Source organism: Vigna angularis, chromosome 1 (genome assembly GCF_016808095.1).
Source record: "Vigna angularis cultivar LongXiaoDou No.4 chromosome 1, ASM1680809v1, whole genome shotgun sequence".
In the NCBI taxonomy this organism is placed as follows: domain Eukaryota; kingdom Viridiplantae; phylum Streptophyta; class Magnoliopsida; order Fabales; family Fabaceae; genus Vigna; species Vigna angularis.
Genome location: NC_068970.1, coordinates 15733002 through 15805090, shown reverse-complemented (window position 1 = coordinate 15805090; position 72089 = coordinate 15733002). Strand labels below are relative to the sequence as shown.

At 32.1% G+C, this 72089-nt stretch overlaps 4 protein-coding genes across 5 annotated transcripts; all 4 read left to right on the top strand.

Moving 5' to 3' along the window:
* Positions 1–14977: 14977 nt before the first annotated feature.
* Positions 14978–26887, top strand: LOC108319223 (2-oxoglutarate-Fe(II) type oxidoreductase hxnY). Of its 2 annotated transcripts, none has more exons than XM_017550278.2 (12): positions 14978–15109; positions 15206–15371; positions 15454–15646; positions 15789–15866; positions 15983–16034; positions 16393–16514; positions 16949–17046; positions 24611–24669; positions 24815–24871; positions 25017–25062; positions 25921–26000; positions 26615–26887. In XM_017550278.2, the coding sequence occupies exons 2-12, from the start codon at positions 15300–15302 to the stop codon at positions 26706–26708; spliced, it is 951 nt and encodes a 316-aa protein (XP_017405767.1). In that variant the 5' UTR covers positions 14978–15109; positions 15206–15299; the 3' UTR covers positions 26709–26887. The 2 variants fall into 2 exon arrangements, with proteins under 2 accessions (XP_017405767.1, XP_017405762.1); XM_017550273.2 differs by having other exon boundaries at positions 15031–15119.
* Positions 26888–45555: 18668 nt separating this feature from the next.
* Positions 45556–51428, top strand: LOC108347123 (transcription factor KUA1). The gene is made up of 3 exons (XM_017586266.2): positions 45556–46071; positions 49952–50160; positions 50600–51428. The coding sequence occupies exons 1-3, from the start codon at positions 45783–45785 to the stop codon at positions 51101–51103; spliced, it is 1002 nt and encodes a 333-aa protein (XP_017441755.1). The 5' UTR covers positions 45556–45782; the 3' UTR covers positions 51104–51428.
* A 2927-nt stretch (positions 51429–54355) lies between these two features.
* LOC128194977 (uncharacterized) lies at positions 54356–54884 on the top strand. Its single transcript, XM_052871644.1, has 2 exons — positions 54356–54670; positions 54770–54884. The coding sequence occupies exons 1-2, from the start codon at positions 54386–54388 to the stop codon at positions 54854–54856; spliced, it is 372 nt and encodes a 123-aa protein (XP_052727604.1). The 5' UTR covers positions 54356–54385; the 3' UTR covers positions 54857–54884.
* Positions 54885–55693: 809 nt separating this feature from the next.
* On the top strand, positions 55694–69029 carry LOC108344951 (peroxisomal acyl-coenzyme A oxidase 1). The gene is made up of 14 exons (XM_017583494.2): positions 55694–56051; positions 56621–56729; positions 56815–56876; positions 56986–57195; positions 57444–57531; positions 57609–57771; positions 63004–63202; positions 63974–64171; positions 64853–64984; positions 65466–65586; positions 67912–68022; positions 68220–68289; positions 68472–68655; positions 68729–69029. Exons 1-14 carry the CDS (start codon positions 55911–55913, stop codon positions 68936–68938), a joined length of 1998 nt encoding a protein of 665 aa, XP_017438983.1. The 5' UTR covers positions 55694–55910; the 3' UTR covers positions 68939–69029.
* Positions 69030–72089: the final 3060 nt, after the last annotated feature.

Sequence of the window (72089 nt, the reverse complement as noted above, 5' to 3'; positions counted from 1 at the left end):
AGAGAAGAAGAGTGAAAAAAGCGAGGGAAAACGAAAAACAAAGGTGGAACGACAAAGGTTTGTGTTTTCTAATATGTTTGAGGGAGGGATTTTAAATGGCGGATTGGGTTTCGATGTCTGCATTGCTGTCCTTTGTTGCCTCCACTCTTCCCACAACTCCGACAAAGACGACAATTGCATGCTCTCTGTCAACGTCAACTTCAATTAAAACCTAAATCCCCAAATTCATACCCAAATTTGTGAAATTGATTGAACCTTGCACGAACCCTACAAGAACCCCACAATGTCAAGACAAACTTCTCCCAATCACAATCCCTAATTAACATGTTGAACGGATCTCTCGGATGCCCTTAAAGCTGCCATGGAAAAAGGTAAGAGCTTTGCCTCCACTAGACTTCGTCGACGACCACCGCCGGGGTCAGTGGGTTTCTCCCCAACCGCCACCTCCGCGGCTACCATTCCCGTCTTTAGCACCATCATCAAAAACACCAAAACCCTACTTTCCATTTGTTTGTTTTTAAAAAAATATAAATATACACGTCAGACAGAGTAGCCCCTACACGTCAATTAAAAACTCATTCCAGCATGTCACGTCAACAAGACATTGACGTCCTTGGGTTCAATTTAACAGCAAGGACCGAATTGTTGCAATTTTTGTAAAAATAAGACCCAATTGAGACGTCGAGAAAGAAAAGGACCAAATTAAAATTCTATCCAAAAATAAAAACTTCCGGAATGATTAAACCAATATTAAACTATAAGATTTTGTGTTAAAAGGATATGATAATCTCTTAGATTTATTTTCACTTACTAATCATGAATATTTATAATATTCTTTTAAAAAATAATATCCCAACAACAAATCTAGACCATTTTGATAAAATATTCAAAATCCATAAAACTATCATACTTTTCCTAGATTAAAAATATAAATATGCGTATCATTAAAACACTTTTTAGATTAATCAGGGCTTTGCTTTTATTCTTTTTAAGCCATTATACTTCTCTTGAACACATACAAGAGAAGTTGTCTTTTTATCACACTTGATCATAATGTTCTCCCGTGAAAAATACATGTTATTAGTAAAAAAAATTGGTTTATATTTTAAATTCAATTTACACCTTTTAAGGAATTTTATAAATATGCAACCAAAAATAATAAAATAAACTAGTACAATTATTTATATACTAGGGAACATAGAGATGCTTTATATCTGTGTTTATTTATATATAAAAATATAATTTAATGTATATAAATAATTTTATAAAAATAACGATAAACTATATTATTATTTTTAGTTAGGATTAATACCGTTACTTTTAATCTAAGAATGTTATCGTTATGTATTTTATTTTATCAAATAATAAAGCTGTTTTAATTTAATAAAGTAAAATTGTTTGGTTAAAACTAATTATTTTAAAATTTTCAAATTACATGATAAAAATATTTTTTTTATAACTTACGTATTTTGTTGTGTATTATTTTAAAAACTTGTAAATTTTGATTTTAAAAATTAATAACATTAAGTAAAAACATACTAGCATTGAGAAAACAATTAAAATTACAAAGAAAACTGTTAAAGGCATAGAAAATAATGAAGATCCTTCAGCTTGAGGCTTCGAAACCTATGTAAAAAAATGCATGAAATGTAATGCAAAACTATCATATAAAATTTACAAATATATCTACAGCTTTAGAAATAGTTTTAGTTTGACGGCAAATACGAAAAAAAAAAAACTTAATAAATGGACCAGGCAAAAGATTGTAAGATAAATTGAAGATTTATTTTTGTCCTATCAATTAATTTCATTTATTACCTAAAGGGGTTTAGATTCTATACATCAGTTGGTGTGTTTTATAAAATAATATATTTTTCAAAATAAAAGTAATTTCTTATATTAAAATTATTTTTATTAATATAACTTAAATTTAAAAACATTATTTAGTTTTTATTTTTTAAACAGGCTAAAATGGTTAATTGATCTAAGACCAGATTTCTTTAAAAAATTAACTAGACCAATCTCATACAATAGTTTTAAGTGCTATGTTAAGCTGTAACAAGTCAACTTATTGAACAATTCTAAATAGGTTTTAATTGCCTGCACTCCTATGATTTCTTTTTGTACCATCGTGGAGTGTGTTAAAAATCCAAAATGTAAGAAAATAAAATAAAAAATTATATATATATATATATATATATATATATATATATATATATATATATATATATTACAAGAGTGATATTTTTTAATGTAATAAGTGTAAAAAATTTATAACTTTCATTTGTAAAAAAAAATGGTTGATCGTGTAGATGAAAATGTACATGTAGAAGATGCACATAAGAGTGATGAATGAGAAAGGATTTCTTAGGAGACAATAGGTACATCATTTTTTGTTAATATTGTTAATAAATTATGCTAATGACAATGTTAAGACTTTGTGAGGATCATGGGGTAAGAAATAAAACTTATTTAATTATCATACATATTATGTGTTGAGAAGGGAGTTTCTTTGTGTTAAGATTTGAATGTTGATTTTGTAGAATTCTAGGATATTAAAAGTTGGTTTCTCATGGACAAAGGTAAAATAAATTTGGGGTCAACATAAGCTAATTGAGGCTTTGACGCATAATCATAGTTTGTTTCTCTTTTATAATGTTATTTTTTATCATTACTATTAATTATTTTATGTTAACAAAATTAACTTTTCTTTATTTTTCAACTTGTTTAATCCTTTGTTTAATCCTTTGTTATAACTTTTGTAAGTAATAGAATATTTGTTACTCTTATATAAGTATAATATCTATAATTTTTTTTGTCAATTATTTAAACACAAAACATTTTGGTTAAGTCAAGTAGGAAGGAAGTTCATATGAATGTTGAATATGAAATTTCTAAAAGATAACTTGTGTTGGGAACCATTAGGTTCATGTACAACATCATGAAGTATAAGAAGATTTTTTTGTTAGAGTTAGGCACCACTTGCTAGTCATGCTCACTATCGGACATAAATTCACTAAGGCCTGATGCCATTTGGACAAAGGCATACATTTCATGCCTTTGCATGCAGATGCCTAACTTATAATAGCTTGCATTGGGTGTCACTTTTGTTGTTTGCTGACAAAAAAAGAAGATGAACATCTTGTTTCAATAAAGAGTTTTGATGATGATGACTCATGGAGAAATACTAAAACTTAAAAAATGCTTAGATACAAGACATACATTCAAGACCTAAGAATTTAATTGTTGACGTCTTGTAACGTGTGTATATTATTTAAGTTAGTTCAATAGTCAATAGGCAAAACCCAGGTAGCATAACACTCAGAAAAAGTTTTATTTTTCATAAAAACCTTTGTAATAATCTATCCAATTAAAATCAAGTTTTTTCATAAGAATCTCTCTAATAATTGATTATCATTGTTGGTAATCAATTGTCATAGCGAGGAATATTTTTTTAGAAAGGTTTATGTGATAATTGATTATCACTTGAGATAATCGATTGTCAGCGACAATTGTGACCAAACTCTTCAGTTTCTTAATCTAATTTTCAAAAGAGAAACTTTGTATATTTTAGCTAAACCTAGTTTCCAAAATAACTTTTCTTTTCAGAAGTTTATGTTGTGCTGCCAAAAGAAACTCACTGTATTTTGAAAAGGGGTTTTGTAAAACCTAATGTGAGTAGAGTGAAAACTTTCACTAAGTATGTCTTAAGTGATTGAGTGCTTTTGTTGTGGCTAGAAAAAATTGTTCATGCTTTGTGTGTTCAAATGAGGTGTTGTTCATCTTTCATGTCTTAAAGAGAGGTGCTTTCTAACACAAACTTTATTCTCAGTGATTGTAAGTTATGGTTGTTTGTTAGTGATTGGTTAATCCCTCTTTAGAGAGATTAACAACTAGACATAGGTTCTTTTGATCCAAACCAGTATAAAACTATTTGTGTATTTCTCTTTTTCCTTATACTTTTTATTTTTGTCTAAAGGAATCAAATTTATTTGAAAAGTCAGTTTTAAAAGGGGGACATTTTTAAAAGACACAATTTTATTAAGTAAACTAATTCACCTCTCCTTTGGACTCAATTTTTCTTCTCTCCCAAAAAGATTGGGGATTCTTTATCTAGCTCGAGTTAGGGACGTGTGTTTTTAGATTTTTGGGTTGTTAGGAATTTCTTGAAGATGTTCATTTTGTTCCTTGATTATCCACCTTCCTTCATACTTCATATTTTCCTTTTGTGCTACAATGAAAGGTTATACCCATTTTGTTGAGGTTAGATGCAAGTGACTGGATTCTCATATGATTTCTATTGTTTATATATGTGTGTCTTTTCATTCAATGTTAGTATGTTACTTCTATCATAAATGGTTGATTTGGATTGGTCAATCATAGCTTGTCAACAAGGAAGAGTGATGGTTGTATAAAGTGAAATTAAATATAAAGAGTGATGTAGTCGAATACAAGGTTAAACTTGTTGCAAAAGTTTTTTTTTTCATAAATAACAAGGCTTGGACTAGTTACAATATTAGAAACCATAAGACTAATGGTTCTTGTGACAAATTATCATTGTTGACCAATACATGAAATGGATGTCAAATATGCTTTCTTAAATCCATAACTAGGGGAGAAAGTAGTTGTATCACAACCACCTATGTTTAAAATTAAAGACAAGAAAGAAAGAGCAATTGTATGTATTGCATAAGACTTCATATGATTTAAAGCAAGTTCAAAGAACCTAAAACAAAAGAATTGACGACTTCTTCATGTAGTTTGAGAATTTTGAAGTGCACCATTAAGTATGGTATGTACATAAATAGATTGAATATGACTAGCTTGTTAATACCATGTCTATATATCGATGATATAGTATTAACAAAAAGAAAAGTTCAAGAAATCGATACATTCAAGTAGGATATTAAGGTTGAATTTGAAATAACTAATTTTCTTTTGACAGAGTTCAAGTGAATAAAAGGTGAAATTTTCATGCATGAAAGCAAATATATAATTGATGTGTTGGAAAGGTTTTAGATATTGAATTTCAATCTAGTTTCAACAATTGATGTTGATAAGATGCTTGACAAGTATTAAAGAGATCAAACGGTAAACAAGGCTTTATATAGGTAGATAGTAAGATCTCTAAGATATATGATAACTTTTATAGCAAGAAAACTCATACACTTTTATTAATCAAGTGACCAATATAAATACATATTACAAGACATTGTTATACAAATTAAGATAAAATAACAATCACTAAAAAGGTTCATAATTAAGCTAAGAATATATCTCCTAATTATAATGACTAATGAAATAAAATAAATTATCGTAATAATCGTAATATCTCAATAATATGAAGGCAGTAAAACAATCTCTCATTTGTTCACTGGTAAGGAAAAAATAGACTGTGGATTGATGATTCTTAATCAATTTAACAACTTAAATCATAATATGATTAAATATCGTTATATTAACTTGTGTAGAGATAAAGTTAACATGAAAAACACCACATGCTATACATTATGCTTGTGAAATAATGTTCTAATTTTTTAGTGCTAAAAATATAATTTGTTGTGACTTTATCTTTGTGTGAAATTTAATATATAGCTAATAATATGGGTGCTTGCCAAATATTGAATAATCACTTAAAGAATATAAGATAAGAATTAAGAAAAACATTAATAATGGATAACAAGTCAACAAAAATTATACATGCTAGAAATAAAAATGTTGAGCTACAAACCAAATTCGTAAAAGAAATTTGAGACTAAAACTTTGCAAATCAAACTTAAGAATCAAATTATAGACATTTTGATAAAGTATTTAAAGAAAGAAAAGTTCAAAAAGTTTAAAGTTAAACTTGGATTTATATACTTAGAGAAGATTAATTAAAAAAATATTTAAATAATAATTCATATTAATGAGTATGATCACATATCAACAATTTATTAATTAAAAATTCTTTCTTAATATAATGTTGTGTTTGTTATTTTCAATAAGATGAATAAAGTAGTGCAATTGTTGAATTTTGAATATTATTTGACCATTCTTAAATATGATTTGAAGTATGCAGCACAACACATTTAAACTTCATGTTTCATTCACCAAATATGATTTAAGTTTAAATAAAGTAAAGATTAAATTTACAAATTTATGCTTGTGCTCTTCCTATAAAATAAATTATAAAAAAAATTAATTTAGCGTTTTGTGTTAATGTTTTCTTCTATTACTGTTTTATAATTTTTTTATTATGTGAAATTTGTTTGGACATCAATTTAAATGTTTACAAATTAATATTTTATATCAAGTTATTTTAGAAAACTATTGAATTATAGTAAAATAACTCAATGCAAATTTTAATATTTAATTATATCTTACTTTTAACATAATATTTTAAATATCAATTTCCACTCATTTACTCTTAACTTAAACATTCTTAACTCTATTTTGCTTTTTACTAATTTTTTGTCATTCTTCTTTCTAATTTTCTATCTATGCAATAAAAAAAAAAAATAATGAAAGTGTCTGAGCGGTGGAAAACAATCTATTTCTCTTCAAATCACACACCTTTCAATGTAAATTCCGACATCAAATTAATATGATTGGCACTTCTCTCAATTACATTCACTTGGAATTAATTTTATGAAATTCAATTCTACCTAACTTCAGACCGATCAATTCCTTTTATCTATGCAACTCTCAATAAGTCTCTCTTTATACCAAATACGCATTTATATTTAATTTATCATTCCAATATGATATTTTATATTATGTTTTTAAATATTCTTTTTAAAACAGAAAAGACTCAATTTCATATATTGGTGTACCTTAGTTTCCTCTCAATTCTGGTTCTATGAAGATTTGAACAGTTTTATATTAATCCAATAAGTTGAAAATTAATAATAATTTTCCAATTAAAATTAAATAAAACATAAGAATGTGTTGCAGTGTAAACTACTTTGTATCACTATTTCAGTATCATGTACTGTGAACTAAACCAAATAAATGATAGTATGAAGGTTCTCTAAAAAGGATCTTTTCAACTTTGTGACCTGAAAGTCATTGTTTTCTTTGGGCTTCTTCTCCTTGAGTCCTATATCCTAGGAAGGCAATGACATCATTTTTTTGAAATATAATGACGTTACTTTTGTTCTTTTCACATTCAAAAGTCAACTATTTCTTTTAAATTATCCTAATTTGTTAACATACTTATAAGGAAAACTGTGAAATTCCCTAAAAAAATATCACTTTACCTTATGGTGTACATATTTTCAGGAGGATTTGGTCTCTTCTTACAATAAAATAAATATTTAAAATAATAATAAATATGCATTAGAAAAATATAATATGACACTTTTCAAAATAATATAACTATTTTACAATTTATTTTAGTAATGTAGTAATATACATTAGCATTTCAAATAAAAAAATAAAAATATAATTAAAGTATTAGTATATTAATTATTAAGTGACTTTTTTTTTATTGGAGAAATTTTTAAGTATGACTACTCCAAATGAGCGTGTGTCCTAAGAGTTTCTTTTAATTAGGAGATAAAATAAAAATGAAGTTTGACATCATTATTATAAGTTAAACGTAAAAAATAGAAATATTGTATTAAAAAATCTGAAAAATAATTTATACATAAACTAATTTTAACTGGGAGAGAACTGAATAAGTAAAATAACAATAAACTTTTTTTATTTATGTTTTTTTATTTCAATTATGATTTGTGTTATATAAAGTCTCACAAATTATACTGTTCAAAAATGTGCATTATTATCTAAATATTTGTTTCCTTTGTCATCACTCCAACAATGGTTCATGGGTACGTGCTGAAGACCAACTGATTTCTATGCCTTCTAAAATTCATATAACCAAGTCTACATACAAGTACACGAATAGTAAAGTATGATCACACTTTTTACAATTGGAATATCTTACCATTTACTTTGACTTTCAAACTTCTAAAAAGGTCACACAACTCAAGGCAAAACTTAAAAGTGAAAAAAAAAACATGTTTTTGACTTATTATTTCTTATTTATAAAAGTGCAAATATTGCATTCCCTTTTATTGATGCATATTTCAGATATACTTACATATTAATGGTGGTAAAAGTTTTACCATCCTTTATAGCTTTTTTCAAAATTTTGGGATCTTAACTGTTACATCTACTTGTACAAAAATGTCACTAACACAAAATTAATTTTTAACGTATTTTATTTTAAATTTTTAACATCTATTAAATATCGTATGTCATAGTGAAATATTTGTTGTCTTTGCTCAAACATTAATTAACATTTGTTATATTTATAGTGAAAATTAAACGTTAGATATGTCCATTTGACTGTGTTAAGTAAGAAAAAACATATGCTTTTCAGTGACGTAGAAACTTTTAATGGATAATGCTTATATGCATCTCAATTTGGGAACAAGTTATTTATTCTATTGTTTATATCATAAACTAACTTCTTATACAAATTTTATAAATTTTATCTTTCATTTAAATTTAATTTTTACAAACACTTTGGTTATTCTCTCTTAGAAACATTTAAATGTACTTTTTATCCTAATAAACCTGATAACAAAAATAAATTTCAATTCAGGTCCAGGAGATATTACATAATTTCTAAAACCATTATATATAATCATTTGTATGTTATGTTGTCTAAGTCGTACCAATTATATATAAAAATAAATAAATAAATACATTTAACATAATGTATGTAAAATTCATATTGTAACTATAAGATGTAATATATCATTTTAATAGTATTTAATTATGATAGAAATTCATCACACATTCAATAAAGAAATAATTTACTCAAAAATATACAATATGTTATTACAGTTATCCTCTTACTGTAGCACCAAAAATAAATAAATAAATAAATATATATATATATATATATATAATTTTTAATACTAAGAGTTATTACAATGAAATCAAAGGTATAACAGGGTTTTATAAAAAAACTCTACCATATACATAAAACTGCTCATACTATTCTATGTGTATGCACCTTTGTCATCCAATGCCTAGAAACATTTTCATGATTATTGCAAAAAAGACAACATTAATACAAACAGACAAAGCAAAAGGGTTAGCTAATTTACTAAAAAGAGTGATCATACAACAAAAACAAAGATATTGTACATATACAATTTATATCTAAGTTATATAATCTTTCACCCTAAACTCGACCATCTAGATACATGTATTAATGTCAAACTCTAGGAGTTTTGCACTTGTATGTAGGGGAATAATTTGCCTACTCAAGCTACCACACCTAAGGTTAGTCTGTCAAACATTTATGACCAAAGAAAAACCCATAGACTAAGATCTTTTCCTACTCTTCACACCCCACCCTTCTTTACTTGAGATTTAATGGTTATTAGAATGCTAGAATAACCTTCAGTACAGAATCCCTACATCAATCAATATACTAAATATAACAATTGCAATAACTTCTTAAAATTCTTCTTACATCACATATCATACATATTCATGGTCATGTTATAATCCATGAAGAATCTACAATTCCAAATAAGCATACATTGCATTCATATAAACCAATTTAGTATATGAAGAATCCACAATTTCAAATAAGCATGCTTCATATAGTCTTAACATAAATGCTTCACGTATTTCTTGTATAGCTCCAATTTGGTATGAAATGTCACACATAATGTATTTGGACACCTTTAACTCCTGCTTTTCTACTTTTGCATTTTTCCATTACTCTTTGTGCTAAAACTACATTAGAATCAACATAGAAAAAGAAATGTGAGCTAATAATAACTTTGAACAATCTATAATACTTATACTCTTACATCAATACAAAAACTACTAACATTTTCATTAATCAAGCATTCATAACAACATAATTTATATTATAAAGGAATTCACAAATATATTAATTCTAGACTCAAATTTGGATTTATGCATTGATTCAGACACTAGAAGTCATGCACTTGTCGTGTGATCATTAAAGAAATGTCATGATAGACCCTACTAATCTTCACGGTCCCAATCCCATCATGTTAGGGTAAGTCTTACCTATAGTCTTGCCAAAAAAAGGTCAATTACCTCAATTCTCACTATAAAAACATTTAATTTTCACCACCTAGACTCGATCCTCTGCATGATTCAATGAATCTAGTAGAGTTATGATGACTTCACAAGAATATGTATCCCTAATCAATGTATAATACTAAATTAACCAACATTGTACTTTTCCTTATACACACCAATTTCATACAACACATATAATTTGATAGACCAATCATTTCATCCCATTCATCCATTTTAATTCTTCCAAAACCATCACAAGTCCATGGAATCATACTTGCACAACAAATTCTCCACAGTTTGAACCATTTTATAACATTCATACCCTTCATCATTTCCTCCTCTCCATATAACATATCCACATTTATATAACTCACAAGTTAACCATACTTTATACTAATAATTTAAAGCTAAAATAGGAAATCATCATCATCAACACTAGGAACTCATTCTTCCATTTTCATTTATATAATTCACATAATAACGTCAATGAATCATATTTCTCAAATGAATTTTTGGCATACAACCTAGAATTTATTTGATAGAGAACTATTTCCTAAAACATATATGAGAAGAACTTGAAAAAAAACATTTGCATTTCAAAGGATATATGACAAGGTCAAAGATCAAAACACGTCTCCTTGAATCTTATAATGTTCCATGTAGAAAGAATTTAAAGAACATAAAGATCATAAGTACAATTGAAGAATAATTTAGGAAATTAAATAAATTGTAATTTTATTTTAATTGCAAATAATTTGTTTTTGTTTTTAATTTTTCAAGTTATTTTTGGACTCAATGTCTTTGGGCTTTCTTTTAGGGTTTCTTAGGTGCTTTAAACATTTGTACCTATATATAAGGATACCAAAAATATATGTAGACACTTTTGAGTCTTAGTATATGCATTTGCATTTTTTTAGAGAGGATTCTCTTGGTTCTTGGATTAGAACTCTTATTCTTATCAAATATTAATATCTTTGTGATGAATCTTCGCTTGACTTATCAATCTGCTAGATTGTGGTGTCTTCATCTTTTTCTTATTCCGCATTCTTCTCTAATTTGTTTTTGTTGTGCCCCTTGAATATTCAAATTTAGAAAAGATCATACTCTCTTGGACATGATTGTATCACTATTCAAGTTAGCATAAACCATCACCATGCCACTCTCATATCATCCATTATCATTCAAACAAGTTAACTTGCATATCATACTTCTAACTTGCAAACCCCTTTTTTATACATAGAAAAATAAAATTCTCAAAATAGTAAGGGTGACGAAACGAGTCAACCCAACTTGTTTTGGTTCAACCCATTTTTGGTTCATTGAAAACAGGTCTGATTGGACCAACCCGTTAAGACAACATGGGTAAGACAAGCTAACGAGTCAGCGTGCCTTTTTTTTCTTTTAAGAAAAATTGTGACTTATGTTGGAATAGGGGGCTCTCACATGAAATTCTAAGATGGGTACTCATCAATGCGTGAACCACCACTTTCTCTTTTTGCATCTTCACTTCAATTTCAGTTTCCTTGTTTCATTTTCATCAAACATTTGTATTTGTTTTCACTCTCACAACCATAATTACAGTGTCTTTTTTAACTACTCTTATTATATAGCATTCATCATTATTGTTTCACCAAGTTAAACTTTCTACATTGTAAAAAATTGAGTCAAACTTTATAAACCTGAATTTACAATTTGATAAAAATACAAGTCATATCACATCACGATAAATGGTCTTCATCTTTTGATTTTACTCATTTTCTCTATCTTTGTAAAAAAATAACAATTAAATAATAGATAATTGCAGAAACCCAGTTGACATGTAGTGGCCTAAGTGATGGTGGCCACTTTTCTTCTTAATTCTTTCCATCAACATCTCCTTCTTCATCGGGACCTGTCATCACGGTTGATATGAGCCACATAGGCCACCCTAGATGTTCAACTTCACTTTCGGTAAAATGTGCTACGGGCCATGGCCAACCCATTATGCAACTCAACATCCTGAACCTCTAGAGCTCTCTAACTTGCGTTTTTGGGATAGTGCCCGATAGTCCTGTGGTATCGCATAATGTTGTATCAGCGAACAACCCCAATTCAATTGTGTTAGGTCACTCAATCTTTCACTCTAGGTCATTTTAGCTTCTCTTTATTGGAAATTTCATTATTTAGTTCACCTTAGAGAAGGTATATCGGATGATTCAAACACAATCAAATCAGTCCCACAAGCAAAAACCCCAATCAAACATATCACTCCATTCAGACCAAAATCAAGCAGTTCAACAATTTAAAGACCACACCACAGTTCTAATTCATCTATTCGGACAATAACAATCAAACATGCAAAGATTATGATAATTAACTCCCCTTACCTTGGTTAAACTATCATTTTTACTTATTTACTCCTTAGAACTCTATTTCTCACAAGATGTCCTAACTAAACAAAAAAAAAAACTCGATTAGAAATTTAAATATATAATCATGATCACAGAGGAACAAGGATTCTCTTTGAGCACATTTATGTCACATGAATTGTCTTATAATGCACATACGAACTTAAAGAGCCAAAATCACCTAAGAAAGAGTGAACTTACTTTGTTGTTTAATATAACCGAGTGGATGTTTAAAGCTCTTTACTATGAGCAATGACATGGTCCTTGATCTTCATAATAATGAAGATTAAGGTTATAAATCTAAAAAAAAAAGTAGAAGAGAAGTTTAGAAAAAAAAATCTAAAAAAATTATGATTTTTATAAAATAAATTTTACTTTATAAAAATTTTATTTATAATTTCAACCTTTTATTATTAAAATACTCTTAAATTATCTTTTAAAAACCACCCCCATTTTTTCTAGATTATCATAATAATTACAATCATTAAGTAAATTTTTTCTCTTTCAAAATTTGTTAACATTACCTTTTTGCTCAAATTTAATCGTTTGTATTTCAATCCTTAAAAAATTTGATTCAACATGTCTTTTATTCAATTTTCACTTTGAAATTGGCTTAAGTAAAAAATAGCTCAAAGTACTTCAAACTTCATTTTAAAAAAATCATATTAAATTCTTTCAAGTATAAACTTAATTAATTTTTTAGATTGAAATTCGACTCTGAAAAGTTATTAATTCAAATTCAATCTATAAAATAATTGGACCAAGTTTTTATCTACTTAGATTTATAAATATGTTGAAATTCGATCTTTAATTTCAATCTACTTATCTCAAACTTATATTGTAAAATAGTTAGGCTAAGTTTATGTTAGATTGATGTCTATAATTAGATTTAAAATTAGCCTTTAATTTGATCTCAATGTATAAAGCTCAGAGTCAAGTTATTATTGGAATTTTTTTACGTAAATAGGCAGATTGTGGTTTGTGCATATTAGCATATACTATTAACCCAATCTATTGATCCACTGTACAGTCTTAACAACATTTACAAGACATACGAAATACAATTTCACCCCATTCGAAATGAAGATTATTGGTCTGCGTATACCAGTCCAAACTTCATACCAGATCCTCAAATGCGACGCAAGGCATCCGAAAGGCCAACTACCAATAGAATCTGTAACGAGATGGATCAATCCACCTCCTATCAACCAAAAAAATGTTCTTACTAGGCAACGAAGGTCATCATAGAGGAACATGTCCATATCGTCAATAACTTTTTGTTCAATATTACCTTTTTGTAATCCTTCATCAACTAATAAAATAATATCAATATTGTTTATAAAATTTCTTTTAAGGCTTTAATTTGTTTTTACACTAAATTAATGATCATTTAAATTTGTTTTCTCTCTAAAACAAGTATGAGTAATTAGAATTGTCAAACATACGCTTAAAAAAGTATGTCACTGTAAAAAAAAATCTGTTTTTACACAAAAATGTAATCGATTACCAAAGAGTTTTTGTCCATTTACACTCTTGGTAATCAATTACAGCGATTATAAGTGTCTCATGTACGATTTCAACATGCTATAATCGATTACAAGGCAAGATAATCGATTACCAGACCCTAAAATCGTGTTTGGGGTGCACGACTTCACCTCTGACCACTGTGTCAAGGTGAAGTTGTGTAAGAGGACACAACTTCTTCATTTGAAGTCGTCTGGACCTCCTACGACTTGTCGAAAACCGTAAATTTAAATTTTTTTTGCCTAGATGCGTAAAATCCTATTACAATCTGCCTATTTACATTAAAAATAATCCTATTTTTGGACTAAGTTATTCTCAACCTAAATTTATAAATATTTAAAAGTTAATTTTTAATTTTATTTTCGACCCATTTAACTCATATTACTCAACTTATAAAATACTTCCACTAAATCATTCTCAAGCTAAATTATAAATAAGTTCAAGTTTTATATTTTGAAGAATCTTATCGAACTCAAACTACATCATCAACGAAATATTTTAAGCGAGTCGGATTTTACTTAGATTTAAACATACAATTAGGCTTCATAAATTAATTTTAAATATAAGTATAGGCTAAAAATTTACTTAATAATTTTTATTTAATTTGGTAATTGTACAGTAGGACTGTGAAGATGGCTTCAACACAGTTGTAAGACCATCCAACTTAGGCGATACTATATCAGCTTAGTTGATGAACATCCTGTAAGCACTTTTGGAGTAGTATGAGTTTTTATATTAAATCACTAAACAAACACGTTTTCATTAAGGATATTTTTATCATTTTGGTTTGTCTCAAATGATTTTTTAATTTTGTTTAATTATTTTTTACATGTTGAAATTAGTTTAATTTTTCTTCAATTAATGGTGACAAATTACATACTTCTCATCATTTAAAAATTAAAATCGATTTTCTTATAAATGAAAACAAGTGACATCCTATCACCCAAAATTAATGTACTGACAAAAACGAAAACGAACATGTAAGTTCTCAATGAACAGCTTCGTGTTAGCATCAATTTGATATAAGATATTAACTATTTATTTTAGAAAATAGATTAAATTGAAAAACCCACCCAAAGAAAAATGTAGAGAAAGTAGAAAGAATAGACGATGACGCAGAGAGGTAGTTGTAGTAGGTGGGTGCAGGTGAATGACAATAACATGCGACCATATCATGGTTTTTGTTGTATTTTAAAATAGCGAATAATGAAAATAATATTTTGATGATGTAGACATGAAAGAAAAGAAAAAGATTTGGATTGGTTGATGTTGACATGATTCAATGGTGCAACATAAGACAGAGGATTGATTGAGTTAGAAGCGGAAATGGCTGCGAGTCTTCCGATCATAGACCTCTCTTCGCCCCACCGTCTTTCGGCGGCGGATTCCGTCCGTCAGGTTTTCAACTCGTACCCTTCCCTTCTCTTTTATCTGTTTTTGTTTCTCACAGATACCGTATTGTTATGCGACGAACGAATAGGCATGTGTGGAGTATGGTTTCTTTTACCTTGTGAACCACGGGGTGGACACCCAGTGTTTGAGGAAAGTCTTCAACCAAAGTGCTCACTTTTTCTCACTTCCGCTCCAACAAAAGATGGACTTGGCGCGCAAGGAATATAGAGGCTACACTCCTCTATATTCCGAGACTCTTCATGTTACTTCACTATCAAAAGGTATTCTTCCTTTCTTTCTTTCTTTATTTTTTTTGAAAAGTATCTAAAATTAATCTCGACTTCAATTAATTTCTCATTACTTCAAAATCAATTTTAAGCAGAATTAATTTTGAAAGAAAACTGTGTATGTCCTTGGTAACAGGTGACCCAAAAGAGAGCTACTACATTGGTCCTGTAGAAGATCCCTCTATTGCTCATCTGAATCAATGGCCTTCTGAAGGTATGGCGTTCCTTTGCATCCAATTCATTTGGAATGGATACTGTACTATAGTTTGTGCACACGGTTTGTTTTAACGCAAGCTTAATTTGAGATTTTTTCTGGCAAGGGCACTCCAGAATTGCTGCCAAACTGGAAACCTTCAATGGAATCTTTATATTGGAAATTACTGTGAGTTTAATTAGCTCCTCAAAAGAATTTCTGATATCAAACATGTACTGTAAGTCGTTATTTGTAGGCAAATATACATGTCCAACATTTGTTGCTTTTAGGTTTTGTTCCAAACAGTGCCAATAGCATGTTGATTTCTTCGTAAATTTAACAAATATGTAGGCACGAGGGGTTTCGGGCCGTTGTATTTATTTAGAGCTTTATTCGTGCATCTTTTCATTGTGAGTTAATGTGCTTGTGTGCTATATGTGGCTATATACTGAAGGAAAGGATGGTTCGCCTGTGCCAGGCAATCACATGCTCGTTGTCTTTTGTTTTGTTTAATTTAGAATTTACATATTCTTCTTATCTACCCCAGGGCTGCTGGAAAAAACCTGTTGTCTCTGATTGCCATGTCCTTGAATCTGGACGAAGATTACTTTGAGAAGATAGGCGCCTTAAACAAACCAGCAGCTTTTCTCCGCCTACTGCATTATCCAGGTTTAGCATTTATCTTGCTCTTCTGGATATTAAAGATCCGCAAAGCACCTTTCCCACAAATCCATTCATGTATTCGTTAGCACACTTCAAATTTTATCTTTCATGTTGACTTCATCTTTATTTTATTTACTGCAATTTCCTCTTAATCAGAATGTTGAAAAAGGGAACATTTTCAAGTATTTTTAGGCCTGAACTATGATGTACATCAATGTAGCAGCATTCCATATGCGATTTTGAAATACATAATGTAATACTTTTAATGAAATGTATGGTATATTTATAATGTGCTTGTTTATTTTGGAAATACTTGAAGTTTATGTTTTATAATATATTCTGAAGTTCTTTATGCCGTTATATTAGTAGGAACCAGGTTTTCAAACCAACTATCCTGTGTAACCTTTTACTTTTGGTGATATGCCTTGCAATTTCATTAGGTGAATTGGTCTCTGGTGAACAGATATGTGGTGCCTCTCCTCATTCAGATTATGGCATGGTCACTCTCCTAATGACTGATGGCGTTCCTGGACTGCAGGTTCTCTTCTTACCTATAGTATGCTTTCTGTTTTATTATTGTGCTATGTCCCTGGTAATTAGGGAGAGGAAGTGGAGGTGAACTCCTTACTGGCTGGGGATCCTATCTCCGTGTGTCAAGAGATTCTGATTAGATCAGAATTTGATAGGAAGTGGATAGTTTATGAAAGAAAGAGAAAAAGAAATAAAGCTAATCGAGGAGGCCATGGTAGTCAAAGTGGGTATGTGCAATGCTCATACGAATCAAGAATCTCAAATGAAGAGTATCAAGAATTTTTGAGATACAAGTCTGACAAATCCACTGGCCTTTGTCAGTTTCCTTCAGTGCCAAGTGTGTCAACTGCATGTATCTCACAATCTGTGGAATGTCAAGGTTCATGGATTCTTGATTCAGGTGCCTCAAACCATTTGTCTGGTAACACTCGTTTATTTTCCTCCATTACCTCTCAAAAAGTTCCTCAGTTAGTTACTGTTGCCAATGGATCCAAATTGACATCTCAAAGAATTGGCAAAGTGTCCTTATCTCCTTCACTAAACTTAAATTCTGTTTTGTATATTCCTCATTGTCCTTATAATTTAATCTCCTTGAGTCAATTGACACATTCATTAAATTCTTCTATAACCTTTACTGCTACTTCCTTTGTCATACAGGAACATGGTATGGTCGTCGAATTGGAGAAGGATATGAGTCAGGAGGACTGTATTTCCTAAAACCTACCTCTTTTGTTTCTTGCATTTCAACTTCATCTCCTAAAATTTTACATGATCGTTTGGGTCACCCAAATTTGTCTAAGCTGAAGTTGATGGTTCCAAGTCTTAAACACATTCCTGTCTTAGATTGTGAGTCTTGTCAGTTAGGAAAACATGTTAGATCTTTTTATCCAAAGAAATCTGAGACACGATGTAAGTCTATTTTTTCTACCATTCACTCTGATATTTGGGGACCGAGTCGAGTTACTTCCTTTGGTTTTAACTATTTTGTAACCTTCATTGATGAATTTTCTCGGTGTACGTGGGTTTATCTTATGAAAGAGAGATCTGAACTTTTAGTCATTTTTATGTCCTTTGTTAATGAAATTAAGAATCAATTTGGAAAGACAATTAAAATTCTCAGAAGTGATAATGCTAAGGAATATTTTTCTGCTGCATTTTCTTCATTTTTATCTTCCAAAGGAATTTTACATCAGTCAACATGTCCTCACACTCCTCAACAAAATGGCATAGCTGAGAGAAATAATAGACATCTCATTGAAACAGCACGTTCCCTGATGTTAAATACTAATGTTCCTGTTCATCATTGGGGGATGCAATCCTCACTTCTTGTTTTTTGATCAATAGGATGCCTTCTTCATCTCTTGACAATAAAGTTCCTCACTCCGTAATTTTTCCAAATGATCCTCTTTACCATGTCTCTCCACGTGTTTTTGGGAACACTTGTTTTGTTCATAATGTCTCCCCAGGTCTTGATAAACTTTCTCCTAAGTCTATTAAATGTGTCTTTTTGGGATATTCTCGCATTAAAAAAGGATATAGATGTTATTCTTCCTCCACAAGAAGGTATTATATGTCTTCTGATGTCACCTTTTTTGAGGATACACCCTTCTTCTTGTCTTCCAAGGAGGATCGTTCATCTGTTGGAGAGATGCTTCCTATACCATCATGTGATCCCTTGGTCATTCCCGCTTCTCCATCTTCAGCTCAAACTCAGAATGCACAAGATATTGTTCAACCACCTTCCTCCTTGCCTGAAGATCCTCTAGACTCAGCTCCTTCTCCATCAGATTCCCAGACCATGGATCCTTCATCCTCCTCGTCCTCTCTTCACTCAAATCAGGCTTGGCCTATTGCTCTTCGGAAAGGTATTCGATCTACTCGTAATCCTTATCCTGTTTATAATTTTTTAAGTTACCATCGTCTGTCTCCTACATATTTCTCCTTTGTTTCCTCCCTTTCTAACATCAAAGTTCCTAATAATGTTTGTGAGGCACTTGATCACCCTGGATGGCGACAAGCCATGATTGATGAAATGCAGGCACTTGACAATAGTGACACTTGGGAACTTGTACCTCTTCCTCCTGATAAGAAACCCTTGCTATTAAAGTTGGTCCTACTGGTGCCATTGATCGTCTTAAAGCTCGTCTAGTCGCAAAGGGATATACTCAGGTTTATGGTCTCGACTATTGTGATACTTTTTCTCCTGTGGCCAAAATCAGTAGTGTTCGTCTATTTCTTGCCATGGCTGCCATTAGACAGTGGCCACTTCACCAATTGGACATTAAAAATGCCTTTCTTCATGGTGATCTGGAAGAGGAGATATACATGGAGCAACCTCCTGGATTTAGTCGTGTTGCTCAGGGGGAGTCTAAGTTAGTTTGTAAATTACGTCGTTCACTCTACGGCTTGAAACAATTACCTCGAGCTTGGTTTGGTAAATTTAGCCATGTTGTGCAACAATTTGGATTAAAACGATGTGAAGCAAATCATTCAGTGTTTTATGGGCATTCTACTCCTGATAAATGTGTTTATCTTATGGTTTATGTTGATGATATTGTGATTACAGGAAATGATGTTGCGAGAATTGCTCAATTAAAGGATCATTTGTTCAACCACTTACAAACCAAAGACTTAGGTCGTTTGAAATACTTCCTTGGTATTGAAGTGGCACAATCAAAAGAAGGAGTCATCATTTCACAAAGAAAATATGCCCTTGATATTTTGGAGGAAACAGGTCTGACAGATTGCAAGCCCATTGATAGTCCTATGGACTCAAATAAAAAATTAATGAGAGACCATGGTGAACCTTTCTCAGATCCAGAAAGATACAGAAGGTTGGTTGGAAAACTAATCTATCTCACCATAACAAGACCTGATCTTTCTTATCCAGTGGGAGTTGTGAGCCAATTTATGCAAAATCCTCATATTGATCATTGGAATGCCGTGGTACGCATCCTTAGATATGTAAAAGGGAATCCAGGTCATGGACTGTTGTATGAGAACAAGGGAAGTACTGAGTTAGAAGGATATTGTGATGCAGATTGGGCTGGTTGTCCGGATAATCGAAGATCTACCACAGGATATTGTGTACTCCTTGGAGGGAACCTTGTATCATGGAAAAGCAAGAAACAAAGTGTTGTTGCTCGATCTAGTGCAGAAGTTGAATACCGATCTATGGCCATAGCTACATGTGAACTTATATGGATCAAACAACTCCTTCAAGAATTAAAATTCTGTGAAAATAAGCCTATGAAGTTGTATTGTGATAACCAACAGCTCTTCACATTGCCTCCAATCCAGTGTTCCATGAGAGAACAAAACATATAGAAATTGATTATCATTTCATCAGAGAGAAGTTGTTGTCCAAGGATCTCATTACATAATTTGTCAATTCTAATGAACAATTTGCAGATATTTTGACTAAGTCTTTAAGAGGACCTAGGATTCAGTTTATATGTTCCAAGCTTGGTGCATATGATTAATATGCTCCAACATGAGGGGGAGTGTTGAAATGTATTAAGTTTATGTTGTTTTGTGAGTGTGTACCCAACTTAAGAGGTGGGTTGTATTCTGTCATGGTATTCCATATATATAGAATACCATAACCTTGTTAGGAATATATGAATGAATAAAATGTCTCAGTTAGTTCTCTAACTCTACCAAACTCACATTCTTCTCGTTTGAATCTTTTTTATTTTCATTTTCTTTTTCAGCATCCAACTTTTTCTTAAGGATTATTTGATCCTCTCGCACTTGAGAAGGTGTAAGAGGACTTAGAATAATCTTTTTGCCTTTATGTTGGATGGTTATCTTATTAGTGACCCCATCATGCAAAGCTTGTTTGTCAAATTTCCAGGGACGTCCAAGTAAGATGTGACCAGCTTCCATTGGAACAATATCGCAAATGATTTGATCTTCATATTTGCCAATGGATATAGGTACACTTACTTGTTCCTTTACTACTATCCCTTCATCCTCTTTGATCCATTGAAGTTTGTAAGGGTTTGGATGAGGAATAGTAGTTAAGCCTAGCTTTTCAACCATTCTAGAGCTACAACAGTTGCAACAAGAACCACTATCCACAATCATAGAACAAGTTTTGTTCAAAACCTTACAACGTGTGTGGAATAGGTTTTCTCGTTGAGTCTGTTCTAGCTCAACATGCTTTGTTTCAAGAAGTCGTCTGACCATAAGTAAATCTCCATCACATGGTGGAGTCTCATGTTCCTCGTCAGGCGTAGAGATCTCAGACTCACTTGAGGAAGACTCCTCAGTATCACTACCATGCTCAAGCATGTAGGTTGATCTCTTGATATGACACTCAGTAGAATAATGTCCCCGTTCCCCACACTTAAAACACCGGGTCTCCCTACCCTTAGATTCACGTGTGGACTCTTTGTGATTCTTATTTCTCTCTTTTCCCTTCTCTCTTTCCTTCTCTTTTGTCAACTCTCTTTCTTTTCCCTTGACCCGTTCTTTTTCTCTCTCTCGGGTTTCCTCATACCTTGAAGAACTACCCTCCCTCTTAGGATCTTTCCTATATGTAGAGGCAGTAGGGTAGGTCCTCTTGGTGGAAGCCTTTCGTCTATTCTGCTCTTCCACCCTCACGCATAACTGTACGAAATCATTGAGATCTAAATAAGGTAAAAGTTCTACCTTATCACGGATCTCGTAGTTAAGGCCGCTTTGGAACCTTGCTATGATGAATCTTTCTTCTTCTTTGATGCCAGCTCTTAACATGAGTAGTTCCATTTTTTTGTCTATATTCATCGATACTCATGTTTCTCTGTTGGAGTCGATGGAGCTTGTCCATGATCTCCCTTGCATAGTATGCTGGGACATGTCTTCGATGCAAGGCAGCTTTTAGCTCATTCCAGTACTGTATGGTGTAGTCGCCATGCATCCTTTGTTCTCTGATCACTGATGTCCACCAGTATAGAGCGGCCCCTTGAAAAGTCAATGTTGCTAAGGTCACTCGCCTCCTATCATCTATGTGGTAACACTCGAAAATTTGTTCGACCTTCATCTCCCACTCAAAGTATTCCTCTACATTATCTCGGCCATAGAAGGGGGAAGGTCAAGTTTTGGTTCCACATAATGATCTCTATGATGGTGGTGTCTTCGAGGTTGGTGTTTATAGTTGTTACGTACCTGAGTACGTAAACTATCCAAATACAACCTTTTACACTCTCTCACACGTAATAGAACAATAAACGAATAACAATGGATGAATGAATCTCTTTTATTGATGGTAATATCTGAATAAACAAGGGTAAACAATAATTGGGAGCATAACCTCCTTCAATTACTTTGAGAGCATAACCTCCCTCACAAGACAATAATGTCTGTTACAAAACTCAATAATCAAAAGCATGTCTTTAACCCTAGACTCTAACTTTATTTATACTAATTATTTCCCGCCCATCTCTTATTAAATATTTCTCTAGAATATATCTACATTTAATATAAATATCCTTATATTTAATATTTAATATAAATATCCTTATATTTAATATTTAATATAAATATCAAAACCATCTGTCTAAGCTCATTTATCTCTTGTTGAGCTAGTTGAAACTCAGATTGAGTTCTATTAAGCTCGGCTTCAGTCCTATTAAGTTGAGCTTGAGTTCTATGAAGCTCCTCACTTAATTGCACATTCTCACAATCATTTTTTATGCTCCCTTGCACACTTGAGTGACTCATACTTGTGAAGTGAGAAAGAAATGTTTTCACAAGAGTTTAAAAGGCTTGCACAAGTATAGAGTCGAAAACGGTTCACAAAACTTTTTTATACTTTCTTGGAGAAGGATTTCTAGAAAGATTCTAGAGGTAAAATAAACAAAATAGCTCCCAGGAAGGAGAGGTGAGTCACAAATGGACAAGCTTAAGAACCTTGTCCTTCCTAGCTAGAGTGTCTTTGGTTGTTTCTTACCTTAGTTTCTAGGTAGAAATCTTTCAAAATCTTTTTGAATGCAAGATGAAATATGCACCTAGAAACCAAATGAAGGTTTATCTAAATGAAACGCGCTCCTAGGTATCATGGAGACTTAAAACATAAAAGTCAATCAAGCAAAGGAAAGTAAAGTAATGCAAATGGAAAGGAAAATGAGAGACGACCCTAAGTGAAAGTGCAAGTGACACTTGGAGTCCCTTGACACACTTTCACACTAAGATGCGGAACTAGACTATTACAATGTTCAAAGGTGCACTTGGAATTGCTTGAAAAGCATTTTCCCAAGCCACTTAAGTTTCAAATGTAAAAAGTAATTAAACTTCAAAGGTTCCGTGATACAATGATTCAAGTATACATGAAAATGTGTTTACAAAGAACAAACAAAAGTGAATCTGCAGCAGCTGGCTTGTGCAGTTCCAAATTGGTGAGAAAAATGTTTTGTGGTTGCTGTAGAAGCGCTGCTGAACCAGCAAAAGAAAAGGCACTTTGAGTTGCAAGCTTGTGGCCAATTTAGCAAATCTTCCACTTCCTAAGATGCTACCCCCTTGGAGCAAGGTGTCTGGACTTTAGAAACTTCACCAAGACGTCACACATCCATACACACCAGAAAAAACAGTGAGCACCAAAACATTTTACTGCACCAGAGTTTAATTACTCAAAACCAGATTGGAAAGCACCTTTGGAAGCCAAAAATGGTGAATTCAAATGACTTGAAGTATGAAATAAAAGAAGGAACACAAAAGGAACCTAGGATAAGCTCTAGAACAGATTAAACAAGCAAGAAAAAACTCAAACAAGGATTAAATTCATGTGCAGCGAAAGTGTTTGATGAAAAAGCCAAACTGTTTGACAAAATGCCCCAATGAAATGCAGATTTTGTGTTTGCTGATTTTTTTGACCTTTCAAAACTGGATTGCAGGGTTTGAATTGCTTTTTATGATTGCTTTACAGTGTATTAATCATGTAATTGTATTTGGAAACATAAACCCAGCTTTTGCCAATCCAAAAATGAAAATTAGAATATGGCTAATGCCAAACAGCACAAAAAATGCATTCTGCACCAGAAAAGGTGACTGAAAATGGTGGTTTCAGGGTAAAAAATGATTGGCAGTGGTGCAAAGCTTAATTGATACGTCAAACAAGTTTATATCATCATTTTTTATGTGTGCAAACACTTAAACAGCAATGAAAAGGGCCACAACAGAAAATCACTGGTCCACTTCTAAATTCAACAAAATTTGATGGTTTGAATGGTGATTTTGCATAGATGCTGAAAACTGACCAAATGAACAGTGCATTCTTTCCTCTTTCCTCATGTATGGTGAATCTTCCTTTCCATTTGTGGACCACCACCCGTCCAGTTTGTTACTAACATGCTCATCTCCTGTCATTTCCTTTCCCTCTTCTTGAAATACCTTTGTTTTGACGTGGTGCTCCTCTAGGGTATACATGCCCTACCCTCCCCTCCTATTTCACTTTCGTACACCCCATTTCATGCTTCCTTTCTCACGTATACTTTGTTTATTAGAGCTCATTGTTATTTATCCATAAATTCTATTCAATATTTTGAACTCATAATTTCATACAATTAAAGGCTTGAGATTTTACACTATAGATCTCCAAGGATAAGCTCAGGGAGCCTCAAGTCTGGGAGGATGTGCCGCATGTAGAAGGGTGAGTTCATGATTAATTAAATAGTATATTACTAATTTTGAATCTATCTTTATTATATAGAGATTCTAGACTACAGTTCCACAAAAAATTGCACTTTTTCTGCTCTTCTTTCCTAGCCTTAGGTGTTTGCGGTTTGTATCTACAGGGCCTTAATAGTGAACATTGGAGACTTGATGGAGAGATGGACAAATTGTTTGTACAGGTATCCACATCCAACAAGACTTTTTTTCTTTTATATTTTTACCAATGAAATAATTGATTTCAATCTGTTTTTTATATATATTAAGATCTTAGTCTGCTACCATTCTGGTAGATATCATTCTCAGTTTTTGTCATTACTATTGCAGGTCAACACTTCATAGGGTTATGTCAACAGGAAAAGAACGTTATTCTGTAATTACTAGACACTTCACTGTTGCTTTGTGTTATTGTTATTTTTTACTTTGAATGATAGTCATGATGGCATTTTATTTCAAAGGGTAGGAGAGAATAAATAGAATTTATACCTTTAAATTTCTCTTCGTGCAAACCAAAAAGAAGTATGCTTCACACTTGATAAGCGATGTTAAGTTAGAGATGTTTACGTGATCCCCAAGCTCTATGGGTCAAGTGAGTTTTTTAGGCACAGGGACACTGAACCGAGGATGTCTTCCGCACTCTCCCATGCACACACGAATATTTTGTGGTTTCTACAAATCTGTTTCAAAATTTTGCATATTTTAGCCTTTTTCTTTTTTAGAGCTTAATTTTTATACTCTTACTGTTGATTTTAACATTATGAATTAATCAGAAATTACGATAGGCAAGATGTTTAAAGTAGGTATTATATAAGTTAATAAATACATGTCAATCTTTCATTGGAAAATAGTATAAACTCCCTTTTTACATAATTACATTGTCAGCGCACTGTTTCTATTCTTTTTAATTCAATGCTATTCATGTTTTATAAATTTTAAGTTACATACTTTTTTTCGTATTTTTCGTAGGATATGCTTTATCCAGTTAGTTTAGGTTATGCTTTATCCACTGAAGTACTGTATCAGATGTTGATGATATCTTTTCAAGGAGTCTTAATGTTTAAGTTTTTATGACTTCTTAAAAGAATGAACGAGGAAATTTTCTGATGTCATAGATAGTGAGAATGATGTTCTTTCTACGCGTTACTTAAAAAATTCATCTTTTTTCTGCATTCTGATGTTGTCTTCTAGAGCATTTCAGGAAAATGTGAATGAGTAATGTGCAATTTTTCAGGTGGCATTCTTCTTCGACCCATCCTCAGACTGTATGGTGGAATGCTTTGAAAGTTGCTGCAGTGAATCATCTCCTCCCAGGTAGAAAAAAAAACCTATATTCTATTAGGAAATTTTCAACCAGTCAGGCTGAAACCATGAAATAAGCAATGAGAGTTTCATAAAAAGAGAAAAGGAAAAAAAATAGAAGGAAATAAAGTTGACTTCAATTTTTTTATATTATCATTCAAATATTCCCATATTAAAAAATGTAACTCTCAGCGAGTTGGTCAAGGGTGGCTGAATGATAATAACAAAGAAAAATACTAAAAACACATATTTTTAATAACTTATTGAAATATACCGTTATTGGTTAATTTAAATACTTCTGTGTAAATATGAGGGAAAAGGTAGAGCACTAACTTAGCTCTGGACGAGTCATTTTTTGTAAATTAAAATTAGCTTATACATTTTGTCGTAGAAGTATTTTTACATTTTTTTTTTAGTTTTAAACTCAAGTTTTGTTTGTTATAAAAGTTATACTAGAGAAAATTATCCAAAACCAAAATACACTTGATACACAGATAAAGAAAAGTGTCAGAACCAAACATTATTCTTTGGAAAGGGTCTTTACTAAAAGTTTATATTCGTACATTTCTTAAATTTTCCATTGACACTGAAGACTCTGCTGTGAAATTTGTCAATGTTTGATGCAGATTCCCTCCAATACGTAGTGGGGACTACTTGAATGAACGGTTCAGACTCACATATGGTTCTGAAAGGGAACTTCCATGCTCTACATCCACTTAAAGAACCAAGACCGTACTTATGGGCGGCTATTACAAACCCTTGAAATGTAACTTCTTTTTTCGAGACAAAATGTACTTTTAATTTGTGTACTTTTGTTGTGTTAAATGTTCTTTGTATGTCCTTCTTTTATAAATTTGAGAATTTAATTCTTTTATGTGCAAAAATATAGAAACTTTCACTATATTTACTTTTATCAAATTTTATCTTGTAGTTTATTTTTCCAACTCCATCTTTAATGAATTTTCAAAAATATAAAATTGGTTTATAAATTCTTCATTTTTTTAATATCTTCTCTTTAGCATCTTGTGCGATAACAGTCAATTCACAAGAAATATTTTTATATTTTTATTTTTAGGTTTGATCTTTAATTTGTTTAAAAAATTTAATAAATTTGTAATATTTATTTGATATAATTAAGTTTTTTAGTTTTAAAAAATATTCCATTAGGTCGTTTTTGTCTAAGATAAAGTTCATGTGATGTGCATAATGTTTATATACGTTGTGTGCATGTTAGTTTTTATTATTTTTATTTTTATTTTAAGAAAATTGTGACTGGTCATTGAATAGTGTTTTATATAAATACTACATGAGAGTGTTTTATATCCAATATAATTTTTATTTGAAATTTTGATTTAAGTAATTTATTTTAAATGTCTTTAAATTGATTAAATTAATGATTAAGTTTAATTACAAATTATATTTACATGTTAATTTTTTTTTTTAAATTCACATCAAATTACTCCAGTTAAATATTATAATTAACTTTATTTTACACATTTTTAATTTCAATAAAAAAAATTATATTCTACCGTAAGGGCTTTTTTTTATTAAATTAAAAATATATAAAATAACATTAATTTTGGTGGAGTGTACGATATACAATTATTTTAATATATATATATAAAAGTTATAATTAAATTTAATTAGTAATGTTTAAGAAAATTGTTTCATGTTTAAAAAATTGCATTAAAATTTTAAATATAAATATTAAATTAAATATAAAACATGCCCCTTCTCTCTATCTATCCAAGGGATGGAAGGGCAGAGGTTTTTGGTGTCCCCTCCAGTCGAGAATTAGGGCCTCACAATGAATAGCTAATATGTTTGTTTTTATCTCATGCCTTTCTTCGTTCACGGTTCGATATTTTGGTGTCCTAGGTGTAGAGGAACTACACCAATCCATCCCGAATTTGGTGGTTAAACTCTACTGCGGTGACGATACTGTAGGGGAGGTCCTACGAAAAAATAGCTCGGCTCCAGGATGATAAAAAACTTAACACCTCTCATTCTTATTACTTTTTCATTGAAAAAGTAATAAGAATGAAAAAGGAAAAGGTCGTCTTATTCAAAACCCCAATTCTGAAATCCCTTATCTCCCACTGTACACATTTAATACGATAATAAATTTACACATGACAAGAAAAATAATAAAAAATAAAAAATATTAAAATTGACACATAACATGTACGAAAATGTGTCAATAACAAAACAAATAAAGAATACTAGAATTGACCTTGTTAGAAAAAATATGAAAAAAATAATTTTATTAGATACTTTTAAAACTTAGGCTTAATACCCTATTTTGTCCCCAGTTTTGCTCGCAAATGTCAAATTAGTCTATCCTTTAAAAAATGCGTCAATTACGTCCTCACTTAATAAAATTTGCATCAATGAAATCCCTTCCGTTAAATCCGTACAAACGGCGTTAATTATTTTGCATCAAGATAATTAACGCCGTTTGTACGGATTTAACGGAAGAGATTTAATTGATGCAAATTTTATTAAGTGAGGACGTAATTGACGCATTTTTTAAAGGATGGACTAATTTGACATTTTCGGACGAAACTGGGGATAAAATAGGGTATTAAGCCTAAAACTTAAAAGGACTTAATTACAAAAAAAAAATTAAAGGTCTTTTGAATTTTTCAAACAAATTAGATGACTAAAAATCTAAACTAAATCCAATTTTTACATATTAGAACAATTTATTATCATTATTATATTTTTTATATATGGTTAATTATAAAATGTTAAATATGTTTTTTGTTTTTAAATTATTTTAAAAAATTTCATATATTTAAACTACTTCTAATATTATTTGTATATTGGTTTCTTAAAAGGGTGTCAAGTGACGAAGAGTGACTATTTTTGTAAGAAATTTTGTATCTCTTATCTCTTTGGTCAAATCTAGCTCAACATGATCTATAGTAATCCCTTAGGGTGTGTTCGGTTGAGGTGATTTGTGGGAGATGATTTGGTGGAGAGTAATTGAATGGATTTGTGAGGATTTAAGGGTAATATTTTGTTGTTTTTTTGAGTGGATTTGTGGTTAATTGAGAATGAATTTGAAAGTAAAGTTTGTGAGAATTAGTGTAGGATTTGATTGATGTGACAGATTTAAAAAATTTGTTTAATGGGTAGAAATTAAAGATTACTAAAATACCCCTAGGTATTAAAGTAATATAAAATGTTATTTATTAATGTTATATTTAATTGTAAAAATGTATATAAAGAGACCAAAATTATAAATAATTATTATAATTATTTTTTAAAAATTAAAAAAATTATAATGTAGTAAAATGAATTTATTTATAAATGTAGTATTTGTTTGTGATATAATTTACTACCAAGTAGTATCAATTTATTTATTATTTGATATATTAAAAAACTTAAAATTAATATTTTAAAGGCAATCCAAATTCATACAAAACAAAGTCTAACATTTTAACTATAGGAAGGAACACGTCTAATTACAAAAAAAGATAGAATATAATAAGAGTTTCCTTTATTTTATGGAAGTAAGAGTTTGTTTAACAGGTATCCACGTGGAGAAAAAGTAATTAGTGAATAAGAATACTAACCAAAGCCATAAGCAATGGAAGGATTGTACTCATTCCTCACTACCACGCCACCTCGTCCCCCTTATTAATTTCTCTCCCTATACGAATTGAAAACACACATACTAAACAACAAACTAGAGGGGAGCGAAATGGACGAACCTGAGAGGTCGAAACTGAACTATGACAGAGACATTCTACTTCGCCTTGCTCACGTCAAGCATAGCGACGGCAGCCACCGAAGATATAGAGGCCTTGGTCGATGACCTCGAGGAGGTGGAGGAGGAGGACGGTGTGGTAGGTCTTCCGGCGGGCTTGGTAGGTCCCACCGGCGATTTCCGCGAGCGGAGCAGCAAGATGGAGGCTCGTTGGGAGGAGCGGACGTAGTCGGAGGAAGAAGACATTGAGGGAAAGAGAGGTAGGAGAAGGTGGTAGGAAGAAGACATTGTACCCTCTCCCACGTTTCGGAACCGATTACCACTCTCCGTAACCAAATACATTTCCTTCCACCACTTTTCCCACACTTGGAATCGGATACCCCTTTGAGGGAACCAAATACACCGTTTTTGAAATATGCAAGCAAGAGTGGTGACACCGAGCAATCGCCCCCGACCTTCGCGGCTATGGTGACACCGACGCCCCACCGTCCGCTTCTTCTTACTTCGCTCTCCACATCGTGGTCTCCACCTCTCTAGGACTCTCTCCGCCAATGTAGCTCACCTCTCATTCCTCTCCAATCTCTCCCTCGCCGATAATAAGTTCTCCAGCCCCATCCCTTCGCCTCTCTCCTCCCTCTCTGCCCTCCGCTTCCTCAACCTCTCCAGTAATGGCTTTAACCAAACCGAATACACTGCGTCGCACACAACCATGGAACCGGATAGCCTTCATGGAACCGAATACGGAGGTCTTGTGAAGAAGAGAGAACCGAATACGCGAGCCTGTGCGAGATCTGCAACAAAGGGGAACCGAATACTCATGAGCTGGAACCGGATACAGCTTGTGTGTGGATGATTCCAAGCTCTGGAACCGAATACTCCAGCTATGGGACCAAATACGCTGCCTTCAATTTCGTCATCAATCACTGTTCATTGTCTTCTTCAGCTTAAAACACGCAGATCCCATTTCACACTTTCTTCTTCATGCCATCAACACCTTCGTCATCCTCATCTACAAGCCTGGAACTAAAAAACAAAAAGAAAATTGGACAACCAACATACGGCAATACTAATCTCACCTCAGACCTTGCTCGTTGTCGTCAATGGAAGAACCGTCATTACTCTTCGTCGTCAATGGAAGAAACCCAGCACATTAGACTTTGAACACCGTCGTTGTTCTTCCTATTTAACGACTGTGTCAAGCAACTTCAATGCTCAGGGAATCTCTGCAACCACGCCAAGCTTTGCTTGTGAATCTACAGTATCAGTAGTAAAAGCTTTTATCAACTTTTCTTCTTCAGGTTTTTAACATGTTGGAATCGGTTATGAAGCTTTTGCGAATCGATTTTCTACGTAAAAGCTAATATACATATAGGGAAATGTATAATAGGTTGAGGGTATATGTGACATTTCAGTCACAATCCCTCCAAATCTCTTTAAAGTCGCGAGTGATGAAAAACAGTTGTATCCCGCAAATCCGTCTCCGCCTTTCCTTGATTTCTTCTCATCCGAACACGACTGCATTCTGAAATCATCGCTCGCATTCGCGCTTGAACAGTAAAATCTGTTCAAGCGAACACTGCGTTAGGCTTTGTTCACATGTGTAGATTTGTGGGAGATGATTTGGGGGAGAGTGATTGTGTGGATTTGAGAGGATTTGAGGGTAACGTTTTTGTTGTTTGTTTGAGTGGATTTGGAGGTAATTGAGAGTGGATTTGGAGGTAATTGAGAGTGGATTTGGAAGTAAAGTTTGTGAGAATTAGTGTAGGATTTGATTGATGTGAGAAATTTAAAAAATTTGTTTAATTGGTAAAAATTAAAGATTACCAAAATGCCCCTAATTATTAAAGTAATATAAAATGTTATTTGTTAATGTTATATTTAATTGTAAAAAAGTTTGTAAGGAGTAAAAAGTTGAAATATTAATTAAAAATTATTTATAAATAGTAACAAAATTAATATTTAGTAAATTGAACTTATTTTAAATGTAGTATTGATTTGTAATATAATTTTATACCATGTAGTATGAATTTATTTTTTATGGAAGTGAGATTGATTAATTTTGAAGAAAGAAATATTTAAACGATAAATACAAGTATGAAAACTAATGTCAAACATAATAACATTCAAAAATAGGTAATGTAAGTTACGAAACACATAAGTCAATATAAGAAAAAAAGTCGTGTAATACATTTACGGAATAGTAAGCAACCTAATCATCTAAATGATGAAGAATTAAGTTGACATTCTGATTCAGGTGAGCAAATTGTTGGTTCATGTGGAGGGATAGGTTTGCCAAGTTATCTTCAATCCACTGAACTCGCACCTGCATTGGTTCCATACCCTGCATTCTCTGTTGCAAGTCTTGTACCCCCTCCCACATTTCAGTCATCATATTAGTATTTGAAAGATGTGGAGGAGGTTGCACAGGGTTGTCATGATGGTGTGGTTGGTCTTCTTTTCGTCATCATCATCGACGTCGCGTTGCCAAACACCGTGGACATTAACTATTCATCACCGAGGTAGTATTTTCCTACAATGTTGTACACATAAAGGTATTTAGTGACATTAATTAATAAAATCTTTAACTTCCCAATATACACACTCACCTTGCGGGATAACCAACGGATCATCTCGATCAAGAGCATTTTTTAAAATTCTTGAATCAGATGCAATGCCTTCCTAACCAGCTAGAATGTAGGTGAATTTCATATCAAAATCACACGCCGCAAACACATTTTGAGTTGGCCAATCTTTTCTTCTCGATATATTGGAGCATCTAATCTTGGCACCTTTACACGAACATGAGTACCGTCTATGGCCCCTAAATAATCCTAAACATAAAATTAACAAGTCATTAAATAACTAAAAGAAATTCCCATCCTTTGATAAAATAGCATCTTCAAAAATATGTTCAAATTAGTACCTTAAAGTACGGGTAAAATCGATTGCTGTTGTACACATATGGATGAACCTCATTTCTTGAGGGTTGAATTAAAAATTCTGATTCCAAAGTTAAAATAGCATCCAACACATTGTGAAAGTGTTTGCTAACCGTCGACCCAGATCGATGAAAGAAAAATGCAACACTTCGATTCTTAACATTATGCCCAACTATATGAAGAAATTGAGCAACTTGTTCCTCCAGTGTCGACCGAATGGCGTCCTTAACTAACCCAGTTGTTCTTAGTCTCTCACAAAGATTAATAAATGCCTCTGGACCCATCCTAATAATGTCGCGACACCGATTAGTATGCACAAGGTATGACATTAATTGCTCCCTACGACGGTCTCTGTTTGGTAGGAAATTGCTTACACTACTGGAATCACTTGAGTACATATTCAAGATACTCAACGCATGTCCAACAATACATAACATTGTTAGTGCAGCCAGTGAAGTGGTTATTTGTAATTGTTGACGTATCGTTGCGACTATATTAAAGTTTACACCAACCACATCATCATCTATATCTTCACGGTCCAAATATGATAAATCTACATATTCTTCCATCTATATTTACTTAAAGAAATATACATACTATAATTAAAATTATGCATTTATATATTCATTAAACATAATTCATATATACATTAATACATTCAACTAATCATTACAATTAAAGAAAAATAAATAACCTAACACAAGAACACCATTTCATAGATTTATTATGAACTACATACATATATTTAACACACAAAAAGTTAATTAATATATTAATACATTCATATATTATATATTAATATATATTAAATCAACATAATACATTGCATTCATATATTCAACCTCATATATTCAACATCATAAAGCTACAAATAACCACCACTCATTGAACGATTCATATATTTATTATAAACAATTAATCTTTAACACTTACTTCTTGAAGACGTATAAAGAGTTGAAGCTGGATTGAGCAATAAATTTCCAGTCAATGTAATGCCAACCACAAGGACTTTTTCTCCAATCAGATAAGCAATTTGTCCTTGTGTAGATGCTAAGTTCAAATGTCAATTTACAAAGAAAGTTATCACTCTAAAACAAACCAAACCTGCAAACATAATTATATGAAATATTATATAAAAAAATGCTTCCACAATGCATAGAAAGCTTCAAAAAAAATTTGAATGTTACATTCAAATGAACCACTTGGCTGCCCTCATGCACCACAATCCCCCACCTTCACAAGCAACCACACAACCACCTCTTTCCTAACAATGCAACCGTATTAAAACTGGTTAACATCTCATACTTACACTTTCGAACTCATCACAATTTCCTTTCATTATCAACAAACAAAATAAAAGTACAAATACTTCCATACAATACCAACTACATACAATGATGTTGATGAACCTCCACCACCTTCCATAGCTCACACAGCGCTCGACGAGGTTGACAATCTCCATCACCTTCACGCACGTACGTCCACCACATTCACAATATCTTCAACCAATGAACACCTGCATCACAAACAAACTGTCAGAGGTGATGATCTTTGACCCACTTCCATGGACTCCTCTGCATGCACTACACATGTTTCACTCCTATTTGCATTTTGTTGCTTCATTTTCGACCTCCGTTTCTCTCATATGGCCTCTGCCAACTCCACCACTTCCTCCGCCACAGCCTCAACATCAACCTTCTTATTGCCTACGAAGAACCTGTCGCCAATGGTTGTGTTCAGCACAGACAAGCACTTACCCCTACCATACGTCTAGACTCCGGAGATTGGCGTCAACCATGGTGTCGTCGAAAAACAACGCTGGCCGAACACTTCCACCAGTTGTTCCAACTTTCGTTTCGAAACCGATTACCACTCCCCGTAACCAAATACATTTGCTTCCACCACTTTTCCCACGCCTGGAACCGGATACCCCTTTGAGGGAACCGAATACACTGTTTTTGAAATATGTAAGCAGGAGTGGAACTGAATACCTCTCTCCTGGAACCGAATATGCCACCCTCTTCCTACCTTTCATGCACTGTTCATCGTCTTCTTTGGCTCTGAAACACGCGCATTCATCTTCAACCCTTTGCTTCTTCATCCCATCAACGTGCACAACCTCCTTCTTCCCCATCTACAACCCTGCAAATCAAAAACAACAATATCTGGTTGGACAAACAACACACTATCTTACTAACCTCACCACTTTGTCTTCCTCGTATGAGCAAAAGACCCAACAACTTTCGCTTCGCACACACCTTTCCACACTCGCTTCGCACACCTGAGGGCACCAATATATTAAGCTTCTCATCCCTCAATAAATACAACAACCTACCCAATACCAACCAGATATGAAGTCCTTCTCGTGGTCAAAACCGCTTTGAATAGCATAATGCATTCTCACTGTGTCTACAGGAATCTTTGTTGTGGAATGCCTCTATGAATCAAGGTAACATCAGGTCAGGAATCTTTCTGTAACCACGCGAAGCCAAAATGGACTCTCGTCAATCTACAGTAGTAAAAGTCTGACCATAGAACTGTTGTTCAAATTTTTTATTATGAACCCTTGGAATCGGTTCTCTGTAAGCCCATTGTTTTAGCGAATCGATTATACATGTTAAAGTCATATACACAGATGAAATTTAATAAATTGGTGGAGGGCACACATGACTTTTTATTAAGAATCCCTGCAAATCTCTTCCCATCACAGGTGACCGAAATTCCAACAATCCTGCAAATCCGTCTTCAGTCATCCTTTCTCTTCTTCTGAAGCGAACACGAAAGCGGACGCTTTTCATCGTTCGCAAATTCACATGAACAGTGTAATATGTTCATACGAACACAATGTTAGGCTTAAGTGAAGAGTGATAAAGAGTTGCAATGTTTTTGAAAATAAAATTTCCATACCTTTGATGAAGATCATATTGACACTATTAGTACATTGACACCATAAGTTTAAAAAGTGAATCAAGTGATGAAGCAATAATTTAAAAGAAAATGTCTATATATTTGTTAGAAAAAACCAATAAATATAAAAAATAAACTGGAGATACTAGTGTCACACATCTCATATTTTTTAGTATAGGTGGTTGTGGCAGCCCATCATTAACTTTGGCAATTCACCGACAGGATCATTAATATGAAGCAAAGGTCAATCCACATCCTCGTCCAACAATCCTCGATTAGGATAAAAATTATTTATGGCTTGAAACATCAAAACAAGACGTCACTCTAAATTTTACTATGATGAATGTGACTTCCCACAATAAATAAATAAAAAGACGAAAATGATAACATGTATAAACTTTGGCCCATGGATCATTCTTAGAAAGTTTTACTTTCAACTCGGTGGGGCTTTTTGGAATAAAGAGGAATAATAATAATTGGTGACATAGATACCTTTGGAAGGAGATAAGGTTGACAAATATTAATACTCTTTTTTTTTTGTCTTTGCTATTATTATCATTACACATACTATCACAATTACATTTTTATTATAATATTTTGTTTTAATAAAGTAAATTTAATATTTAAATTAAATTTTAGATTAAAAAAATATTTAAATATAAATATTTATTATTATTTTTATATTTAACATTAATAATTTGTAATTTGAATAAAAAAGTTAGAAGAATAATAATAAATTTAAATGAAAGAGGAAAAAGGTCATATTTATATGATGGAATATATATATATATATATATATATATATATATATATATATATATATATAAGGGCCTGAAAAATAAAGGAGTTATTGGGCTTTATGTGAGGCACCAGACTCATCAAACCAGGGACAACTTAGCTTTAGGAAAGACTTCTCAGAAGTCTGATTCAGTTGCTTGAGCTCTCTCTTTCTCTAAAACTCTTTTGCCCTAAATTCTCTCTGTCTTCTCTCTAAAAATTTCCATTCACTGAACCATTCAATCTTGGATTTGAAGGTGCTCAGGCGTTCACCACACCGAAGGTTTCCTTTTGACCCGATCATATTTTCGTTTGGACCGGTAAGTGATTTTCTCCTTTCCTTCGCTGTTTCTGGAGCCTAGGGCATGCAACGTTAGTGGTTGCATGTTGCTAGTGGGGTTTCGTCTTCATATTTTCTGCCAAATCAAGCTCTAAGAGCTGTTGCTGTCACCACTTTAGTGGTTTGTAGGGTCAGGTTGAGTTCTCGTGCTGTGAAGGGTACTGTTAGGGCAGTTTCAATTAGTTGTGCTTGGAGAAACCCAGGTAAGGGGAGCTAGGATACATATTTATATTGTTTACATGTGATGTATGCTGCGTTTTGAACTGCTTTACTATTGGTATTGTGTTTTGACTTGGAATGATGTAGTTGCATGTGTTGAATCTTGGAACGGTAGAACTGAAGTGTGATGGTTGTATACTATGTGGGGGTATTTAATTTATGTAATTACTATGTTGAAGTGCCTTGGGGTAAGAGGTCTGTTGTAACATTGAATAAGTGGGAGACTTGGTGTTCTATCAGGATTTTAGTTCATTTGGAGAGTGAGGGAACGATTTTGAGCATTGGAGGTCTAGAGTGCAATTGGGCTGTTTGGGTAGCTCATATAGGTCAATTTTGACTTGCTAGGAACATAAAACTGGACTAGATCATGTTAATACTGGTGGAAGTAGATTTGGGCCCCTAGGTTGAGAGATTTTCAGTTTTCAAGTATAAATCAATGCATAAACACTTTAAAAAGATGTTAGAAAGGGTTAGAATCAGTTAGACATGTTTAATTCAACATATACTTCGAATTGGAGGTCTTAGAAGTTGGCCAAGAGGCCTAGAAATGGTAAGGATTGGTGTGAGTGTGTGATTCTGCAGAATTTGCGTTCTGCAGATGATGCAGAGTCGCTACGCGAGCTGTCTCGCATAGCGAGTCTCTATAGAGGGTGCTCACTGTCTGGGTAATTCGTCGTGTGAGCTAGTGTGTTGTGCGAATTACCAGAGGGTGTTGCTCTCTGTTTGTGGATTCGCCTGGCGAATCCTGTCGCTATGTGACTAGTGATGGTCTGAAACCACTGCCCTTTTAATTCAAAGAGCGAGATGGACGCAAAGCTAGGGGGTTTGAGGGTGTGGTCTCTGTCTAGGCTCTCGCATAGCGACCTGGGTGCGCTATGCGAGAGGTTGAAAGTCTAATGCATGTTGCGAGTTAATTCGCATAGCGAATTAGGGGGGTGCGCTGTGCGAGACCATCCTGTCTCGCCTTGCAAATAGGGTGCGCTGTGCGAACCCTTTGGGTCTAGTCTTCTCTTTTGCTCTTGCTTTGGGTGAACCAAGTGTGTGGAATGATTGAAATGCATAGTATGATGGTAGTAATGTTATTGAACTGATAGTATGTGATGGTATGACACATGTTTGGTGGTGGAGTGTAACAAGTATGGTTGATGGACATAATTCTATGATCTTCAAGGAGAAGATCCATGGTGGTGCCCTTAGTTGTTTATAATGAAAGTAGGAGCTCAGTCTTGGGGGTCATCCTGAAACTCCAATGGTCTTTCTTCTCACGTAGAGAGGATTGAACCATGTGGTGAGGAGTAGCGGGAGGTCCTACTATTGGGTGCTTCCAGTATGGCCCAAGGTGAGTGATAACGGACTAACTTCGTGAGTGTGATAGGGTAGAGGAACCCAAGTTTCATAAGCCACCACGAGTGTAAGACCCGCCATAGCTCGACAATCATTCTAAGTCTGGACGAGTCAAGTTTAGTACTCAACATGTTAGGATGCGTATTTACCCTGCTGGATTGAAGTTAACTCTTGCATGCATATTGTCATACTATATGCTTTTTATATAATTAGCTCACCATTGCTTGTTTGTGTTGTTTGTGTATGATTCCTTTTGCGATGATCATCCACTTGGATGGGAGCAGATGACGATGAGGTTTCTTTGGAGACAACTTTGGAAGAAGACGACAATGCTGCAGTTTAGGCTTCCTAGGAGTTTTTTGGTCATATGATCATCTCTTTAAATTTACAGTTTAAACCTCTTTTATTAAAGTTGAAATTCTAAAGCTATTTTGAGGATGACTGTAATCCTAATTACTCTTGACTGTTTTCCTATATTATGTATGATAACGTTTTTATTATATATGTTTTTCTATATAATTGGGATATTATAATATATAAATATATATATATATATATATATATATATATATATATATATTAAAAACGAAAAGAAAAAAAATGAAAAGGAAATCTCACACATGTCATAACTTTTTTTCAATTTTTTTTTCATTTTCTTTTCTCACTGAAAATATTTTTCCAAAAAATTATTTATAGAAAACAATTAAGCAATTAGTAAATATTGAGTTGCTTTTTAAGCAGATTAAATTTTAAATAAATAATACTATAAAATAAGTAACATATATTTTACTACATTAAACTCTGCAAAAACACTACACAAAATTGCATATAATAAAAATTACAAAAAACCTCAATACAGAAATAGTTTAAATTAAAAATAAAAAAGTTTTTGTTAATAGGAAAATAAAGTTAACTAATACTGATTAAATTAATTCATTTAAATTAAAACAATATATAAAAAATAAAAATACTAAAATGTTTAAGAAAATTTAATTATTTAATAACGTATGAAATTAAATTACATAATATGTTTTTATTTAGAAGTACAAATTCCATTTAAAATAAAATTTATATAGATATTTTTTATGTTTATTAACTAATTTATCAAATATTCTTAATTTAATAATATATTTTATTAGTTGAAAACTTATAAAAACAAAATTATAAATTATGAATTATTAACTTCCGTAACTAGCTAACTTATTAGTTATTAACTAGTTTATTTAACTTATCATATACGAACTACCTCGTCAACTAATTCATTTGCTCATGTTTTTTTATTTACATCCAAAATATTAGTACATCAAATATAGAAGATATATTTTAACCTATACATCACACCATTGGCAACTAAGCTATAAAATTTGCCAAATAAGCATAAATTCACGTAATAGTGTGAAAAATATAATTAAACGAAGAAGATGAAAAATATAATTGGAGAGAATGATTTATGCTTTATTGATTTATACGACTTTTGCAATTCTCTTTAATTATATTTTGTCTTCTTCACTGTTGTTTAAACAACATATCGGATGGTCCAATAGGTAAAGAGAGTAATTTAATTATATTTAAAGTTATTTAAACTATGATTTGTTAAACTAATTTTGTTTAATTTTTACTTATAATGTTACTCTCTGTGTAATAGGTAATTCATAAACAGTAATCACAGAAGTAACAATTGATCCAATATTTTTTTTACCATTTATTTGATTAATTATTATTAATTTCTTAAAAATATTGTCCTCTTTGTCAAGAAGTTGCCTTAATTTAGTAAAAGTTGTTTTTCACAAAAATACTTTCCAAAAATTTATTGGATATAAATTCCCTTTTTCCATGAATAGAATGTTTATTAATATATTAACGTAATAAAATGTATTAATTAATCCGCTTTTCAATTTCAATTATAATTCTACACTCTAGACACTTACTCTTTAGTTGTTGGTTTCTTATTTTTTTATAAAAAAAAACATAAAACAAAAAATATATATAAAAAGTATTAAATATAGTAAAAGAATAATTTTATTTAATACATAAGGTATTTTATTTATATTGAAAGATATATAGAATAAGTCTAAAATACAAACTAAAAAATAATAATAAAATAACATAATATAAATATCTAAACATAAAAGATAAATATAAAAATCTAATAATTTAACATACCCGACACTTCTTTTCAAGTCAGTGTATATAAATTGTATATTAAGTTTGTTACAAATATAATTAATTTTTTATCTCCGTAAAGACTTGGTAAATGTATATGTTAACTTATCACTTTAGTTAATGGACTAAGTGTTGAGATCTCTTGGATACATTTTTTTCTTGAATGAAATCACAATCAATCTCAATGTGTTTGGTCATTTCGTGAAATACAGGATTAGTACTAATATGAAGAGTAACCTGATTGTCCCATATAAGTTTCATTTAAGTGACATCTCCATATTGTAACTCTTTAAGCAATTGCTTAAGCCAAACAAATTAACAAGTGATTAAGGTCATAACTTTATATTATGCTTTTGCACTAGATCTTGCCACAACACTTTGTTTCTTACTTTTCCAACAAATCAAGTTACCTCCCATGGAAACACAATATCCGAAAGTAAATCTTTTATCAGAAGGAGATCTTGTCCAATCATGGCGACAGATAGTGATGGTGATGACGACTGCGGCCTTGATGACGGTGACGATTGAAGTGGAAGGGGGGACAATTTTTTTTTCAAAAAGATACCATATTGAATATGTATAAACTATCTATGATATTAATCTCCTTTGTGTAGAAAATACACGTAGGATACTTTATTTATAATGAAGACAATATAGGCTAAGCCTGAAATACAAACTAAAAGGTAATAACAAAGTAACCGAAGATAAGTAACTAAAGATAAAAGATAAATATAAGATATTTAATAATCTAAATTATGTAACATGAAGATAGTTGTCAAATGTTCCAATATAATTTATAAAAATTGTTGCTGTAAGAACCTATAAAATGGTATTTTAGAATTGATAGTATGTTTAAAATGGTGAGACTTGATTATTTTAATAATACAAGACTTTGGTATAAATATAAATTTCATAAATGAGTTTCATTATTTTAAAACACACTATCTTTCTACAAACCACTTTTCTAGAGTTTTCTTCATTCTATCTAAGTTATCTCACTCTTAGGTTATCTGTTTGAATAATTGAGACCGTAGAATTACTTCTGGCGGTGAGTTTTTGAAGATCAACTAATCAATTTCTCAATTTAAGTAAGTTGGATTTTTGTCCCTTTTCTATATTCAATATGTTCTTCTTTTGCAAGTGGGCTTATCTATTTTACATCTCTTTTTATAGTTATCTATAAGACCTTCTGTTGATCAATGATTCTAATGGTATACCCTAATAATGTTTATGTTGTTCTTAGGGACGAATAGAGCTTCATGTGTGTTAGAGGTTATTTTATGATTCTGAGTTATTTGCATTGTTATCAAAGGTAAGGGAAGTTAATTACAACTATTATAAATTCTAAATTGGTTCAATTGACTCAATGTGTAATTTCATCTGTGATGGTATGACAAATTATTAATTTTGATAAGTATGAGCGGTTGAATTAGGGAATGCAAAATCTTAAGTATACATATTTTAGGTTGTATAATGAATTTTGGGGATGTGATGAATGATGTAATGAATGTGATAGTTTGAATTGACTTGCACTATTAGACATCAAATTGGTATGTTTGTAGTGTGATTGAAGCATTGAATTGGAATTTGATAGGTGTAAATTTGCATAACTGTAGAATTTCGTTTTATGCAATTATGCACACTCATTAGGTAAAAGGCTGCACCGCTAGTAATGCCAAAGTTAGAGAGAGTTCATTGACTTGATTGTTAGTGACCACATTGGAACTTCGTTGGGCAAATTTTGGCATAAAAAATCTTGGGAGCTATAGTGGTGCTCTCATTGGGCACATACTAAGCTCGTTGGGCAATTTATTAAGGGAATTGTCCTAGTGCTAATGTCGTTGGGTGAAGTTTCTAATTGTCGAGTGAGTGGAGTTTAGACACTACTTGCTGAACAAGTTGATGATCTTGTTGAGCAAGACTAACAAAGTGGTCCAGTCACTTCCATGATAAATGTATTTTGTGAATTTGAGACATATAAGAATTGTTGGTAGTATATAAATGTATGGTTGGAGTATGATGAGATATGAACTATGAGTATGATAAGATTTTGAAAGGAAAATTCTTGTGAAGTATGTTTCTAAGAAGTGCATTAAAGTAGGGACTCAAATAAGAAGTTATCTTGATACTCTACTAGTTATTCAAACTTATGTAGATGAGGATTGGCTAGAAGTTGAGAGTGATAAGAAGTCCTAATCAATAGCTTTTTTGAAGTTCTAGTGACCTATATAGGATTAACCTTGTCGGTGAAGGTTATCCATGTCAAATGTTAAAACTTCTTTGTATTCAACATTAATGCACTTTATTCGTATGATTGAATTTATAAGAGACTTTTTTTATGTGACCGGTATTATAATATTGTGTTATTGACTTGACTTATCAATCTCACTTGTTTAATAAGTATATGATAATTTTTTTGTATATTATATTATTTTTTTTGTGTTTTTTCCTCTTGTTTCTCTTATTTTATAATGATTATTTTTATAATTTGAGCAGACGAAGAAACAAGACAAACTATCTTTGAAGAAAATGATTAAAACTCTTGAAAAAATCAATTTATGTTTTGTTTATAGTTTTTTTATCTTTCGTTTCATATGTTTAAGATAAATATAATGTGTATGAGTAAATAAATTATATATTAAATATACATGTATATGTATTCTACGATATATTTATGTAAAAGATTAGTAATAACGTAACTGTTAAGCATAAACATTTCAATATTTTATAATTTGTAATTGTAAATTAAGGTTAAAGTAATTAAATTTATACTATTATATTAAATGATATAATACTTGTTAAAATTGTACTGATTCAAAATTTTAATTATTTTAAACGTTAACATTGTATAAAACGTTATCTATCTAACTAATTTAATTTAATAGTGTTTATAAACATTTTTTATTTCAACAGCTTGAATTCTCATATTTTATTTTGAAACCTTAAATAGAAAAGTATAGATAAAGATATCCTTACAAACAACTTTTTAGATAATATAATTTTATAGCAAAAGTAAATTAAATATCTACGAAGACAAACATTCTGATCATAATATTATTAGAAAACAAGAAAATTTCTTATACCAACGTTCCTTAATATCAAGATAACAGTGACATACCCGAATTTTGTTACTTCTTAAAACTCCTTAAAAAACAATATAAGAATTAAAAAATAAAATTGTTATTATTTTTTAGTTGCATTCAAAGACATTGATTATTTCCAAACAGATAAGGTAGAATATGTGATTATTTTATTACATGCCACTTGCCAAAAGTGTTTGGATAAGGAGTAAATGAATCTGCATAATTATCGGTTTAATATTTTATTGGATACTATTTTAAGATAGTTTTTGGGTCCAAACAAATGTTTGTCATTGTTTGTTTTGAAGTGTAACCTTTTTTTATTTCCAAACAAAGTATTATATATACCTGATAATTATATATGTGTTTTTGCTTATACCTTTACTTTTATAAAGCTAATGATTCTTTATTTATATAATTGGCAAGTAGATGTTTAAACCCATCTTCAGAAAATAAATATTCAATAAACAATATAAATATGTCATATTTAAAAAATATATTCTCTAAAATTTAATGTTTTAATAAATTTATTTAGATATTAATATTCCCTTTGAGTTTAATGTGCTTGTTACTACTGTAATAGTTAATTAAATGTTATTAACAATATAATTATGTAAATAAATTAAATTAAACTATATCTCAAGTTTGATGAAAAGTGAAATGAACCAAAATTGTTATAAATTGTTTAAATAATTTTAGATAAATATGTTATTCTAAAACATTCTGAGTCTTATAAGTTACAACTTAGTTCAGTTTAATTATAATCTTTTTTTAATTAATTCAACTTTTAATACAATTTAGTCCAATTTGATACCCATTTGAATTAGTTTCTTTAACCGCGGTACTAAATCATATCAAATTTTTTTCACATTTCAAAATTAAATTAAATATTAAAAAACTACCAAATAAAAGTATTTTATATTGAAATTTCAATAATTCAATGTATATTTAAAATATAATTTTTATATTAAAATATATTTTTATCATGAATTTTAATATGATTCAGATATTAAATTTTTTTTATAAGCTATAATTAGATAAAAATAATGTTATATATATATGGAGATAAATGTTAACAGAATTTTATTCTTCTTTGATTACTGATTAATATAAGCCGATAAAGCTGATTACTGTTACACTTAAGACAAAAGCAAAGTCTGATAAGCAATGTTAAAGGTCGTTTCCTCGATATTATCTATACTATTTATAAATAAATATTACAAGAAACACGACGTATAAATTATACTTATATGAAAAAAATTTAAATAAATATATGAAAATAAATTAATGTAATACTTTTTAAATATAATCAAATATATATAATCAATAATTACTTTTATACTTTTAAAATTTAACAAAAATAATTAAAGTTTTATTATAATTATGCATTTGTAATTAGAAAATATAGAAATCAAACTTTACACTTAATTAATTTTAACAGAACAGTGACTAGTTTTTTTTATTCATTTACTTATAAATTACAAGGGTATCTTTTTAATAATTATTGAACATTTATATTCATAATTAACTTTTATTTTAGTTTGAACAATCCATAACTTTTACATAATTAACTTATAATAAATAAATATTTGAAATATGTAACTTATATTTTATCTCTGAGTAATTAAATTATTTAAAAAATACAAATAATTTCTTAACAAAAATTAATTTATAGATAAAAATTTCTAGAACCACAACACGCACATCCGATGATAAAAGTTTGTATGGATTAATTTTGACGGTATAGAATTAATAATAATATAGAAATATTACAATAAGAAAATACAAATATTTTTTTAATTAAATTATAACTTTTTTTTATAAAAACACGCGTCACAACCTCGTAAAATTAATTTGAAGTAACGTGCAAGGAGGCACGTAACTATCTGATACTCTGATTAACTTGATAAGCAACTATTGGAAAGCGCACCCTATCCTAAGTAAAAGGTCTCCAAATCTGTGCCACGTAAGATCCCACCTACTAAGTGAACAGTCCAAAGTGAAAGACCACGGTTCCCAATACAGCTGAGATGCATCGTAATTATTCTCTTTATCCAGGACAAGATAAATGGATAGTGTTGTGCTGATGGTCATCTCTCTTTCTCTCCCATCTGCGAAAGCCGAGGGAGACCGTAACAAAAAACATTACATAACCCAAAACAAACACATCACAATACCTATTCCCTCTTACCACACCTAAATAACCTTAAAACTCCCATTTCATGTCTCGGATCCCGTGATTCGGATCCCCCAAGACCCGCTCCCACAATCTCGTACTTTCCTTTCGGCCGATCCGGTTGGGAACGCGCCATGACCCGACGTTGCTCCCATTGCAGCCACAATGGGCACAATTCCAGGACCTGCCCCAATCGTGGAGTTAAGCTGTTCGGAGTCCGATTAACCGACGGGTCGATCCGGAAGAGTGCTAGTATGGGTAATCTCACCCATTATGCTGGTTCCGGGTCCGGACCTCTCCATGCGGGGTCAAACAATCCGGGTTCTCCTGGTGAAACCCCCGATCACGCTACCGCGGCCGATGGTTACGCCTCCGAGGACTTTGTTCCCGGTTCTTCTTCGAGCTCCCGTGAAAGAAAGAAGGGTTGGATTTCTTATCTAAAAAAATATTAAGTTTTTTTTTACTGGACTTGAAGGTTACTCGTGGAATTGCATGCTGGTTTTTGGAAATTGGTAGGGAATTGGAATGTTTTTTTTTCGGTGGTGTTTACACTGGTTGATTGAGTTAGGTGAAGTGAATTAAATTGGGTTAATTGTGTGGTGGATTGTTTTAGTTTGGATAAAACTATTCTTGGTCAAAAAATATTTCTGTTTTTGTCTGTTGTCACTGTGGGAATAACTAGACAAGAAAGTACTAGTTAACTTTATGAAGGGTTCTTTTTTCCATGATTGAATAGTTTGAGTGTTTGTGTGAAGTATGTATTTATGCTTGGCTGGCTAGATTTTGAATCTGGAAAATATTTAGAAATGGATTTGGTGTGTTTCAATTCTGTAATTACCATGTTCTTTGAGAAGAACTGGCTTGTTTGGTTCACTGAAGGTTCTAATTGGTGAGGAGCTTATCTGTCTAAGTTTTTGCTAGTTGACCTGTGAAAAAGACCAGGTTTTGAGCCAGATTAGCCTAGAGACAACTTATGTGCCTATAGACAAGTTCATTATGCTTTCTATTGGATTTCTTTTTGTTTGCTTTGAAAGTGTTCCGTAACTATGGGGGTACTATGTGTATATATTTCTCTATTTCAGCTACATGGAAACTGCTGCTGTAATTTCTGGACATTTTTGTTTTTAATAAACAAGGTAACCAACTAGTTCGAAGAGCTTTATGTAAGTTTAACAAGCATTGATGCAGGCTCTACACTGACTGATGCTCATGCTAAATATATCAGATGATAGGGTGACAGAAGTGCACTTGTAGGTCACAGGGCATTTACACTTTTTGCTACTAATTGCAAATAGGATATCTCCTGTTCATAAAAAAATGGTGTTTGAGAACACCAGTTTGATAGTACAGTTCTATTTGTTTCATGCACACTGTAAACATGATTGATATATTGACCAAGTCAGGTTCCTAGTCCCCTCTTTGCCTCATACCTACCCACCCATAAAATATTTTTGAACCTCTTGTTAGAAGAAGGTTGTGAGGGGGTTACCTTCTTGTTCTGGAGTCATATTCCTCTTCTTAATTGACTCCTTGATACTTCAAGGGAAACACCTGGTATTGGTTTAGGTACTGTAGTTTCATTTTCCAGCTTATCCTTGAAGGTGATTGAGTCATTATGTAACATCTAGGCTTCATGTTGGGGTTGTACATTGAGTGTAGGGGGAGGAATAGGTCTCATGATCTATCATGGGCCGTTTACAATCCCTTGGTTAGTTTGGAGCTTGTATTCACAGTTATTGTCGTACTATGTATAATGCAGAATTACAATAAAGAAAACTTATAAAATAAAATATAAACATCTCAATCTTGGATTCCAAAGGTATATTACAATTATTAATCATCAATCCTTATAATGTTGTAATTAAAAGTAAAAATACTAATGAATGCTCCACATAGTAGGACTTCAACAAAAGCATGACACTCACTGCTTTCCTGCAAGCCCTGTTTAATCTAAAGCATTTTAATTTAAACTAATAAAACGAAGGTTTAGTTGAGCGTCCTAGGGACAGAATAACATCTTATATTTTCTGCATAAACTGTTATAACATTCTCATAGCTTTATAATCTTTCTTAGCTTTTATTACTTTAGCTTTTCTTTTCTGTCCTACTGTCAAACTTGAGCTTATAATCTCGAGGATTGTCTTCCTTGCTTTTTCCATACATCCTTCCCTTGTCAAAGAGAACCTAAAGGGAGTCTTTGATAGCCGAAGGATGAGACCATCTTTTGACAACCGAAGGAGATGAATATTCTTTTCTTGTAAAAGGGAACGTTCTGGCATAATATTCTTTCCCTTAACATAAATTTTTACGTATATTTATGTTCCTTAGTTTGAGGAGTGTCAACCACTATTTGGAGATTGAAGGAGTTATTATCCTTGTCTTGCCAAAGAGGGTGTACAGACTTATACATGCTTTCTTTTAAACAATTATATCTTGGTCATTGTATGAGGTAAACATGCAATCCGTCTTTCAACTAGGAGGTAAACATATCATTCATGTATGGAATAAAATATTGATATTCATTCATATAGAGTATTAATAGGGGCATTTCATAGTCACCCAAACCATTCCAATCATGAAAAAAAAACACATAATATTAGTCAATTAATAATTATAAAAGCCCATAGAAAATCAGTAATAATGTATTGATTTGTCTAAACCCTAATGGAACTCTAAACACATTCATTCATGAATTTTAAGAAACATATACTCGATTGAAAGAAATTATTCATACAATATGGGAAGTGGGAAGCATACAGTGGGCTGCACTTACCTGGGACAATTGACAATTCTAAAAACAGGGTGTTTAGATTTTCCATTCTTCTTTCCTCTATTCTTAACTTCTCTCTTCCTTCCTTTCTCAAATATTTGTGCTCTATGAGAATATGGTATGACTTAGGGTTCATAAATCTTACTTTTCTTTAAAATTCCATCTCTTTTTTACTTGACTTAAGCTCATTTATTTAATTATAGTAATTTCGTCATATTTATTAAATATATTATTATTGTTATCATCATCATCTAATTAATAAACTAGGATGCTATGTTTCTTAGCGTTTCCATATTACATATTGCTCTAATGATTAGATCATAATGATAACTTGTCACCTTTATTTCCTCCTTTAATGCTGTGTGAGCATTTATACATTTTTTTTTTGTTTTTTATTTTATTTTCACATTATGCTTAGCTATAGTCCTATCTTCAATATATTTTCTTTCACACTATTGTGATTCTAACTTCCCACTTGCTAAAGATCCCTGGACAGAGTAAAATGTGTTAAGGATGAAAAAGGCAACATGCGCCTATGGAATAAAATATCATTGAATGATGTATTAGAAATTAAATGGGATGAGCTTACTGAACATATCCTATAGTTGATGCCACATGCATGATTTTTGCATATGATATAGTCCTAGTTGGAGATTTTAGAGAGAAATTAAATGGGATAGAGTGTAGACTAGCTTTGGAAACTTGTGGCTTCGATTTAAGCAGGGATTAAAAGAGTGTATGAAATGTAAGGCTAGCTAGAGGCACATCTTTCCTACCTTAGAGGTGAGAACTTGGAGAACATATGTTATTATTTCCAGTCGCATGGTTTAAGTATTATGGATTCATCATACACAAAGAATGGAGAAGTGGTGGGCGATGTCAACCATGGTATTCAAGTAGGGTGGATAAAATGGATGAGTGCCTCAGGTGTTCTTTGTTACGAAAAGGTATTCAAACTAAAAGAAAAATTTCCTACACGACTATAAGCTCAATGAAGGTGAGATGTACGCAGGTGATCAGAAATCAATAAAAAAATAAGCTCAATGTATTTGAGATGAGAATTTGACGGTGGATATTTTTAACATACTAGAGACGATATAGGATTTGGAAGGAATGAATTAGAGAGAGATTTGGGATAGCACCTGTGGTAGAAAATCTATTAGAATATCCCTCAGGTGGTTTTTACATGGACAGAGAAGACCTGTGGAATCGTTACCATGAAAAGTATATTAGATGGAGGGTAGCCCTATGATTAGAAATAGAAGGAGACCCAGAAAAGTTGTAGGGAAAACCATTGAAACTGACTCGAGTTCGATTCTTTGTGTATAGATATGATTCACAATAGAACATTATGGTGTCGTTTGATATCATCTAACTGAATACCCGCCCCCTTACCTCCCTAGTGGGTCTTTGTTTATTGTTGTAAGCTTGGCTCTGACGAGTCTAAAGATTTTAATTTGTGATCCATTTATGGCCAAGCCCAGTTTTTTATGTCGCTATGTCAAGGTTTAATGTACAATTTCTTTTGTGCAGGTGTTCCGTGGACTGAGGAGGAACATAGAATGTTTTTACTCGGATTGCAGAAGCTGGGCAAAGGTGATTGGCGTGGAATTGCAAGGAACTATGTTATATCAAGGACACCTACTCAAGTGGCTAGTCATGCACAAAAGTATTTCATCAGGCAAAGCAATGTGTCCAGGCGGAAAAGACGGTCCAGCTTGTTTGATATTGTTGCAGATGAAGTTTGTACCCTTATTCATCAAAATGCATACCTAGAAATTGATGCTGCATAATCTGTTCATTACTTCATGGGCATATATTAGATTATCCAAATATGTTTCTTTCTTTGTAGATGGTTTGATGTGTTCTGGCTCCTGTGACAAATAAGTTAGTTAAACTCAAACTATATATTGATGTCTGTAATGTATGAAAAATTCTCATTTCCTTTCTTCTGCTGTGGATTTGACAAATTTGGATCTTGACTAGCTTACGTGTATTGATTATCAAGCTCTGCTTAGATTATATTTCAAAACATTGCCCTTGAGTAGTTTAGAGATAAACATTGCATTTTCTCATGGATGCTTTTACAAATTCTGGTATTGGAAATCTGTAATTTCCCTTTGTCCTTGGACACTTCTAATTTTTCTAGGTTTCTTGTATTTTTTTGTTGTGATTTTGCAGGCAGCTGACACTGCAATGGTACAGCAAGACTTCTTGTCAGCTAATCAGTTACCGGTTGAAACAGAAGGCAATAACTCCTTGCCTGCGCCTCCTCCCCTCGACGAAGAGTGTGAATCCATGGATTCCACAAACTCAAATGATGGAGAACCTGCCCCATCAAAGCCTGAAAACACACAATCATCTTATCCAGTTTTATATCCTGCATACTATTCTCCAGTGTTCCCATTTCCTCTGCCCTATTGGTCAGGATACAATCCAGAGCCCGCCAAGATGGAGACGCATGAAGTGCTGAAGCCAACTGCAGTACATTCTAAAAGCCCAATCAATGTTGATGAACTGGTTGGCATCTCAAAACTGAGTCTAGGGGAGTCTATTGGTGATTCAGGCCCCTCCTCCCTGTCTCTTAAACTTCTTGAAGAAGGACCCTCGAGACAGTCAGCTTTCCATGCAACACCAACATGTGGTAGTTCAAATATGAATGGCAGTGCCATCCATGCAGTTTAAGGGTGTTCCTCGTCTTCCGAGGAAAGGATTGTTATGTAAGCATTACCGTTCAATGCCGGCCTCATGAATGTGGTCTTGTGTTCATCATACATCTGTTTGTGGGGTAACTTAAATAATTTTTTCTTTGTCCATTCACAATGATTAACCTAGTTTCTTTATTTGCTGATAGGCAGGTCTAGGAGTTACTTGGGTTCTAAACTAAAACTTTATGTTTGTTTAGTGATTTCATTTGTCAGGGTTATGTAAAGTTAAGGTTTGATTGTGCAGTTTGACAATGTACCAAGTTGTGCTAAATGTTTTCAAGTGCTGGATTAGAATGTTTGAAGTGCTTTACCTGATCAAACCGGTCTCTCCTGAATTAACAGAGTGAGACAGAAAATGAAGAGCACAAATTGTAGTTACTTGGTAGGGCTTGAAATGGGTTGAGATAAGTTAAACTCACTTTGAATAAGCTTATTTGTTCCTTAAATATAAATTATCTAATGCATGACTCTGGTCTATTTGATATGGGTTGTCTAACTTACTAAAAAGTGGGGTCAAATAACTAAATCATACTGGTGTTATTAGTGTGTTAATCAACCATCTTAAATGATATAAAATAATTGCACCTATCATCTATGTTAAGAGTGTTTACTTTTATTTTTATTAAAGATAAGTTGGACAACCCATTTAACATTCATGTGTATTTTTTTCATTGCCTTTAAGTTTATTTAGAGCTTGCTTTGGAGCTAAATATTTTAAAATGTCAATAAACATATTTCCAGATAAATAAATTAAAACATTATTGTAAAAAAGTAATTGAATAAAATTATTATTCTTTGCTGAAATAATTCACCAAGTTAAATGTTAAGACGATTTTTAAATGATATAAAATTTTACATATAAATTAAATAATTTTTAACTAGTTTGATTTAAACTGATTAATGGATAAGATTAGGTTACAATAAATGTTTACTCAACTGATTTATTGTTGGTGGAGAGCCCTGTTACAGGTTCTATTCGAACGGCCCACATGAAAATGGTTTAGAAACTGGCAATATTTATGTTTTGAATGACTATTAAATTATTATTTATTTTGTGTTAGTAATGAATTATATCCTGTCACATTATGAGAGAAAATCAATTATGTATTTATAAGTCACAATTTTATATTATAGTAATACGTGATATAATAACAAAACTAGCAAAAGTTTATAAAGTAGTTAAAGTTCGTAACATCATAATCAAATTAGTATTTATCAGAGGAGCAAATTGTCATTAAAATCAAAATTGCAAGAGTTTATAAAGTGGTTAAAGTTCATAATATAAAAATAAAATTAGTGTTTATTAGAGAAGTATATTTGATTATAATTTTCATTAAAGTCACCTATAATTATATAAAAAAGGATACACCTATTTGGTGTCCTTTTTGTTTTTTCTATTTTATCCTTTTAATTATTATTTTCTAAATTTAAATAATTATTCATAAAAAAAAATACTTTTCAATTTTATTATTTAACTAACTACTTTTTTAAATTTAAATAATTATTCGTTATAAAAAATTATTTATTCTTTTATTATTATAGCCACTTTTTAAAATTTAAACAATTATTTATAATAAAAAAACTATTTTCATAAAAATCAACGATAGCAATGACAATATAAAGATGCAACAATCAGAAAAGGTGATGCTTTGAAGAATTTGCACAATTTATTTCTAGGATTATATAAAGACTCTTATTCCCTATACACATCATGTTTCTTTTTGCACTCCTATATTTTCTAAAAATTTCAAAACTATCTATGTATTTTAAAAAAACTCTACATCCCTCTTCTTTTCTTTGATGAATTTCGAAATTCGTTGAGAAAAATTTTTCAACGAATTTTAAAATTTGTTGGAGGATTTTTCAAGTCTTTAACAAATTTTGAAGTTTGTTGAAGTTTTCGTTTGAAATCCATTGAAGAAATTTTTCTTCAACGGATTTCAACATCTGTTGAAGAATTTTTTTTAAAACGGATTTTGAAATTTGCTGAAAGATTTTGTAAAAGCTTCAACGAATTTCGAAATCTATTGAAGAAAAGTATTTTTGGAATGTATAAGTGCAGGGAGAAAAGTGAGAAGGTGCAAAGAGTAATACTCTTATATAAAATATCCATGCTCCTCCAATTTCCTAAAATACTCCTAATTAATAAGTTGTTTATTTATTAATTTTATGTTTGTTGATAATTTATGTGCCAAACATTGACTACACCTCGTTTTCTCCCTAGGAAACATGCACTCTTGTCATGCACTCATGCACCCCATTTCTCATGTATTAAAATGAAACCTTACATCCCATTGCACTCCATTTGAATTGGAGCTGTGATAATTTATTGTCTTACTTAATATTTTTAAATTTTAAGTATGAATTTGTATGAGTTTATAATGCAATTATATAAATTTTAATTGATATAAATTAATTTGTACGAATTTATTAAAATTAATAAAACTATTTTAGAATAAAAAAAATTAACATGTGTATATCAGAGGTAAACATCCGATTCTATCTATATAGGATGTGGAGATCCGATGTTTTGATTTTCGAATGTCCATATCTCATTTATATTTGATATGTTATATAAAGTTTAATTATATTAGTTATTTAATTATTTTTATTTGTTTATAATTACTTTTAAATTTATGTATCAATTTGTATGAATTTAAATTTAATTAAAAAAAATTTAAATGTTAAAAAATATTTTTTATGAATTTTTTAAATTTAATATAAATATTTTAGAAAAAATAAAATTATGAAAATATTATCGGATATGCAAATTCGAGAAGGAGGTATTGGATGTCAATATCCGATAGATGAGAGATCGGATATGGAGATCCGATATTTATGTTGTGTGCTAAGTATATATCCATTGTGATAAAGATTTTTTTTAAAAAATATTTAATTATATTACTTAATTAATTATTTTATTAGTTTATAATTATATTTAAATTTATGTATAAATTTTTATGAATTTATAATTTAATTAGATAATTTTTAATTGTTAAAAAATAGTTTTTATGATTTTTTAAAATTTAATATAAATATATTAGAAAAAATAAAATTGTGAAAATATTATCGGATATGAAAATCCGAGAAGAGGGGTATCAGATATCAATATCCGATAGACGAGGGATCGAATATGGAGAGCCGATATTTATGTTGTGTGCTAAGTATATATCTATTGTGATAGATGTATGTGGGGGAAGCAAAGTAAGAACAGAAGAAAAGGTGGAGAGTAAGAAACACAACGAATGAAGGAGTGGAAATGGAGTCTTGTTTTTGTGGTATCAAAACCCTCTCCTTCGCTCTCTCTTTTCACCCTTCAATCTTTCATCCATCAATTTGCAACCTTTTCATTTTGCACCAAATTGCATCATACTCGTGTGACAACACGCATAAGGAACAAGCTCTTGAAAACGCCCTCTCTGTCGCTGACCCATCACTCTCTTACTCTCTCAGCCAGCGTCACGACCTTGAAGTTGCTCCGATTTTCTCCAAAATTCATACTTATAATTGTGTCTTCGGTGGCCAACCCTCATCTTTTTTTCAGGTGCCCATCTTCTTTCTTCTCTTTCATTGTACTTTTTTGTGGAATTGATTCCGAATGATGATTGTAGAGAGTGCAATATCTTCCTTTTCTGTTGCACAGGCTGCTTCGGGAGTTCCTAAACCCTTAAAGATCCCTTCTGCATGTGGTTGGAGTGTGCTGCGTGCAACCAAGGAGAGGGAAGAATAAAAGAGAGCGAGAGAAAATGAGATGCGAGATTGTTCAAATTGTGCATATATATATATATATATATATATATATATGCTTGAAGGAAAATATCTTCTAAATAATAACTCACATCTTAAAAAATCTTTGATAATTTAATTTATTAAATTTTAATAAAGTATAGATAAAATTGTCATTGTGAAAATATTCGAAGGTGTAGGATGAATTATTTGGAGGTGTAGGGTGAAAGACTCTCCAACCATTGCTTACATTGATTTTTTTAACAAAAATAAAACTATTAAACTTATTTTTTTTAACTTTGATTTGAAGGATCTATTAATAATTTTGACAAAAGTTATAAAAAAAAACTATTAAACTTACTTTTTTTTTTCATGTCTATTTCTCTTGAAATTTGATTTCAATTATAATATTAAAAAGGTAAATTAAATACAGAAAGTAGGTGAATCAACCATTTAACTTATCAAACCATAATACATAATTTTTTTAGGACTCAGCCAATACAGCAAGTTTTTTTAGACTAAGCTAATAAATGAATCTGATTAAATCATGCAACAAAGCAACACATACATGAATAGCTAGGTGGAAGCGAAAGCCCCCTTCGATAGCTGTAACAAAAAATAGGAGGGAATAGAACCATTTAAATACATCCTTAGAAACACTCCATCCAATAAAAGAGAGAAAGTGAAATAAAATAAAATAAAATAAATAAAAAAAGCTAGAAATTTGATCCAACAGCGTCATGAATCAGTGGAAGTGCAGCGTGTTACCAACCACGTGCGTATTAATTCAATAATTTATTTAAATTTAAATTTTTTATCTTCCAGAGAGAAAATTAGGAAGAAACGTTATTCATGACACTTGGCTGTTGGGGCCGATAAAGTGCAATCAGAGGAGTAAATGTTTCAATCATAATAATATCATTCACTCTCCAAACTAACACGAAGAAAGTAGGTTACTTTCATTAGCGATTTAAACAAACGCAACCACCGTGATTTGAAATCGAACGGAAGAGACTGATTTAGGTTTTCTCATCGGGAGAGAAAAGAAGAAGAAGAAAATGGAAGGCGTCGTTGATCACTTGGCTTTCGAGCGGAACAAGACGCAATTCGATGTCGAAGAAATGAAGATCGTTTGGGCTGGTTCTCGCCACGCTCTTGAAGTCTCCGATAAAATGGCTCGTCTCGTTGCCAGCGATCCGGTTAATTCTTCGTTCGTTCTTCTGTTTCGTTAATGTTTTTTACCTTTTTTAATGCTTGAGCAGAACGTGTCTGCAGATTTGAACAGAGACTAACAACATTATATCACTGTCACTGTTCTTATTATTCTTGCATATTTTAATCGTTGTTGTTCTATTGATTATGTATTTGTTGCTCTTTACTCTTGATGTTTGCTGTGGTGTTATGTACTGTATGTGTATACTGGGGTTCGAATAATTTTTCAATTTCGTGCAAACTTATTCATTGACAAAGTAACTATTTGCTTCTTTCTTTTGTTTTAGAGAAAAATGATTAACGGAATTTTAATTGTTAAACTTCCTTAAGAAAATAGTTTTGAATTGTGAAGAGACTGTGTAAAAGAATTTGAAAATTGGATTTGCTCGGGAATTGTTTGCCAGTGAGAATTCGATTATTATGCTATTCAGTTTGGGAATTAGATTGGCAGTTCATGTTTCACTTATGAACTTAAAATCCCAATATGTAAAGTTGCGTGCAGCTTTTCTTGTATTGTAGTTTCGTGAGAAATGTGATTTTGACTTTCGAAATGCAGGCGTTCAGAAAGGATGATAGACCCATGCTTGGTAGGAAGGAGTTATTTAAGAACACTTTGAAAAAAGCAGTTTATGCGTGGAAAAGGATTATCGAGCTCCGTCTTACTGGTTTGTCTGTCTTCTATTCTTTGTTTAGCTTGCAATTGGTATCTTGTTATTGTCTTAAATGAGAGGTTTCTGTATATTTTTACAGAAGAGGAAGCTGCTATGCTCAGAACTTTTGTGGACCAACCTGCTTTTACGGATCTACATTGGGTACGATTCAATTAATTGTCGTAATGTCATTCATATATTTCATATATTCCTATAAAGACGTGCGGATGGAATTTCGCATCAGATATCTAGCTCATGAATTCTTTTGCAGGGAATGTTTATTCCTGCTATCAAAGGACAAGGAACCGAGGAACAGCAGCAAAAGTGGTTGCCTTTGGCTCAAAGGATGCAAATAATTGGATGCTATGCCCAAACTGAACTGGGCCATGGATCTAATGTTCAAGGGCTAGAAACAACTGCAACCTTTGATCCCAAAACAGACGAGTTTGTAATTCATAGCCCCACATTAACTTCCAGCAAAGTGAGTTCAATGAGAGATGGCTAATGGAAGAATTTACCGGCCCTTTAATATGGCCATTATCATGATATGAGATTGTGGAATATCTAATTGCATTCACTTATTCATTCTTTCACACGAATAATCAGGGAAAAATGGCTTGTACCATTTATTAGTTATTTTTTGTATTTGCATCTTAATGGGTATCTGGCTAACAAGATATCTCCAATTATTGGATATTATTGTAACTCTTCTCATGCTGAACTAAACAGTGGTGGCCTGGTGGACTGGGTAAAGTGTCAACGCACGCAGTAGTTTATGCCAGGCTAATTACTGATGGTCAAGATCATGGAGTGCATGGTAGTTACATGCATCAAACACCCAAATTTATGCTATTATTAAGACATAATCGATTAACAGTGTGCCCCAATTTGTAGGTTTCATTGTCCAGCTGCGGAGCTTAGATGACCACTTACCTCTTCCCGGCATAACTGTTGGTGATATTGGAATGAAATTTGGAAATGGAGCATATAACTCTATGGATAATGGGGTTTTAAGGTTTGACCATGTACGGATTCCAAGAAATCAAATGTTAATGAGGTTAGTTTCATTTTACAAAATTTTTCCTACTCTCATGGGGAAAATTCAATAAACTGGGAGTTTTATGGTATTCAATTCATGTGTGCTCCATGATGAATGTTAGGAATCCGATAATAGGATCCTAATCGTATCTCTCGGTCACTGTAATGCACACTCACTCAACAGAAAGAATCAAATAATGGATATTTTATTCTGTGAAATGAATAAGGAGTAACACGTGTAAGATGAGGGCCTAACCCCTCTCACCAGGTGTTGCCACCGGTCTATACAAAGTATATGATTTTTCTCTGTCTAATCACAATAAAAAGTGTTATCCCTTATATACCCATACTACCCACCCTATTTCTCACCGCTTCACCGCTAAGGCAGTTAGGCCTTCTTTTTCTTCCTTCTTTCATAAACTATCCAACCCCTAACAATGAATGACTAGTCTTGTCCATCCATTATCCACACATAATTATGATAATAATCACAATTACAAAAATGGTTCTGTTCTAGTCAAAATCTCTAGGAGACTAGACTAAAGCATTCATGAAACTCATGAGTTAGCATCTAGACACTCCATCTACAAGATTGTCTAGTTTGGTAATGGATACATGTCCTTTGGATAGGTTTTGTTCAAATCAGTGAGATCTATGAGCATTCACCACTTTGCGTTAGGCTTTTTAACCATCATTACATTCATCAACCACGTTGGATGTTGTATCTCCCAAACATGGGAAGGGAAATCAACTACTTGGTCTTGTCAACCACAAATCTTCTGTTTTCTTTTCCAAACACTCTTCTCTTTTGGATTATTGGTTTAGAATGAGTATCAATAGTTAATCTATGGCATAAAAAATCAAGATAGCCTAGCATGTCGAATGCCAACCTTTCAAACTTGTGAACATTTACTTTCAACAATTGTATAAGGTGTTTTTCTAATGCGTCATCTAATTTTGTTCTCACCTTGACTATTTTCTCCTCAAGTATCTTGACCTCCTTCACCTCCCCGATAGGTTGGGGTCTTCATTTTTCAAAGACCAATTGAGGATGAAGGTAAGATGTTGACTTGACCAAGTTGGTGATCAACATACATTTGATGTCATTTGTGTGGGCTTCCCTTGTAACATTCCCTAGCTAACTTTTGGTCAACTCTTAACATGCTAACTTGTATGTTATTGGCAGCAAATTCGACCTTTAAGTGAATAGTAGAGACCATTGCCCTTAGCTTGTTCAATGATCGTTTTCCTAGTAAAAAGTTGTATGAGGATGGGGCATTCTCATGTACTTGATCAACACTGTGCTTGTTGCACTTTCTTCTAGAAACATTCTAAGCTCTATGTACCATCTAACTTAAACTTTTTCCCCTGAGAAGTCGAGTAATACTCCATCATAGGGCCTTGGTGGTCATGCTGGATTTGTGGGCTCAAGAATGTGTCCCAAAACATTACTTTTGTTGGGCTTCCTTGGTCTACTAACACTCGATGGGCATTGCAACCCATCATCACCATCGAGATGACAAATGGGTCATCTTCATTCTAAGTTCACATATGAAAACATAAGGTGTGTTTTTAGTTGCCTGTCATCGATGGAAGATGGGATAAGATTGACTTGGTGTATATTTCGTGACCTGAACTAGTTGATTCTCCTACGATAATGTTAACCCTAAAATGAGAGTTTCATGATTTTCATTTGGATGTTCTCTCAAATGTCAACTTTGGGGCAACATTATCTAATTGCCTTTTTTTTATAGTGATTTGGGTATCCTTGATTAATTTCACTAGGTCATGGTTGTATATCTGATGAAATTCACATGCATTGAGCTCAAAATTAAGCATTTTGTTTGTTTTTGTAGGAAAAATCAATAACTTATGGTGTTGATATCTTCCAAAATCACCCATTTTAAAACATTTAGTAGGGTATGATGAAAATCCAAAATTGGTTGTTGTATTGTGTAGGGTTGATATTTTCTATTAGGTTGCTTCTAGTAGGGAGTCTCCTTTTTTCAAGGGTCCTAGTCATTCTTGAAAAGACAAGGGCCTTTTTTTTACGGTGTGTGCTTGAGTTGCTTGTTATCTTTCTTGCGAGGGTGACTTCAATTTGAGAGGAAGCTCAAGATCGTACTTTTGCCATTGTGTTTGCTTAATGCGATATAAGGGATTCATTGAATGGGTTTGTTCAGAGCCCCTTTACAAAGACGACATGAACATCTCCTTGTTAGGCTAAGGAATTTTAATTGTAATGCTGCAAAATTTGTCCATGAAGTCTTTAAATGCTTCGTTGATTTGATGTTTCACATCGAACAAGTCTCTTATCTTTGGATGTTTAACTTAATAATTTGTGGCAAACTGAGTGAGAAATAAGTTGGAGAACTCTGGAAATGATGATATGCTTTGATAAGGAAAATCATTGAACCAATCCATCACATTGTTGGAAAGCATTCCTACAAACATTTTGCATCTCACAACATCCAATATGCCCAAGATCAATATCTATGCACGAAAGACCTTGAGATAATTCGTAGGATTGCCTAATTCTACAAATTGATGTTGCAAACATGTTTTATCCATGATCTCTTGGTATAAAGATTGGAAATCTTGTTGTAGGGCAACATTAGAGTTGGGCCTCCTTTGGTGGGTTATTTGGGCCTTGAGAGCTTGCTACAATTCTTCATTTTTGCATGGAGCTATTATTGGGCTCTCAAGGTTTATTTGACATGGAAGCAGGAGTCTTTTTCCTTGACAGAAAGTATCTATTGTGACTGGTGGACTGCATATGGTCTTTGCCTTGCTTCTTGGTTATGTTGTTGCAAGTCATTAATGCTGTTTACTTTTTGTTGTATGTTAGGGGTGTCGTCATCTTTCCTTCGGTTGGATGGCATTTCGTTGTTTCCTCGCTGTTTAAAGATATGTAGAGATAGGATAAAGTTTACTTGTTGTACTGGGTATCAAAATGTTCTAGTCGAAATCTCTACAAGGGACTTGACTGAAACATTTGAGTGTATATTCTCATATGCTAACTCTATGTCATGGAATGGAAAAGACTTGGGTTGCCTTGTGACATCATACATGAAAACTATTGTACTCATCTTTGACTAAATTATAATCCTATTCATGTAGTTACAAAAGTTCGTAGGTTAGGAACATGTCTCTTACTCAAAATGAACATGATTGTTTCCCTACTAAAGTCCTTTTGAGAACCTAACATCATCCTAATTTCTTGTGCTTGCCATAGGTCAAAAGGATGAGAGCAACAACATTTGTGTCATAGTGAAAAAGATACCTCATGGAAGTGATTCTATTTGACATCTAGTTCTCAAAATTTTATTAGGCAATCAGAAAAGTCCACAGGGGTTTCTCATTAGTTAGGATTAATGCATCATGGACAACATGTTTGTTTCAATTTAAAGTTACCTCAATGCAACTGTAGTTGGGATGTCAAATTTTGGGCTGAATAAAGACAACATAGATAGGACATGGGCACACCATTGCTTGTTGTCACAAACTATCCACCTCAAATTGTTTAATAGGTTGACCTGAAAGCTAAAACATAAGTGTCATGTTGTGACACCTTGAATAACCCAATTTAATGCTCTAGGCCAAATATATGGAAAAATAAGGCTTAAAATTGTGCACACAGACACCTCTAATGATCGCAGCATTTCTAATTGATTGGGATTCTCATGACCTCTGACATTAGCCATTTAAGCCTACAATTCTAGACAGAGCCTTGTTTGTAGGAGTAAGATTCGAGATTGGCACTGCTGCAGTTGGTGCTTGTTGAGGTTTGCAATTTTTTACAACAAACAACAATGTGCCCATGTCCTATCTATACTGTCTTCCTTCAGCCCAAACTTTGACCTCCCAGCAACAATGCAACTTTGAATTGAAACACAAACATACAAACTCCTAACCAAGCTGATGATTCATTAATCCTAATTCATGAGCTACCCCTTTGGACTTTGCTCATTGCCCGTTGATTATAAGTTGTTATATTGGCTTTGTTCAAGAACCCAACTCAAAAGGATTATGATAACTACATAGGATTGTTGCCATGTGGTCTCTTTATCACTTTGACAGAAATGTTGTTGCTCTCATCCTTTTGACCTAGGGTAAACACAAGCCATTTGGAAGATGTTAGGTTCCCAAAAGGACTTCAGTAGGGCAACAATCATGTTCATTTTGAGTTCAAGGCATGATTCTAACCTAAGAACTTTTTGTGAGTGTATGAACAAGATTCTTGTGTTGTCCGAGATGAGTACAGTAATTTTTATGTATGATGTCACAGTGTGACCTAAGTCTCTTCCATTTCGTGTCATAAAGGTAACATATGAGAATAAAGACTTGAATGATTTAGTTGAAACCACGGGAGATTTTAATTAGAACATTTTGGCATTCATCGTGGTAGATAAACTTTTTCCTACCCACCCAAATGAAGATGACAACATTTTAAAATAGATCATGAATGACCAGTGACAAAAAAGTAAGGAAGCAAGACAGAGAGCTTATGTAACCCAATAGGCGCAAGAGAAAGTGTATTCAGGTGTACAGTTAATGACAACAATTTGGCATCTCAAAAACAGCTGCATTGAGGCAACTTTAAATTAAAACACAAACATCTCATTGTTGACCAATCAAACGAAGCATTAATCCTAATTGATGACCTTCCCCTTTGGACTTTGCTCACTGCCTTATAATCCTGGGCTGTGCTATATTGGCTTTATTCAAGAACCCAACTCAAGAGCATTGTGACAACTACATGTCATGTTGGATCACTGTCATGAGGTCACTTTTTCACTTTGACATAAATGCTGTGCTCTTATTTGACCCAAGCCATTAGGATGTTAGGTTCTCAGAAAGAACTTATTAGGGAATCATGTTCATTTTGAATAGGAGATATGATATTAACCTAAAGAAGTTTTTGTGAACATATGAATGAGGTTTTTTTTGGTTGGAAATGAGTACAACAGTTTTTATGTATGATATTATAAAGCAACCTAAGTCTCCTCTACTTTGTGTCAAAGTTAGCATCTAAGAATAAGCACTTGAATGCTTTAGTCAGGTCCCCTAGAATAGATTCTAGTCATTTTCTTACACAAGTCCTCTATTGGAAGATGGATTGATTAAGTATCAAGAAAGTCACCTGCAAGGGAAGGTTTGTGGCAAACTGAACATATAGTAGCCTGACTGTTTATTTTCCGCTCATAAATTGAACTGTTTTTGTTTTGGGGGTGACTCTTTAATTTACCAGGGTTTCACAGGTAACTAGAGAGGGAAAATATGCACAATCTAGTGTCCCACGACAATTAGTTTATGGTACTATGGTGTATGTAAGACAAACAATTGTACGTGATGCATCATCAGCTTTGGCACGAGCAGTTTGCATTGCTACAAGATACAGTGCTGTTCGAAGGCAGTTTGGGTCGAATAAAGGAAGTCTTGAGACACAGGTTAGTTGTAACAGGCATTTGTATTTGCCCATATGCAGTTTGCTACTTCAGCATGCTTTATTTTATCAGTAAATGCTTCAGGGAATTTTCGATCTTCTCTTTTCATAAAAATGAATATGTGGAAGATAAAACTATTTGAAAACAAACTAGTTTGGTTTAGTACCATGTACATAGATTAATATATTTAAGGTCATTTTTTTTAAAGTTCCTAAGAAAGCTTTTAAAAAAAAGTGAATGCTTATGGGGAAACAAAATTTCATCAAACACGAGTTAATGCTGAAATTTTAATTGATTGTCTTTATTCAAAGCTGCTATGCTTTCTCTCAAGCTTAGAAGAATTGATTTCTTATTATATTTCCATACATACATCCAATATATATACATACATTTCTTGGATATTTTTGGAAATAAGAATAACCTATTATAAGGAACAAATCCCTGAGATTGTGGGATTGTTATGCTAGTAATAAAGCAAGATACAATAGGAATAACATCTAAAACTTCCTAAAATATATTCGGTTCTATACTCCTAATAATTTGTTATGGGAAAGTTGATGAGTTTCCTACATACATCTTGGACATGAAAAGTAGTATTGACATGTATCTTTAGAAACAATAATTGGTTGGCAAGGCTTGCAACATGTCTTCATAAATGTTTTATGAACACTAAATTGATGGGTTGATGTGTCAATGTGTTTTCCGTCTATTGTGATATACCTCTCCTGTCTATTTTTTAACGTGTCTCACTTTCTGCAATTTTTTTTGGCCTAGGTGCTTGATTATAAAACGCAGCAAGCTAGGCTCTTCCCTTTGTTAGCTTCAGCCTATGCTTTCAGATTTGTTGGTGAATGGTTGAAATGGCTTTATATGGATGTGATGAAACGATTGCAAGCCAATGATTTTTCAACATTACCTGAGGCTCATGCATGCACAGCAGGGTTGAAGTCCTTGACTACTTCAGTAACTGCAGTATGTTATTGATTATTCATTACTAATGCTCATTACACTAATGTTTTAGTTGCTGAGTTTAATTGATTATTAAGCATCTTGATATGTAGTGTAAAATATGCACTTATTTATTTTGCAGATTTTTCTTGCATTAGATTATGTTATAGAATGGATTTTTGTATTCTCATTGGTAACACTGGCTTGACACTTTCCCTGATTTCCTGCGATAATTTATTATAATTTAGTCCCTCAATTCTTTACTTCTCTTCGTATGTTGAAGTTGAAGATCACTTTCTCCTATTCTGTAACGAGTACCCCTTACTGAATCAGATTTATTACTATGGTCTACATTTCTTGTTCAGGCATTTTGTTTTGTTATTTGCAATATGCTGTTTTGTTGATTTGTGTTGTTCGTGCACTTTTGCATTGTAGTACTTACAATCTGCTGGCATTTATTCATGCCACCACGAAGTGCTATTGATTTGGGATAATGGAAAATATCAGCAATCCAAATTTTTTTATTAGAAATATGTCAAAAGTCATAATGGGTTATGGCGGAAGCATAATAGACAAAAAAAATACAATACTTTGATGTTATAGATGTGCTTTTATTAATATTAGTGTCCTATTATATGGTTTTCACTTTGTAAAATCTTTTAATTCTTTGAAGTCCGGATTAAATTAATTTACTTCAAATTGTAGGATGGAATTGAAGAATGCCGCAAACTATGTGGTGGCCATGGCTACCTTTGTAGTAGCGGTCTCCCTGAGTTATTTGCAGTCTATATTCCTACCTGCACATATGAAGGAGACAACATTGTGCTGCTATTACAGGTTTTGTAAATGTTAAATACGGCTTTTACCATCACATTGTGTTATTTGTTGATATATTTTTCAATGAAATTTCTATCTGTAAGTAGGATTTAGCATGATAGCTTGCTTTTTTTTTGAGGGCTGGTATCTAATTGGCTTGTATTTATTGTGTTCTCATATTTTGCAGATTTTTATATCAAAGAAAATACTCTTATACTGATCCGTTATTTCAGTTTAAGATTTTGGGGGTATCAAATTTATGGTATTTGGAACGAGAGAAAGTCACAAAGGATAGAAATAATTAAAATAATCAGCGTTTATTATTCTTATTTACATAGTAGTGCTGTATCTTCATTCTTTGTGCAATTATTCTCATGTGGCCCCTTGAGATTTATGCTCTTAATACATCCTAGTGCTGTTTGATTTGTTGTGTGGTTTATCAGATATTATTAATTGAAAATTGTCGAGGTTTTGTTTATAACTTCTAGCAAATCCATTGTAGGTGGCAAGGCATCTCATCAAGACTATTTCTAAGTTGGGCTCCGGAAAAAAGCCTGTTGGTACAACATCTTATATTGGACGAGTGGAGCAGCTGATGCTATATCATTCTGATGTTCAGAAAGGTATACCTGTATAATGAAATTGGATTTAGTTGAGAATATGCAAATTCTAACCTGCTCAATCTATTGATGTCCCAAATATTAAGAGAAATTGAGATAACATTATTAATATGCTTCTTTTGCAGGAGTTATAATGTGTTAACATATCGTAGATTTTTATGATATTGTGATTGTATATATGTTATGATCAATTTGTGGAAATCTTATTAACTAATTTAGGGGGTTGTTTATTTATACTTTCTATAAACTCCATTTGTTGCCTACATTCTCCTATCCCATTTTACTCCTAATAACTGCATGTACATTCAAATAACTGCACACAAAAAGGCCTACCCGTGAACAGAAACTGGTATAAGAAGAATTTGGTGTTCCCTCTTTTACCTAATAATAAATGGGCTAACTACATTTGGTTTCCACATTCTTCTGTCCCATTATACCTCTAATAACTACATGTGCACAAAGATTGCTGCACGTAACCCGAAAAATACCCTACATGTAAACACAACTTGTATGAGAATAATTTATTGTTCTTTCTTTCAATAAAATATGCAAGCACGGTGCCTTTTTTTTCTCTACTCTCGATAATTAGAATTGACTCATTATAATTAACGGAAATAATCGTAGTATTTGTGGAGACTGTATGAACTATCTAGACATAGTTGTATCCTTCAAAAGAAGTCTTTCCCACTTCCACGATTCTTAAAATTGATGAGGCCAGGTTTCAATCTGTCTTTCCCAATCAAACTCTAAATCCACTGTACTTAACCGCCTACTGCTCATCAGTAAATTCTTCCCGTATATTTGTGATTCTCCTTGCCAAAACAATTACTACGAAGTTTGCCAATTGATTGCCTAATGAGATCAGAAGTGCCCAATTCAGACTACCCAGGCCCTGAAGTTTTGCTTCCATCTGCTTTTCCATGTGTTACCTGGCAAGAATCACTTGATGCCATCTGTACTTGAAAACTTTTGCTACCTATTGAGGGAGTGTGATCACTTTTCTAGCAGTGCTCCGCCAGACTCTTAGTGAAGCCACTTGCAGGAGACATTCCTTGTCCTTTCAGCTACCATCTTGACCATTTCACGGTTGTTTCGGGTCTTACATCCCATGATTTTGGTATACTTTGGGCAGTTCATTGTGTGTCAGCGTGCCCATACCTACCGCATCCTCTTTTTACACACTCTGTATATAGCTCTGATTTTTGGTGATCTCGTTGATTAATCTTAATAACAACGGAAGGCAATAATTTTGATGTATCAGGCTTTTCTGACCCCGTTCACTCTGATTTTGTTGGAGATTAGTAATGCATAGAAATACTCGGGAGGGAAGGGAACCCTCATCCCTTGAGCTAAGCTTTTGGGCTTGTGACAATGTGAGGATTACCCAACCTAATAGTACTATGATACTTCACTCAACCTTTGTAGTTAGTCCCTCCAAAGATAGCGCTCTGCAGGACATTGGCCTCTTGCTCTAATTGATCGGAATTAAAGCGCCATGAGTGAATTTAATTAAGGCTACAATTGTTAGTGACAAGTGAGCGAAGAAGCTTCACATTATAGAAATGGACAAGTTAAGAAATCTATAAGTGAAAAGGCCCATAAATCTAATATCTTAGGTAGAGCTCGTTTCAGGGCATCAGGAGAGATTTCTAGGGAAGTGAACTTGTGAATATCACTTTCCCATATTTCGTACAAGTTTTAGTAAAAGCGTTCCCACGAATTGTTGGTTCCGAAGGAAATCAAGTACTCAATTGTATTCCTTCTCATTTCCAAGGAGAAAGGTGGATATCATGTATTTATATGGAAATAGAAGTTATTATCTACAATGACGACCTATTCACTCCACTTGACAATTCTGCCTTCACTTTTTAGTTTTTAACTAAATAATATTTTCTGAAATTACTAAATGGCAACCAGATATGGTTATGATGAAAATAATATTCCTATGCATAATATTTATGGGAATGTAATTTAATACACAATTTTACACCTTGAAACAAATGCCATAAGGTTTTGGATCCGTTGAATATGATGTTAAGTTTATATGTGATTTTCTCATGGTCCATTAATGGAATCTTCCCACCAGTGTTTTACCTCCCCTTGTATTCCCAAGAATATCTTTTATATTTCTGGTAAGCTTATAATGTATGTTATGGTAGCATCAGTAATCTTAGGAACTAATTTAGGATTGTTTATCTGCATAACTATAATCATTGCAAATCATACCAACACTACTAAACTAACAGTGGATTGTCTAGACGCATAATTTATCCTAACCAGATGCTCTGTAGAATTCAGAAGTTAATACGATTAAATTGATTTTTGCAGCGGAGGATTGGTTGAAGCCTAATGAAGTGCTGGGAGCATTTGAAGCCAGGGCTGCTAAGAAGTTGGTTGCTTGTGCTCAAAATCTTAGCAAGTTTACCAATCCTGAAGAAGGTAAATGATTTAACGCTTAAATTCACAAGCTATGCTCATATGATCATATCTTGTGTTTGATTTGCTTTCTTGGTGTGGTTGGGAGACTGTTGTTGGGTAGTCGTTACCTTGGCCAGTTCGTCTTATGTTTGAGTGCAAATGTGTATGTCGTAATTAGATATGATCATCATGAATGCTGATAAATTCTTCGATGGCAGGTTTCCAAGAACTATCTGCCGATCTAGTTGAGACAGCTGTTGCTCATTGTCAGTTAATTGTTGTTTCCAAGTGAGCTTCTCGTTTTTACTGGTTCGCGTATATATTTCATCTGTGTAATGTGATGCATTGTCCTTTGGGTCAATAGCCCTTGGTGGATGAACCCATATAAAATATTGAAATCAATGACACAGTTGATTCTAGTATTTGCTTCGATATTCTTCGTTGAAGTTGACCAACCTTGTGCTTTTCAGATTTATTGAGAAGTTGCAGCAAGATATAACTGGAAAGGGAGTGAAACATCAAATACAACTTCTTTGTAGCATTTATGCTTTGTCTCTTCTTCATAAGCATTTGGGTGATTTTCTTTCAACTGGCTGCATCACTCCCAAACAGGGTTCCCTTGCAAATGATCTGCTGAGGTCCTTGTATTCAGAGGTTTGTCCCAAAAGATTGCATCGCTTTGGTAGGTTTTTATTTTACGAAACTGATTGATTGTATGTTTGGTTAGGTTCGTCCGAATGCAATTGGACTTGTTGATGCGTTTAACTACACTGATCACTACCTTGGTTCGGTTCTTGGGCGCTATGATGGAGATGTGTACCCAAAGCTGTACGAGGAGGCATGGAAGGATCCATTGAATGATTCAGTTGTGCCGGACGGTTTTCAAGAATATATTCGACCAATGCTAAAGCAACAACTTCGAAATGCTAGACTATGAAACCTTTCATAACTGTACCCTTACCGGATAAAGTACTGTATTTTAAACTTAATTTAAAGACAATAATAAAGTTTATGGAAGGAAAAATAAATATACACCAATCAAATTGTCAATATATATATATATATATATATATATATATATATATATATATATATATATATATATATATATATATATTTTAAATTTTTTATGGATAAAAAAATACATTACCTACACTTATTTTTTACTTTTTTGTGGATAAAAAATTATATCAATAGCCCCATCCGGAAGTAATTAGTATCAAGTAAATACAATATTATAACTTTGACATAAATCTAAAATAAAACATTATTTAATAGATCCTTAACATTTATGTCAGACATAAAAATCTACTTCAGTGATTTATGTTTAATAAAATATAATGCTATCAGCTATGATAAGAAATTAACATAAATGACTGAACTGTATATTTTATAAAAAATTAATAATAATTGTTTTAACGTGGTCATATCAGTAAAACATATTAACTGCGTCTTTTAGTATTTAACACCTTTTATATTAACTTTTTGAATCGGATGACATTAACTTTTAATTACACCGATTTAACTAACTGGTCCAATCTGATTCTTACAAAAAATTATATTTAGACTAAATTTTAACTAAATTAATAAATTACATTCAATATTATTACAATATACTTTAAAATATGTTTAACATTTTTTTATTTTCTAATTTAATATAATACTACGATTTTATAAAGATGTTTCATTTATAATATAATAATTTATTATTATTGTCATTTTTTTTATTATCAGTATATATTGAAGTTCAAAAAATAAGAAATTTATGCTTAAATTTAATTATTATTAGTTTAATACTTTTATTTAGTATGATTTCGTTCCATAATATTCTATTAGAATTTAGAAAAAGAAAGCAAAAATACATTTGAAATATTTTTAAATTTAAATATTTGTTTTTTTAAAATATTTTTTAACTTTATCATTGTTTCATTAATGTTTGAAAAACTAAGATATTTTGATTGTTAGGAAATTTTATTTACCTATAATTATAAAATATTTTATATAATTTGTTTACTATTGTTATTTTGATTTAAAATTTGATATAATTATAATTTTTTTTCTAAATATTTAACACTAAAATAAATGAAAATACCTCCTTTCAATATTGAATATTTTATAACATTATGTAATTTTTTTTCCTTTATATAAAAAAATAAGTATTTGGTATTAAAATAGTAAAAAAAATGGATATAAGAATATTATATGAGTATACTCATTATAAGATGGAGTTCGCGATATGATAAAATTCTTATAATTATTGGATGTGGAGATGAGAAGAAAATTGTTTCGGATGTGGGTCAATGATTATTCCTTCATATTTTTCTATGATCTTTAATGTCGTCTTGAGTTTCCGTTACCGTTATTTTAGTCCATCTTCCTTAATTTCCAAGTCGAGCGGGTGGATATTTGTTAAAGACACTCCGATGTTCAATTCAATTAAAAGTTTCTGATCGATTGTCAAAATAAAATCTTGAATTCACAATAAAATCTTACCTTCTCACCTTACCTATAAGTTTCAAAATGGACTTTTAATTAAAGTTGACCTAATTATGACCGAAAGGTTAATTAGTATGTTTTACCTGTAATGTGTTGGATTTGTGTTGCTGGAACCTAATAATGTTATCACCGATCGGATTCCCAAGAACTTGTCCAGTTTATGTAAACTTGGGGTTAAAAGTGACCTTTCAATGTTCTTAGAAACATTGACTGAGCGGTTAAAGATAGTTCGGACGGTTATGATACAAGAATGATAATAAATTTTTACTTTGAGTATTGGTATAAGATAATGAAATTAGTCCTCACTTCTTGCCCTTTTAGACCAAACAAAACGTCAAAATATATATATAAATTAAAAATGTATTTAAACTTTTTTTTGTAAAACGCCAGAAAATTATACTTTAGAAATGATGTAGTTTAAAAATTGGGAGAATCAATTATTTTAATAGTAGATTGTTTATTTATAAATAGTTTTGTTATGAATGATTTTCATTATTTTAAAATGTACTATCTCTCTAGAAACCACTTTTCTAGAGTTATCTACCTTCTCTCTAAGAGTTCTGACTACTGAGTCATCTCTTTGACGATCAAGAGGTGTCTAATCGATCACGACGATAAGGTCTATATTTTTAGTCGATCACTTTCTGTCATAGAGCAAGTAAGTTTCTACCATGTTTCTCCTTCTATTCTTGGTTCTTGATAATGCAAGGAAATCTGTTTGCATATGTCAAAAATGATTTCCTCTTGATTATTGGTTAAATTGAGGTCCTAAGAACTCTATTCGACCATCATTCGGTGTTTCGTAGGTTCGTTTAGAATTTCCTTGTGTTTCAAGCAATCAACGTGACATTTAGAGAATTGGGGCAGTTTGTTTTTTAGGTAAGGGAAGCTAGTAATGTTTTTAGAATTTAATGTTTGAGTATGAAAGGATGTTTAATTGTTTATGAAATAAATGCATGTGGTTGATTTGTTTCGTGAAAGTGGTATTTATGAATTTAAAGTGTTTTGGAATGTGGATTCTTTATTGGAAGATGTTGGTATGATTTGCTAGTTAATTTGGAACTGAATCTGGTTTGGAATGTTGTTGTGAGATGTTGAATGTTGTCCAATTTGTTATGGTATTGAGGAAGGGTCTTTTACTTGAGTTTCTAAGCCTAAAAAAGGGGGTTTTAATAGATGAAGTTGAGAAATAGGGGTTGGTGGGAGAGAACAAATATTCTAGGACTATTATGCAATAATTTGAGACTTGTTAGAGGTATTATATGATTGAAAACTGATATGGAGAAAGGGCGTGGTCCATTGTTGAAGATATTAGGTGTTTTTGGTTAAAAATGAGGTTTTGTATGGTGAGATTTTGAAACAGCAAGTTTAGGAGTAAACTGGGATGTTGGAGTGAGTTATTTGGTGTATTATGACTTGTACATGATGATGGTTTGCTGATATGGGAGTTATAAAAGGTGGAATTGAGTTTGGGTAGCTTAGGTAAGTGAAATTGGGTTTTAATGGGTCATATTGTGTTGTAGTAGTGTTTTTAGGGTTTTCTCAAGGTTTGAAGAGTCTCATGGATCTTAGAAGTTGGGGTAAAGTGTGTA

What these genes read in the sequence shown, in the direction of transcription:
- LOC108319223 (XM_017550278.2), top strand. Translation starts at nt 15,300, where the DNA reads ATGGCTGCGAGTCTTCCGATCATAGACCTCTCTTCGCCCCACCGTCTT. An exon ending in CGGCGGATTCCGTCCGTCAG is followed by an intron (nt 15,372 to 15,453) that starts GTTTTCAACTCG and finishes ACGAACGAATAG; the next exon opens with GCATGTGTGGAGTATGGTTT. An exon ending in TCTTTATATTGGAAATTACT is followed by an intron (nt 16,035 to 16,392) that starts GTGAGTTTAATT and finishes TATCTACCCCAG; the next exon opens with GGCTGCTGGAAAAAACCTGT.
- LOC108347123 (XM_017586266.2), top strand. Translation starts at nt 45,783, where the DNA reads ATGACCCGACGTTGCTCCCATTGCAGCCACAATGGGCACAATTCCAGG. An exon ending in CTCCCGTGAAAGAAAGAAGG is followed by an intron (nt 46,072 to 49,951) that starts GTTGGATTTCTT and finishes TCTTTTGTGCAG; the next exon opens with GTGTTCCGTGGACTGAGGAG. An exon ending in TTGATATTGTTGCAGATGAA is followed by an intron (nt 50,161 to 50,599) that starts GTTTGTACCCTT and finishes GTGATTTTGCAG; the next exon opens with GCAGCTGACACTGCAATGGT.
- LOC128194977 (XM_052871644.1), top strand. Translation starts at nt 54,386, where the DNA reads ATGGAGTCTTGTTTTTGTGGTATCAAAACCCTCTCCTTCGCTCTCTCT. An exon ending in AACCCTCATCTTTTTTTCAG is followed by an intron (nt 54,671 to 54,769) that starts GTGCCCATCTTC and finishes TCTGTTGCACAG; the next exon opens with GCTGCTTCGGGAGTTCCTAA.
- LOC108344951 (XM_017583494.2), top strand. Translation starts at nt 55,911, where the DNA reads ATGGAAGGCGTCGTTGATCACTTGGCTTTCGAGCGGAACAAGACGCAA. An exon ending in TCAAGATCATGGAGTGCATG is followed by an intron (nt 57,532 to 57,608) that starts GTAGTTACATGC and finishes CCCAATTTGTAG; the next exon opens with GTTTCATTGTCCAGCTGCGG. An exon ending in TGACTACTTCAGTAACTGCA is followed by an intron (nt 64,172 to 64,852) that starts GTATGTTATTGA and finishes TTCAAATTGTAG; the next exon opens with GATGGAATTGAAGAATGCCG.